Source organism: Amblyraja radiata, chromosome 8 (genome assembly GCF_010909765.2).
Source record: "Amblyraja radiata isolate CabotCenter1 chromosome 8, sAmbRad1.1.pri, whole genome shotgun sequence".
Taxonomy (NCBI): domain Eukaryota; kingdom Metazoa; phylum Chordata; class Chondrichthyes; order Rajiformes; family Rajidae; genus Amblyraja; species Amblyraja radiata.
Window position 1 is genome coordinate 40945828 of NC_045963.1, and position 72089 is coordinate 41017916.

The following is a 72089-nucleotide window of genomic DNA, read 5'->3' on the forward strand; positions in this document are numbered from 1 at the left end:
CCACATCCACTCTATCCAAGCCTTTCTTGACTTTGTTCTTCAAGTTAAAGTACAAGCTTTGTAACACTTTAATACAAACACTGGATAAATAAAACAAAAAATCTCGTCACTTCAGCGTGGCACAGCTGCTTGAGTTGCTGTCTCACAAAGTTAGAGACCCAGGTTTGATCCTGACCTTGGGTGTTTACACATTCTCCCTGTGACTGTGTGAGTTTACTCCGGGTGCCCACACATCCCAAAGGAATGCGGGTTTGTGGGTTAATTGGTAAAATTGTCCTAGTGTGAAGGGAGTGGATGAGAAAGTGGGATAAACATGGAACTGCAGATGCTGGTTTACAAAAAAAAAGACGCAAAGTGCTGGAAACGGAACATCACTTCTCCATGTTCTCCAGAGATGGTGCCAGACCTGCTGAGTTACTCCAGCACTTTGTGTCGAAGTAGAGGGAACAGGTGAACGATGGTCGGCGTGGAAGGGCCTTTTTCCATGCAGCATCATTAAACTAAACCAAGGGAATATTCGGCCCATCACATCCATTCCAGCTACCGGGGAGCAATCCCATTCCCTCTCTCCTTATTCCTTTCCCTGCACTTTATTCTGCCGCACACTCATTTCGATAAACCCCTTTGTCATCAACCTGCACTGTGGGGTAATTCACAGCAACCATTTAACCCAACAGCATGTGCACACAACGGGAGAACAGACTGGAGCACATGGAGGAAGCCCAGGGAGCGTGCAAACTCTGCAGAGACAACGGCCAAAGTCAGCTCTGAACCCAGCCTGCTGCCACACAGACATCATTCTCAGAATGTTTCTGAATCGATGGTGTGCATTTATGTTCTTGATCCACGCAGCGCTACGTTTCAGAGCCTGTGTCTGTACGGAAGCTTGTTTAAAGACAGGGAGTTTTAAGGTGGAGGTTAATAGGTTTGTGATTAGTATGGGTGTCAAATATTTTGAGGAGATAGTAAGCGAATGGGATTGAGAGGGAAAGATAGATCAACCATGATTGAATGGGGGAGTAGAATCGATGGGCCGAATGGTCTAATGCTGCTCCTACGACTTATGAAGTTTACATTTGAACCTCTTATTCTGCTTGGGTAGCTTATAAGATCTAGGAGCAGAATAATTTCATGGCTGATCTATCTTTCCCTCTCAACTCCATTCTCCTGCCCTCCATTTTAGCCCTGACGTCCTTGCTAATCAAAAATCTTTCAATCTCTGCCTTAAAGATATCTATTGACTTGGCCGCCACAGAATCATCAACCTATGACTAAAGAAATTCCTTCTCATCTCCTTTATTAAGGTACGTTCTTTTATTCTGAGACTTTGACCTCTGGTCCTAGACCAGATAATGGAAACATCCTCTCCCAATAATGGAAACTTCCTCTCCACATACACTATCCAGGCCTTAAACCCAATGGTATAAATGTTGATTTCTCCAATCCTAGGTAAGCTCTAACACCCTTTTCTCCCCTTCTCACATGTGGCCCACTTGGACTTGCACATAGTTGTAGGTCACCTCTAATACTCCCCCTCCCCCTGGACAAGCACCAATTCCTCCCCTTCCTCCTACATGGCTTCCTCGAGCTTCACAATTCACAACTCTCCATTCTTTTTGTATTACTTCTGTCTTGTCACCTCTGCCCTTTATCCAGCCATCTACCAAACAAAAGCCCCCTTCACCAACAGTTCACCTGATATTTGCAAGACTTTCTCCATCCCCCTTTACAAATAGTCTGAAGAAGGATCCCGATCCGAAACGTCGCCTCCGAAATGTTCCCCGGGAATGCTGACTAACCTGCTAAGCATTTTGTCTTGTCTTAAAGAAGTTGAAAATCTGGCAAGTCTAGGTATGGTAGCTCATAAAGAATGGGAGATCCGTTATAAAAAGATTATAAAACCAGTCTATAGCACAGACTAGAAAACAAAAAACAGGTGTCAATTCTGGAGGCTCCATGTTAGAAAGATGAAGAGGCAGAGGCAGAGGTGTTTCGCTGGAACACCAGCATTTTGTGTCTATCCAAGTCTGTCCAACCTCTTTGTAGCCAATACCTTCTAATCTAGGTAAGTGGGAACTGAAGATGCTGGTTTAAACACAAAAAGCTGGAATAATTTAGCGGGACAGGCAGCATCTCTGGAGAGGAGAAATGGATGGCGTTTCGGGTCCAGACCCTTCTTCAGACTGAAGGGTCTCGACCAGAAACGTCAACCCTTCTCTCCAGAGATGCTGCCTGTCCTGCTGAGTTACTCCTTTTTGTGTCTTATCTTTTAGCATCTTGGTAAACCTTTTCTGCACCCTCTCCAAAGCTTCCACATCCTATAATCGGGCAACCAGAAGTGAACACCATACTACAAATGTGGTCTCTGGAAGCTCAAAGCCAAAACCTCTTTGAGTTTGTGTTTCCTCCTCCACAGCATTCTCCACTTCACGAGTTATGGGAGTAGAATTAGGCCATTCAGCCCATCGAGTCTACTCCACCATTCAAATATGGCTGATCTCTGCCTCCTAATCCCACTTTCCTGCCCTCCCCATAGCCCTTGACACCCGTTATTGTCAAGAATTTGTTCATCTCTGCCTTAAAAATATCCACTGATGGCCTCCACAGCCCTCTGTGACAATGTGTTCCACAGATTAAGTACCCACTGACTAACGAATTACCACCTCGCCTCCTTTCTAAAAGAGCGCCCTTTAATTCTGAGGCTGTGACCTCTGGTCCTAGACTCTCCCACCAGTGGAAATATACTTTCCACATCCATCCTTTTCTCCTGGCATCTCCTCCCCTGGTCCACCCCAGGCCACCGTGAAAGTCACCCGCTCAGCAGTGATCGTGGGAAATGCTTGGCCTCGGCACCCCACAGTCAAGCAGCGGAGGTAGTGGAGCTCTGACCTTCACGACAGTTGCAAGCATTAAACATTGCACCGTTGCACAGTTTCCGCTCCCGCCCATCCCAGCCCTGTCGCACTGTAATTTGTCACCAAGAGCTACACGGTCAAAGGGTTAACTGATCACGCCCCTTTGTTAATACATAATACATGACCTTTATGGTAAGTGAATAATATTTTGATTGTTCATTCCTGTCACACGTTGGCTTAATCTTTTGATAAATGTCATGTCAGAAGCCAAGAAACACTAGCTTTCCTGATTCACTGTTGCCACTGGCACGCTACAGGGTTGGGATTCCACACGCACAGTTCAATGTAACTTTAGTTAGTTTTAGTTATGGTTTAGGTTTAGTTTCCTTCAGTTTTAGTTTAGAAATACAGCGTGAAACAGGATCTCCGGCCCACCGAGTCCATGTCAGCCAGCGATTCCCGCACACTAGCACTATGATACACACACTGGGACAATTTACAATTTTACCAAAGCCAATTAACCTACAAAACTGTATGGCTTTGGAGTGTGGGAAGAGCACCCGGAGAAAACCCACGCGGTCATGGAGAACGTAAAATTCCGTACAGACAGCACCTGTAGTCAGGATCGAACCCTGGTCTCTGGCGCTGTAAGGCAGCATCTCTGCTGCCCAGAGTTTTAGTTTTGTTGTCATGTGTACCAAGGCACAGTGAAAAGCCTTTTTGTTATATGCTATCCAGTCAATAGACAATAGGTGCAGGAGTAGGCCATTCGGCCCATCGAGCCAGCACTGCCATTTAATGTGATCATGGCTGATCGGCACCCTGTTCCTGCCTTCTCCCCATATCCCCTGACTCTGCTATTTTTAAGAGCGCTATCTAGCTCTCTCTTGAAAGCATCCAGAGAACCTGCCTCCACCGCCCTCTGAGGCAGAGAATTCCACAGACTCACAACTCTTTGTGAGAAAAAGTGTTTCCTCGTCTCTGTTCTAAGTGGCTTACTCATTATTCTTAAACTGTGGCTCCTGGTTCTGTACTCCCCCAACATCGGGAACATGTTTCCTGCCTCTAGCGTGTCAAAACCCTTAACAATCTTATATGTTTAAATGAGATATCCTCTCATCCTTCTAAACTCCAGAGTGTACAAGCTCAGCCGCTCCATTCTCTAAGCATATGACAGTCCTGCCATCCCGGGAATTAACCTTGTAAACCTACGCTGCACTCCCTCAATAGCAAGAATGTCCTTCCTCAAATTAGGAGACCAAAACTGCACACAATACTCCAGGTGTGGTCTCACTTGGGCTCTGTGCAACTGCAGAAGGACCTCGTTGCTCCTATATTCGACGACTCTTGTTATAAAGGCCAACATGCCATTCGCTTTCTTCACTGCCTGCTGTACCTGCATGCTTACTTTCATAGACTGATGAACAAGGACCCCCAGATCCCGTTGTACTTCCCCTTTTCCCAACTTGACGCCATTTAGATAGTAATCTGCCTCCCTGTTTTTGCTACCAAAGTGGATAACCTCACATTTATCCGCATTAAACTTCATCTGCCATGCATCTGCCCACTCATCCAACCTGTCCAAGTCACCCTGCATTCTCATAGCATCCTCCTCACAATTCACACTGCCACCCAGCTTTGTATCATCTGCAAATTTGCTAATGTTACTTTGAACCCTTCATCCAAATCATTGATGTATATTGTAAATAGCTGCGGTCCCAGCACCGAGCCTTGCGGTACCCATCACCATCGACGGCACCACTGTCTCCCCATCTCCCCAGGCCCGCAACCTTGGCGTGATCTTTGATTCCACCCTCTCCCTTGAGCCTCACATCCGCCATGTCATTAAAACCTCCTTCTTTCATCTCCGCAACATCGCCAAACTCAGACCCTCTCTCGCACCTCCCGCTGCTGAAAGACTCATCCATGCCTTCATCTCCTCCCGACTGGACTATTGCAACTCACTTCTCCTTGGCATCAGCTCCACCTACATCAACCGACTCCAACTGGTCCAGAACGCAGCCGCCCGACTCATCATCCACACCAAATCCTGGCATCACATCACTCCAGTCCTCAAACAACTTCACTGGCTTCCCATCTCCCACCGGATCACCTACACAATCCTGGTCCTCACCTACAAAGCCCTCCACCATCTGCCCCCCCCCCCCCCCCCCATATCTCACTGACCTCCTCTCCCCCTACCAACCCTCACGGTCCCTCAGATCCACATCAGCCGGTCTCCTCTCCATCCACAAGTCCAACCTTCGCAGTTTTGGGGACAGAGCCTTCTCCAGGGCAGCTCCCAGGCTCTGGAACTCCCTCCCCCAATTGATCCGCAATTCCGTGTCCCTCACCATCTTCCAGTCCCGCCTCAAGACCCATCTCTTCACCTCTGCCTAACCTTAGCCCCACGTCCCCCTCCCTTTTCATCTGTGCATTAATTGCCTCATATTGTGTTTTGAATTGAATTCTGTCTTTACTTTGTGTACTAGTCATGTCTACTATTTATTTCATTCCCCTTACATGTTTTTCCTCTACCTGCTAAATTTTTGTAAGGTGTCCTTGAGACTCTTGAAAGGCGCCCATAAATTAAAAAAAATAAAAATAAAATAAATAAATTTATTATTACTCCACTAGTCACTGCCTGCCATTCTGAAAGGGACCCGTTAATCCCTACTCTTTGTTTCCTGTCTGCCAACCAATTTTTATCCATGTCAGCACTCTACCCCCAATACCATGTGCCCTCATTTTGCCCACTAATCTCCTATGTAGGACCTTATCAAATGCTTTCTGAAAGTCCAGGTACACTAGGTACATCTTCAAAAAATTCCAGAAGATTAGACAAGCATGATTTCCCCTTTGTAAATCCATGCTGACTCAGACCGATCCTGTTAATGCTATCCAAATGTGCGGCTATTTCATCTTTTATAATTGACTCCAGCAGATGTCAGGCTAACTGGTCTATAATTCCGTTTTCTCTCTCCCGCCTTTCTTAAAAAGTGGGATAACATTAGCTACTCTCTAATGCACAGGAACTGATCCTGAGTCTATAGAACATTGGAAAAGTATCACCAATGTGTCCACGATTTCTAGAGCCACTTCCTTAAGTACCCTGGGATGTAGATCATCAGGCCCTGGGGATTTATCAGCCTACAGTCCCATCAGTATCCAACACCATTTCCTGCCTAATGTGGATTTCCTTCAGTTACTCCGTCACCCCAGCTCCTCTGGCCACCACTATATCAGGAAGATTGTTTGTGTCCTCCTTAGTGAAGACAGATCCAAACTACCTGTTCCAACTCATCTGCCATTTCCTTGTTCCCCATAATAAATTCACCTTTTTTGGTCTTCAAGGGTCCAACTTTGGTCTTAACTAATTGTCAGTATACATGATTTCAATCAAGCCGTCCACAGTAACAGGATAAAGGGATTAACAGCATCCAGGAAACACACACAATTAAAATCCCATCAACAGTGCAGTCCCCACACCAAGAGCAACACATTGAGACCCACCTGGCTCGTCCTGCCCCGCAAAGAGTGGGTCGCCCTGAACCAGCTCCATACAGGGGTCGGCCGGTTCAACGCCAACATGCATCGCTGGGGGCTGCGTTCATCAGCAGCCTGCGTGTGTGCAGCAGACCAGCAAACAGCGCAGTGCATCATTTTTGACTGCGCTGTCCTCCGCCCCCCCCCTGGTGAAGGGGTAGACCTCACGGCCCTTTACAACAGCACATTGAACTGGCTACAGCGTCTGGAGAGCGTTACATAACTTCTGCTGCCTCAAACGCAAGGAGAAGACCTCGAGACCGCCGCCCATGGCTTGGTGCTCCCCACTGTATCTGCTTCATTCAAGCTGGCCCCGACCCCTTACACAGATGCTGCACAGTGGGTGCAGCGGGTAGACCTGCTGCCTCACAGCACCAGAGGCCAGGGTTTGATCTTGACTTCAGGTGCTGTCTGTGTTTGATGTTTATACGTTCTCCCTGAGACCGCGTGGGTTTCCTCCCACATCCCAAAGATGTGTGGGTTTTGTAGGTCAATAGGCCCTCTGTAAATTGCTCCCCTACAGTGTGCAGGGAGTGGGTGAGAAAGTGAGATAACATTGAACGTTATCGAAAGTGATCAATGCAACAGAAAATACAGCCAAAGGACAGGTACTCCAGCCTAAAATGTCTGTGCTGATCATAATGAAAAGATAAACTAATTTTATCAGCTTGTATATGATCCATCCCTCCATTTCCTGCATATCCACATGCCTATCTAAAACCCTTTAAACACCACTACTGTGTCTGTGTCACATCAATCAATGGTGTTTATTGTCACAAATGCGCTGCACAATGAAATTCTTTTTGCATAGCCCACACGTGCACAAGTCGACATATTTTGGCGACATTTACAAAAGAAAAAGTACAGTCCACATGCTGGATGTTCAGGAGCGCCCCCGATCCATGTAAGCCCCAGACTGCGGCAGGGCCTCCACCGCCATCCTTGTTTGGCTCCCTGGCGGATTCCAGAAGCTTTCCCCGGCAGCATGTTCCAGGCACCCACCACCCTCTGTATAGGGAGGTTTCACGGCAGTCGGGTCACGACCCATGACCCGTGCTGTTGCTACGCTACTCCAAATGGAGTACACGCGATGAACTGCAGGTAGGCACTTACCATTGTTTCCAGCGTAATGGGCCCATTAAAATCCACTGAAACTCAATTTTTGCGCTGTAAATAATTATGGAAATCGGGATAAGCGTGAGAGACATTTAGCCTACTTCAGAATTCCAAAAGTGAGGAGAAATGACGGTAGATAGAAACGAGAGCTGAAGGGACAACAACAGCCAGAGTGCTTGGCGAACATTGGCCGTTTGCTCACTGCATTTCATCAACTAAGGCATTATTTGTGTTTTTTCTTGATTCCTTTGGCATCTAAAAAGTTTCAGAAGTGATAAATCTGGCTGTAATTTTTTTTAATCGCCCATGGTTCTCGTGGGTTTTTACTTACAAAATGAAAACGCATCTGAAGAAAAATTTACAGCCAGGTTTATCACTTCTGAGAATTTTTAGACACCAAAGGAATCAAGAAAAAACACACAAATAATGCCTTACTTGATGAAATGCAGTGAACAAACGCGATAATTCCCAATATTTTCAATGTTTACCAAGCACTTTAGCTGCTGTAGTCCCTTCAGTTCTCGCTTCTCTATACCCTCATTTCGCTTCACTGTTGGAATTCTAAAGTTGGGTACATGTCTCTCACACTTACCCCGACTCCCACAATTTTTTTCAGCGCAAAAATTCAACATTTTGGCGGTTTTTAACAGGTAGGAAAGTACGCGTTTCTAGCATTAATAACATATACCGGAAGTGACGGCTGTCTTCCAGTTGGATTTAACGGCTCCGTGCGTCGAGCCCTATGACCCAGTGACCTTCCGTGCAACCCCCCTATAATAACAGAAACTTGTTCTGCACATCTTTAAACTTTGCCCGTCAAACCTTAAAGCAATTTCCTCTCGTTTTGACATTTCCTTCCTACTGATCTTCCGGCTACCAGAAATGTGAAATAACGGCAGCAACTTGGCCAATGTGGAGAGAGAACCGGCCTTAAATGGCCTGTCCCACTTTGCGATTTTTTCAGCGACTGTGACCTTTCTCAGTGCACGAGGAACTAATTTACTTCCAGTTGACCTCTAACAATCCTGTTTAAGTCTACTTTAGCAATACTTTGTCTACGTTTGGCTTATCACAACTTCCTGTCCACATTGAAGACATCCCATTTCAGAACTGCGACTAATTTTCTATTTCTGGAACATCTCTAATTTAAACTCAGTCAAATGCATTTCCTTAACATTGACATCTTAACACACCGGGTGCCACAGTGCCCTGGATGGTAGATGGTTCAATGATGCTTTATTGTCACATGTACCAATGCATAATTAAATTATTTTCTTACCAACAGTTCAGTAGCGTATCACCATACCTAAGCCCATCCCCCCTGATTAGCAAGTGTACAGAAATAGTCCACTGCACCCACCTGCCAGAGGCGCCATATTCTGGCGCCATTTTCAAAGTCCAGTCTGTGCTCTAGTTCTTATGAGCGGTGCCCGATCCAGGCGAGCCCCAGGCTGTTACAAGGCCTCCAGCCATCGCCTTCCTTGGACGTGTGGATTGAGCTAATGTCTCAGGGCACCAGAGACCTGGGTTCGATCCTGACCTCGGGTGCTGTCTGTGTGTGGAGTTTGCACGTTCTCCCTATGACTGCGTGGGTTTCCTCTGGGTGCCCCGGTTTCCTCCCACATCCCAAAGACGCGTGGTTTTGTAGGTTCGTTGACCCTCTGTAAATTGCCCCTCGTGTGTAGGAAATGGGTGAGAAAGTGGGATAACATGGAACTAGTGTGAACAGGTGATCGATGGTCAGCGTGGACTCGGTGGGCCGAAGGGCTTGAAAGCATGTACCACCAGATTCAGGACCAGCTTCTTTCCTTCTGTTATCAGACTACTGAATGGTTCTCCCATAAGCAAGGGGTTAGTCCCGATCTCCAAATCTACCTCACTGCACCCCCTTGCACTTCTGCTTTTTCTATAATGCTGTAACACTGGGCAGCACTGTGGTAGAGTTGCTGACGTACAGTGCCAGAGACCCGAGTTCGATCTCAACTATGGGTGTTGCCTGTGTGGAGTTTGTACGTTCTCCCTGGGACTATGTGGGTTTTCTCCAGGTAATTTGGTTTCCTTCCACATTCCGAATACATGCAGGTTTTAAGGTTAATTAGTTCCTGTAAAAATTGTCCCTCGTGTGTAGAATGGAACTAGTGTATGGCTGGTCGCTGGTCATACAGTGTGGAAACAGGATATTCGGCCCAACTTGCCTAGGTCAACCAACATGCCCCATCTATACTAGTCCCACCTGCCTGTATTTAGCACATATCCCACTAAACCTGTCCTAATCATGTACCCGTCTATGCTTCTTAAACATTGTCTCAACTGCTGCACAGTTGATGGCAGCACAGTGGCGTAGCGGTAGAATTAGAGCCCCGGGTTCCATCCTGATTATAGGTGCTGTACGTTTCTGTACGGAGTTTGTACGTTCTCCCTGTGACCTGCATTGGTTTTCTCCCATACTCCACAAAGACGTACAGGTTTGTAGGTTAATTGGCTTGGTATAAATGTAAATGTCCCTAGTGAGTGTAGGATAGGGCTAGTGCACGGGGATCGCTGGTCGGTGCGGACTCGGTGGGCCCAAGAGCTTGTTTCCACGCTGTATCTCTAAACTAAACTACCTTCTCTGGCAGCTCGCTCCATATACTCGCCACCTTTTGTGTTAAAAAAAGTTACCCCTCACCTTAAACCCAATCCTACTGAACCTATGATTCCCCTACTCCAGGCAAAAGGCTGTGCATTTACCCAATCTATTCCTCTCATGATTTTGTGCACCTTTATAAGATTAGCCCTCAATCTCCTGCGCTCCAAGGAATATATTCCTAGCCTGCTCAACCTCTCCCTATAGCTCAGGCCCTCGAGTCATGGCAACATCCTCGTAAATCGGCCGGTGCGGATTCGGTGGGCCACACTGTATCTCTAAAACTAAACGGGTCCAGGCTCACAAACTTTTCTCTGCACAGCTTGAAAAATAAATACTTAACTCGACCGTGAGGGAATAAAAGTAGGGTTTGAATAAAAACCGCTTCCAACTAAATAAAATCCTGTGATCTATTAAAAATAATTGGAATAAAATTAATTTTGCTGCTCAAATCAACTTTATAGGATCATATAAAATTACATTACTTTTATTCATAATAGGTGTCAATACAGCAAACCTTCGCTATAACAGACCATGGGGGGGTGGAGGGGAAGAATGCTGCCGTTATTGCCAATTGCCCATATCACCGAGTCAAGGATTTGCTCCTCCCACAGAGCTGACACGGGTGTTGTGAAGCAATGAAATGTTTTCAGGTACAAATTCATTAACACCTAACAATGTTTTTTGGTTACTGCAAGCGACAAATAGTAAAGGCTGTTTGTTACATTGTTTAAATAGAATTAAGTGCGGATCAAAGCGATTGCTTGCCAATTTCATGCCATGCCAATTTCAACAGCCTCACATTGCAACTTGCAGACTGTGTTCTTAAAGATAGTCCGTTATATCTGAAATCCATTATATAGAGGTGCATAATAACGAAGGTTTATTGTATGTACATCCAGTGACACCATTCAAAAATATTGTAAATCAACCACTTTCAATATAAAACTCTATCATTACTCCTGTGCCAACAGTGATTTCCATTTATCTACATGTGTCTTTGGTAAAACACAAGCTTTGTGCTTTGATTAAAGTGACCTGATTTCAAAGGAAGGGAATTCCTTGTGAATCACAGTGGGTGACAGTCTTTGTGCCTCGGAGTTGTGTAGTCTGTAGGTTCTGCTGATCGCTACAGCTGTGATCCCACCACCAATTTTCTGTTCGAGTCCGTGCTGTGTGTTTATGAAGTCAATCTTCTTGTGATCTCAGTAGTAGCTCGATGTCAGTCGGCTTCCTTCACACTCCTGATCATTGGTCGCCCGGGGCGGGGCGAGGTGGGTCGATGGGAGGGGGGAAATCTCCCTGTATGTTTGCTCCTGGGGCTGGCCAAGATGGCCCAGGCATCGGACAGTCGAGGGTCCGGCCCATGACGACTGCCTGCCCCTCTTTCCAGGCATTATGTCCATGCCCTCCATATATCTTTATTGTCATTTTCCTGAGTACTCACATACCCAGAGGAAACAAAAAGGATGACGTGGTGTCCAGGGGGACTTTGGAGGCTTCCGTGAATGCTGGTCGCTGCGGGAGGTCGTGGACATGACTTTCAATGTTGTAATTTGATAGAGTCAGGTCCTTCAGCGCAACTTGCCCACACCGTCCACGATGCCCCATCTACACTAATCCCACCTGCCTGCATTTGGCCTATATCCCTGGCTGCCTTATCCATGTCCCTGTCCACAGTACAGGTTGATGTTTGCAAACTGCACAAGCCAGCGCTGAGGCCGATTCTCCCCCTCCTGCTAAATCCAAAGGTAGATAAACCAGTCACCTAACTCACTGCCCTGTCAACAAAGCTCTGTGCAAATTGATTGCTGCATTCCACCGCGTTATAGCAGCAGCAATTCTCTGGAGGCGGTTGTAAAGTGCTCGGGTCTTCCTGAGGTCAAGAACGGTGATTCATAAATTCAGTGCTGGATTAACTCAGCAGGTTGGGCAACATCTCTGGAGAATCATGTATGGACTCCACCTTTCCCGAGGTCAACAATTGGTCATTGGCTCCACCCTTCCTGAGGTCATCTGTTGCTGGCACTGATTTGTTTTGGTCTTTCCTCACCTCCAGTTTTTTTCACCACCCCATCATCTCTATCAGTCTGAAGAAGGGTCCCGATCTGAAACGTCAATTATTCCTTGTCTCCAGGGATGCTGTCTGACTCACTGAGTTACTCCAGCACTTTGTGTCTGTCTCTGGTGAATATGGATAGGGGAAGTTTAGTGTCACGTTCTTCCATTATGCCCACCCTTCTTGAGGCTGAAGCAGGACCCAATGTCCTCAATGAGGTAGAGGTGAATCATACAGTACCTCAGCTTATAGAAGGACTATTCAGAAGCCTAATAACAGAGGGGAAGAAGCTGTTCCTTAGTCCGGTGGTGCGCACTTTCAAGCTTCTGTATGTTCTGCCTGAGGGGAGCGGGGAGAAGAAGGGGTGACTGGGGTGGGACAAGTCCTTGATTATGTTGGCTGCTTTACTGAGGCAGCGAGGAGTGTAAATGGAGTCAATGGTGGGGAGTCTGGTCTGTGTGAAAGGTCCCTGTCCATTGCAACCTTATAAAGCTGCTGCAACACTGTGTGCTGCACTGCAGGAAGGATGCATGTGTGCAGCGGAGTGTGCAGGTGAGATTCACCCGGTCTGAAGAAGCCACTCGACCCGAAACGTCACCTATCATGTTCTCCAGAGATGCTGCCGGAGCCGCTGAGTTACTCCTGCACTTTGTGCCCTATTCCTTTTGTAAACCAGCATCTGCAGTTCCTTGTATCCTTCATAAATAACGTGGGGTTTTGCAATTGAATTTGGTGAACTCACTGCAATCTCAGAAAGCTCCGGTGTCTCTGGGTCCCACAGTCAGGCTGGGGATTGACCTGCTGCTGGCTTGGAAGAGAAGATTGGATTGGTTGCTGTCATTGTGTCCAATTTACGTTGATTTTTTTTTAAATTAAAAAAGGCAAGCTGCTATTTCCCTGAACTCTTCCGCCGTGACTCGCCAGGATCTACAAGTGCAGGAACCCGGCAAGAATCGAGAAGAGCGGCAATGTGAAGTGTAGGTTCATGGTGGGGTGTGTGCCGCTGCTTTGCGTGAACAGGATCCGTCCTTCAACCGCAGGGTAAACCAGTTGCATCTGCTTGATGTAAGCCGAGACCACCGATATATCCGTGCTGCCTAGAATGGTCACAAGATTAAAACACCCGTTCAAATCGACGTTCACCAAGGTCCTGAGGAGGTTAATGGGAATAATCCCGGGGATGAGAGCGTTTGACGGCTCTGGGCCTGTATTCGCTGGAGTTTAGAACGGTGGTAGAGCTGCTGCATTTAGTTTAGTTTAGTTTAGAGATACTGCGCAGAAACAGGTCTCTCGGCCCACTGAGCCAGCATCGACCAGCGATCCCCATACACTGCAGCAGAGCTTTAGGATCTTTGGTGTAAAGCTCAATATCTGACCAATTTCTGTTTAACACGTTTGGTCTGCCGTGAGCATTTTTCTCTCCCAAAACAGTTCATATCTAGCAGTCATAGAAACATAGAAACAAGGAGCAGGAGTAGGCCATTCGGCCCTTTGAGCTTGCACAGCCATTCAATATGATCATGGTTGATCTTCCAACTCAGTATCCTGTACCTGCTTTTTCTCCATACCCCCCGATTCCTTTAGCCACAAGGGCCACATCTAACTCCCTCTTAAATATAGCCAACGAACTGGCCTCAACTACATTCTGTGGCAGAGAATTCCAGAGATTCACCACTCTGTGTAAAAAATGTTTTTCTCACCTCAGTCCTAAAAGATTTTCCCTTTATCCTTAAACTGTGACCCCTTGTTTTGGACTTCCCCAAAATCGGGAACAATCTTCCTGCATCTAGCCTGTCCAACCCCTTAAGAATTTTGTAAGTTTCTACAAGATCCCCCCTCAATCTTCTAAATTTTAGCGAGTACAAGCCGAGTCTATCCAGTCTTTCTTCATATGAAAGTCCTGACATCCCAGGAATCAGTCTGGTGAACCTTCTCTGTACTCCCTCTATGGCAAGAATGTCCTTCCTCAGATTAGGAGCCCAAAACTGTACGCAATACTCCAGGTGTGGTCTCACCAAGACCCTGTACAACTGCAGTAGAACCTCCCTGCTCCTATACTCAAATCCTTTTGCTATGAATGCTAACATACCATTCGCTTTCTTCACGGCCTGCTGCACCTACGTGCCTACTTTCAATGACTGGTGTACCATGACACCCAGGTCTCGTTGCATCTCCCCTTTTCCTAATCAGCCACCATTCAGATAATATTCTACTTTCCTGTTTTTGCCACCAAAGTGGGTAACCTCACATTTATCCACATTATACTGCATCTGCCATGCATTTGCCCACTCACTCAGCCTATCCAAGTCACCTTGCAGCCTCCTAGTTTAGAGGGGTTTAAACGGTTTAGAGATGTTTAGAGGGCTTCAGATGGGTTTAGAAGTGTTCAGAAGTGTTATAGAGGGAAATAGTGTGGGGGGGGGGGGGGAATAGAGGGGGGTTAGAGGTGTTCAGAGGGTGCCAGAGGGGTTTAGAGACGTTATAAGCCCTCCGTGAGAAATTGTATTACACTGAAATTGAAGATAGACATAAAGCTGGAGTAACTCAGCAGGACAGGCAGCACAGCGACTCTGGAGAGAAGACCCTTCTTCAGACTGAATTAATAATAATAATAATAAATTTTATTTAATGGGCGCCTTTCAGACATCTCAAGGACACCTTATATATTAATCGAATTGAATGCTCGTCGGTGAGAGTACTTGTGATTGTCTGAAGAAGGGTCTCGACCAGAAATGCAACCCTCTCCCCAGAGCCGCTGCCCATCCCGCTGAGCCACCTTCAACTTCAGAGCCAAACAAATAACACAGAGTGCTGGAGGAACTCAGCGGTCAAGGCGGCTGCCTCACCAGCTGGGTTTCTCCAGCATTTTTGTCTACCGCTAAACGTCAATGATTCCAGGAATGCTGAGGCGACAGGGTGATAGAGAGAGAGAGGGAGGGAGAGAGGGAGGGAGAGAGAGAGCAAAACACAGAGAGACACAACGTGGGTTGGTAGGTAAATGACTAACCTGCACACCAGGAAGAAGCCCCTTCTTGCGGTCCGGGGCCCTCACTCATGATGGTGAGTTTAAAGAAATCCTCAATGTGTCATCGTTCTACATTCCTCAGTAAATGTAATTGTGTTTTAAACAAGTATTATTGACGTCGCGTGAATTTTATTCAAAGGAACATGGCGTCATTAATACTTATTCAAAACACAATAACATTTACTGAGGAATGTGGATGGATGCAGATTGATGACATTTTATAACAACTTGTTAACTACTTCATATTAAGAAGTGCTAACAGTACGAGTTAACACATCGTTTGTGTCTGATGGCCGTGCAGCGGTTGTTATACATGTTCGTTTAAAAAAAATCCGGATGGCGAATTAAAAAAAATCTTTATTTAACAAAGAGAATTCGTATTTCCGTACGAAATACGGAACATTAGTACGGGACTCCCATTAGGCGCGGGGCCCAATTGGGAGCAATCTGTCAAATCGGCATAAGGCCGGCCCTGGCAACACTAAGGACGATTTACTATTTTTACCGAAGCCAATTTCGGTAATTGTAAAATTGTCCCGAGAGTGTAGGATAGTGCTAGTGTATGGGGATCGCTGGTCGGCATGGTCTTGGTGGGCCAAAGGGCATGTTTCCACGCTGTATCTCTAAACTAAACTAAGGTAAGATGAGGGGGGGATGTAATTGAAACTTACCGAATAGTGAAAGGCCTAGCTAGAGTGTATGTGGAGAGGATGTTTCCACTAGTGGGAGAGTCTAGGACCGGACCAGAGGCCATAAACGGAATAAACGCACAAACCTTTAGAAAGATGGAGGAATTTCTTTAGCAAGATGGTGGCAAATTGAAACATAGACAATAGGTGCAGGAGTAGGCCATTCGGTCCTTCGAGCCAGCACTGCCATTCAATATGATCATGGCTGATCATCCAAAGTCGTTCCTGTGTTTTTCGCCCCCTGTCCCTTGATTCCATTAGTCCCAAGAGCTATATCTAACTCTCTCTTGAAAACACTATGGCAGAGAATTCCAGATTCACAACCCTCTGGGTGAAAAGTTTTTCCTCATCTCAGTTCTAAATGGCCTACCCTTTATTCTTAAACTGTTCCGAGAACACTAACGCAACTATCAAAAAAGCTCATCAGCGCCGCTACTTCCTGAGAAGATTACGGAGAGTCGGATTGTCAAGGAAGACTCTCTCTAACTTCTACAGGTGCACAGTCGAGAGCATGCTGACCGGTTGCATCGTGGCTTGGTTCGGCAATTTGAGCGCCCTGGAGAGGAAAAGACTACAAAAAGTAGTAAACACTGCCCAGTCCATCATCGGCTCTGACCTTCCTTCCATCGAGGGGATTTTCCCGCATCTAGCCTTTTTTCCCGCATCTGTCCAATCCCTTTAGAATTTGATATGTTTCTATAAGATTCCCTCTCATCCTTCTAAACTCCAAGCCTGGTCGACCCATTCTTTTTATCATATGTCAGTCCCGCCATCCTGGGAATTAAGCTGGTGAACCTAAACTGCACTCCCTCAATAGCAAGAATCTTCTTGCTCAAATTAGGAGACCAAAACTGCACACAATACTCCAAGTGCAGTCTCACCAGGGCCCTGTAACAACTGCAGTAGGACCTCCTTGCTCCTCTACTCAAATCCTCTCGCTATGAAGGCCAACATGCAATTTGCTTTCTTCACTGCCTGCTGTACCTGCATGCTTACTTTCAGTGACTGATGGACAAGGACACCCAGGTCTCATTGCACTTCCCTTTTTCCTAATCTGACACCATTCAGTTCATAATTTGCCTTCTTGTTGTTGCCACCAAAGTGGATAACCTCACATTTATCCACATTATACTGCATCTGCCCACTCACCCAACCTTTCCAAGTCACCCTGCAGCCTCATAGCATTCTCCTCACACTGAATCTGTGGAGGTCGTCAATGGATATTTTTAAGGCGCAGTTTGACAAATTCTTGATTAGTACGGGGGTCAAGGGTTAAAGGGAGAAGGCAGGAGAATGGGATTGCGAGGGAAAGATAGATCAGCCATGATTGAATGGCGGAGTAGACGATGGGCCGAATGGCCCAATTCTGTTCCTAGAAGATATGAGCTCGTCGGCAAGATTGGCTGGAAATGTTTGGTTACCTGTGTCGTGTTTCAACTTCTCGTTTTTCAACATTGAGAATCCATCTCCCCCATTGGCGATGTAGGAGCTGGTAACGATTTTGTAGACCTGGCTATCGATGAGAGGTGTGTACTCAGGTATCCGGCAATTCGCACACAACACGTCCAACTTGACCACCCGGCTCCCTGGAGGTTTCGTCACATCAAACTTCACATGGACACCTTGGGAATGCAACAGGCCTGTCAGTCGCAGAGCCAGACGATGCAGGGACAGGCCCTTCAGCCCATCATCTCATCCCCATCTCCCACTCCCATCAGACGAGAGGTACAAAAGCTTGAAAGCGCGTATTGCCAGATTTAAGGACAAGTAGCGCAGCGGTAGAGTTGCTGCCTCACAGCGCCAGAGACCCGGGTTCGATCCTGACTACAGATGCTGTCTGTATGGAGTTTGTACGTCCCCCCCCCCCCTCCCCCGTGACCTACATGGGTTTCTTCCGAGTTACGGTTTACACCCACACTCCAAAGACATACAGGTTTGTCAGTTAATTGGCTTGGGGTAATTGTATATTGTCCCTAGTGTGTAAGATAGTGTTAGTGTACAGGGATTGCTGGTGGGCTCGGGCTCTGTGGGCCGAAGGGCCTATTTCCGCGCTGTATCTCTAAACTAAAGACAGCTTCTTCCCCTCTTTTTATCATACTGCTGAACCCTCCCATGAGCTAGGATGTGGTCCTAATCATCCAACCTACCTTATTGAGGACCTTGCTCTTTAAATAAAAATTGCATTTTTTCTGTTATCGTATTGCTACAATCTGCATTATTCTAGTTTATTATCATTGTCACCGGGGTACAGTGAAGAGCTTTCCGTTGCGTGCTACCCAGTCAGTTAACGCCACAATTGAATGATCTGATTGGAAGGTGCACAAACAGGTTTTGCTTCTGGAAAAAGGTACAGGAGCTTGAAAAACGTGACCACCAGGTTCCAGAACAGCTTCTTCCCACCAACCTTCAGGCTCTTGAACACAACACAAATCCAGTAAAGTCCGATTAAAGATAGTCTGAGGGTCTCCAATGAGGTTGATGGGAGGTCAGGGCCGCTTTCCTATCACCAACTAGAGAGCGGTCCAAACCTACCATCTATCTCATTGGAGACCCTCGGACTATCCTTCATTGGATTTTATCTTGCAGTAAACGTTATGCCCTTTATCCTGTATCTGTGGACTGTGGATGGCTTGATTGTAATCATGTATAGTCTTTCCGCTGACTGGACAGTAAGCAACAAAAAAACTTTTCACTGTACCTCGGAATACGTGACAATAAACTAAACTAAAGTACCTCGGCAACTGTGATCTACTATGGACTGTATTTCGATTGCATTATGGACTTTGGTTTCACATTGCTATGGGACTGTTTCCCTGGTAATAACGAGTATTAGTTTATTGTATCACAGATTATTGTATAAAATCATGAGAGGAATACATCAGTAAATGCACAGAGTCTCTTACCAGAGTAGGGGAATCGAGAACCAGAGGACATAGTTTTAAGGTGAGGGGGGGAAAGATTTAATAGGAACTTGAGGGGTAACATTTTCACACAAAGGGTGGTGGGAGTATGGAACGAGCTGCTGGAGGAGGTATTGAGGCTGGGTCTATCGCAACGTTTAAGAAACATTTGGACTGGTGCATGGATAGGACAGGTTTAGATGGATATGGGCCAAATACAGGCAGGTGGGACTAGTGTAGAGTGGGCATGTTGGTCAGTGTGGGCGAGTTGGGCTGAAGGGCTTGTTTCCATGCTGTGTGACTGTGAGTCTAGTGCAGAGTGGGCATGTTGGTTGGTGGGGGCTTGTTTCCATGCTGTGTGACTGAGTCTAGTGCAGAGTGGGCATGTTGGTTGGTGGGGGCTTGTTTCCATGCTGTGTGACTGTGAGTCTAGTGCAGAGTGGGCATGTTGGTTGGTGGGGGCTTGTTTCCATGCTGTGTGACCCTGATTCTCTAGGCCGAGGCATACTGTGCCACCACTGATGGTTCTTACCTGAGACCTGCAGGAACTCGCCGGTGTTCGCCCCGTAGCGCCGGACCGAGTGCTCGAATGTTGCTCGCAGAGTGGATCCCAGGATCTGCAGCAGGTCCACGGTGCTGCCGAACGGTAAAACCGTCAGCAGGTTCTGCACCTGGATCGTCCCTGCGTGGAGCGAACCAAACACACGTGTGTTACACCATCCGGTGTTCCCTGGCACACCTCTCCACTCCCACCCCACCCCCACCTCCCCCATTGTCACCCTTCTGAGAGGAGCCAAGTTGTCTCCTGCCACAAACATTGTGGACCGAAGGGTGAGGGAGATTACAAAGAGTGGTGGACACTGCCCAGTCCATCACGGGTACTGACCTCCCCACCATCAAAGAGATCTACAGGAGCTCAACAGAATTCAACAAAGGGGTTAATTAAGAGGGGGGAAAGAGAGCATGAATGAAAGCTTGCACAGAATATAAAAACTGACTGTAAAAGCTTCTTTAGATATGTGAAGAGGAAAAGATTAGTGATGACAAATATAGGTCCCTTACAGTCCGAGACAGGTGAATTTATAATGGGGAACAAGGAAATGGCAGACCAGTTAAATTACTTTGGATCTGTTTTCACTAAGGAAGACACAAACAATCTCCCATTAATACTAGGGGACTGAGGATCTAGTGGGGGAAGGGGGGGGAAATGGGAATTGAAGGGAGTCCACATTAGTCAAGAAATGGTGTTGGGTAAACTGTTGGGACTGAAGGCAGATAAATCCCCAGGGTCTGATGGTCTGCATCCCAGAGCTCTCAAGGATGTGGCCCTAAAAATCGTGGAGGCATTGGTGATCATTTTCCAATGTTCTCTCCACTCTGGATCAGTTCCTGTGGACTGGAGGGTAGCTAATGTAACCCCACTTTTAAGAAAGGAGGGAGAGAGAAAACGGGGAATTTATAGACCAGTTAGCCTGACATCGGTCGTGGGGAAGATGCTGGAGTCGATTATTAAGATGTTGTAGCAGTGCATTTGGAAAGCAGTGATGGGATTGGTCAAAGTCAGCATGGATTTATGATGGGGAAATCATGCTTGACTAATCTTCTGGAATTTTTTGAGGATGTAACAAGTAGAATAGATAAGGGAGAGAGCCAGCGGGTGTGGTGTATCTGGACTTTCAAAAAGCCTTTGACAAGTTCCCACACAAGAGATTAGTGTGTAAAATTAGAGCACGTGGTATTGGGGCAAGGGAATTGACATGGATAGAGAACTGGTTGGCAGACAGGAAGCAAAGAGTAGGAATTAACGGGTCCTTTTCAGAATGGCAGGCAATGACTAGTGGGGTGCCGCAAGGCTCAGTGCTGGGACCCCAGTTATTTACAATATTTATTGACGACTTAGACGAGGGAATTAAATAATAATAATAATGGATGGGATTTATATAGCGCCTTTCTAATACTCAAGGCGCTTTACATCGCATTATTCATTCACTCCTCAGTCACACTCGGTGGTGGTAAGCTACTTCTGTAGCCGCAGCTGCCCTGGGGCAGACTGACGGAAGCGTGGCTGCCAATCTGCGCCTACGGCCCCTCCGACCACCACCAGTCACTCACACACATTCACACACAGGCAAAGGTGGGTGAAGTGTCTTGCCCAAGGACACAACGACAGTATGCACTCCAAGCGGGATTCGAACCGGCTACCTTCCGGTTGCCAGCCGAACACTTAGCCCATTGTGCCATCTGTCGTCCCCAAATGTGAGGTTATCCACTTTTGCTCTATTATGGTCTGACTCTGATTACCTGCTATTACTGAGAATTAATTTATCATGCACATTTATCTATATGATATTACGTTAATGGGCCTATCAAGCAGCACCAAGAAAACATTTAATCGTTCGGAGGTTCCCGGAGGTTTTTGTCAGTCTCCCTACCTGCTTCCACTACCTGCAACCTCCGGCAACCACCTGCAACCTCCGGGAACCGCACGGAAACCTTGGGTGGGGCGCAAAGTCTCCAGAGGTTTCCGTTCAGGTTTCCTAAGTGGGACAGGGGCATTACAGCGCCAGAGACCCTGGTTCAATCCTGACTGCGGGTGCTGCCTGTACGGAGTTTGTACATTCTCCCTGTGACCACGTGGGTTTTCTCTGGGTGCTCCGGTTTCCTCCCACACTCCAAAGACGTACAGGTTTGTAGGTTAATTGGCTTCAGTAAAATGGTAAATGGTCCCTAGTGTGTAAGATAGCGCTAGTGTATGGGTGATCGTTGGTCGGCGCGGACTCGACGGTCTGAAGCTCCTGTTTCCGCATTGTATCTCTAACGTCTAAATTCATAGTTTATAAACAGAGAATGCAAGTTTCAGTTTTACGGTGTTAGCCACTTGCAGGCTCATTTAGAGGACTTTAAAAATACATTTTCCCTTTCACCAGAGGGGAACATTCAGCCCATCGAATCTATGGCGTTTCTCAGAGCAGTCATACAGCACGGAAACACACCCTTCGGCACAACTTACCCATGCCGACCAAGATGCCCCATAGTCCCACCAGCCCACTTTTGGCCCTTATTCCTCCAACCCTTTCTTATCCATGTCCCACCAACCCCATTTTACCACCTCTTTTCCTGTAACCCAATCTCTTGCATTCTGATTCCCCCCCAACCCACAGACACATGGAGGGCAATTAACCTACAAACCTGTACATCTTTGGGATGTGGGAGGGAAACCAATAGGAAACCCTCGTGGTCACAGGGGGGGGAACATGACTCTCAGCTGGGAACTGGGATTCTGGATTCATTGACTAGCAGCAGCTCAACCTGCTGGTCCGTTTAGTGTAGTTTAGAGCTACAGCATGGAAAGCAGGTCTTCAGTCCACCGAGTCCATGCCAACCATTGATCACTTGTTCATACAAGTTCTATATTATCTTTACTTTAGTTTATTGTCACGTGTACCGAGGTACAGTGAAAAGTTTTTTTTTGTCCAATCAGCGGAAAGACACTACACGATTACAATCAAGCATCCACATGTCCAGATACAGGACGAAGGGATCTTTATAAAATATCTCACTTTCACATCCACTCCCTACACAATTCACAGAGGGCCAATTAACCTATAAACCCTGCACGTCTTCAGGATGTTGGAGGAAACCAGAACACCCGGAGAAACCCATGCAGTCACAGCGCGATCGTGCAAACTCCTCGCAGAAAGCAGCCGAGGTCAGGATTGAACCTGGGTCTCTGGAGCTGCGAGGCAGTGACTCTCCCCGCTGCACCATCGTGCTACCCTGCTCGATTTATACTTTGCTAAGCGATGCCTTATGTTAGGATAGCAAACACATGTTGGGAGTTACTGATTTTGTGTACATTGGAGTAGTTTTAGGTCAAGCTTTTATAAACACACACTTTAAAATCTGTTTGATTATGGTGGTTCATGACAGATTCTTGGTTCAATAAAATATAAATGAGCTCGGTCAAAATAAATGTTGTTTTCAAAACTGACGCAGTTTTGGGTGGAGTTCACAATTGGATAACTGGTGGGCCTAGCTTCAAGGCGAGAGGGGGAAAGTTTAACGGTGATGTGTGGGGCAGGTTTTTCTTACACAGAATGGTGGGGGCCTGGAATACGTCGTCAGGGGTGGTGGTGCAGGCAGATACGATAATGGCATTTAAGATGCTTTTGGATAGGCACATGGAAGTGCAGGGAATGGAGGGATATGGATCATGGACAATCAGATGAGATCAGTTTAACTTGGCATCATGTTCGGCACAAACGTGGCCAAAGGGCCCATTCTGTGCTGGTTTATTTACCCATAACCAGCTTGAAGAAAAAAGACACAAGGCGCTGGAGTAACTCAGCAGATCAGGCAGTATCTCTGGGGAACATGCATCGGTGACGTTTTGGGTCGGAACATCTTCATACGGAACCAGCTAATAACTGGTGTGGTATTTCCATGGTTTAAGATTGCCTGGAGCAATACTACAGACTGATACACGTTTATTAATTAATACAAAAAATTAAATTGACTTTGGTTTAGAGATACAGCATGGAAACAGGCCCTTCAGCCCACATCACCTATTCACATTTAGTTCTATGTTATCCCACTTTCTCATCCACTCGCTACACACTAGGGGAAATCTATAGAGGCGACAATTAATCTACAACTAGAGCACCCAGAGGAAACCCACGCGGACACAGAGAGAATGTACAAACTCCACACACAGACAGCACCTGAGGCCAGGATCGAACCCACGTCTCTGGTGCTGGGAGGCAGCGGCTCTACCCCTGCGCCACTGTGACATCCAACCCAACAGCTACTCCTGGCTTTGCCCTTGGTCATTTTCTCATCTCCTGGTTGGGAGTCTCCTTCAGTGAATGACCTCTGGTTATCAAACTCTCAATAACTGGTTCTATTCTCCAAGCTGGTTATTGGAACATAGAACCACACAGCACCGCAACGGGACCTCTGGCCCACAATGTTTGTGTCAAACAGTTCATCTAATCTCCTTTGCTTGTACATGATCCATATCCCTCCATTCCCTGCACTTCCACGTGCCTATCCAAAAACAGTTTAAACACCCCTATCGTATCTGCCTCCATAACCACCCCTCGCAGTGCGTTCCAGGCCCTCACTACTCTGTGTAAAAACCGTGTCAGGCAAAGAATCAGCTCGTGATGTTTGCCTGACACTGTGGCATCTATAACACAAAAGATTAGGGAATGCTAAACCAATTTGCCAAAGGAAGTCCTGCAGTAGATTTTCTGCACTGGTTGTGATAAGATATCCAATTGTGAGCTCCATCCAAAGCTGTGTCAGTTTTAAAAACAACATTTAATTCGGCCGAGTTCATTTACATTGAACAAAGAATATGTCATGAAAAATCAAACAGTGTCTGAAGAAGGGTCTCAACCCGAAACATTGCCAATTCCTTCTATCCATAGATGCTGCCTCACTCCCTGAGTTTCTCAAGCGTTTTTTGTCCACCTAGTGTTTTTAAAAGCGTGTTTTTATTTAAAAAATTGGCCTAAAACTACTCTGATGTACACAAAATCAGTAACTCTCAGCAGGTGTTGGATATCGAAATGTAAGGAATCATTTTGTTAAGCACAAATACAGCTGGGCGGCATTGTGGTGCAGCGGGTAGTGCCACTGCCTCACAGCTCCAGAGACCTGGGTTCAATCCTGGCCTCAGGTGCTTTCTCTGTGGAGTTTGCACATAACCCGCTGAGTTACTCAATCATTTTGTGTTTATCTTTGGTATAAACCAGTCTCCCTGTGACTGCGTGGGTTTTTCCCTATTGTTCCGGTTTCCTCCCACATCCCAAAGACGTGCAAGTTTGTCGGTTAATGGTGGTCGCACCTACCATTGTTGTTCCGCTCATCGATCGGTGCGCGGATACCGCCCCCGCCCGTCAGACAAATGGCTACATGGCTCCAAAACAGATCGTCTGGCTTTCTGATATTTTGCTGGATCTGAATTGAGAGAGAGTGAGAGTCAGGGAGAGGAGAGAAAGTGACGGGAGAGGTATGGGAAAGGAGAAGGAGAAACGGAGTGAGAGGGAGAGAGACAGAGAATGAGCAAAGGAAAGACAGGGAGGAAACGAGAGGGTGAGAGAGAGAGAGGAGGAAGAGCGAGAGGGAAAGGGAGAGCAGAAGAGAGAAGGGGAGCGGAGAAGGAGAGATAGAGAGAGAAGAAGGGATAAAAGAGATGGAGAGTGAGGGAAGAGCAGGTAAGGGAGAGAGGGGTGAAAGGAGACAGAAGGGGGAGAGAGAGAGAGAGAGAGAGCGAGAGAGAGGAAGAGGGAGAGAGAGAAAGGGATAGAGAGGGGGAAGGGAGAGAGAAGGTAGGGATTGAGCGTGAAAAAGGAGAAAGAGGAAGGGATAGAGAGAGAGATGGAGGGAGAGGAAGTGAGAGCGGTAGAGGGACAGAGGGAGAAGGAGAGGTAGCGAGAGGAGAGAATGAGGGATGGGCAGAGGGAAAGAGAGCGGGAAATGCAGCATTGATTTCATCAGTACACTTGAACATTTCTACTTGAACGTTTTGGGGACGGTGATGTGAGTGGGAAGTGATGGAACAGGTTGGGTGACCACATTACTTCTCTACACTGACGTGCAGAGACACACCAGCTCTGCATTGGTCACCACCACCACCACCGCCTGCTTCCCCCTGCGGCGGGTAAGTAAATTGTCCCTTATGTGTAGGATAGTACTAGTGTGCGGGGATCGCTGGTTGGAGCGGGCTCGGTGGACCTGTTTACACGCTTCTAACGTAAACTAAATAATGGAGGGGGAAAATGCTTTAGCTGATTCAGTGATTTAATAGTTTTGTTTATTGTCACGTGTACCGAGGTTCAGTGAAAAGCTTTTGGTGCGCGCTATCTAGTCAGCGGAAAGGCAGATGGTCCGAGCCCAAGTCTGAAGAAGGGCCTCGACCCGAAACGTGACCCATCCCTTCTCTCCAGAGATGCTGCCTGTCCCGCTGAGTTACTCCAGCATTTTGTGTCTACTTTCGATTTAAACCAGCATCTGCAGTTCTTTCTTACACAAGGCAGATGGTCCTTTGGCCAACCAATGCGGCAGGCCGTCACAGTGAATGTAGGGCCCAGAGGAATGTTGTAGAGCATTGGGCTGCACAGTGGCACAGCGGTAGAGTTGCTGCCTTACAGCGCCAGAGACCCAGGTTCGATCCTGACTACAGGTGCTGTCTGTATGGAGTTTGTACGTTCTCCCCGTGACCGTGTAGGGTTTTCCCAGAGTGCTCTGGCTCCTCTCACACTCCAAAGATGTGCAGGTTTGTAGGCTAATTTTGAAACAGTAATCCATGCCTTCATCACGTCTAGGCTGGATTACTGTAACGCACTCTATTTTGGAGTTACTCGATCTTCCCTGGCTCGTCTCCAGTTGGTTCAGAATGCTGCTGCTCGCCTTTTAACTGGAACTCGAAAGAGGGAGCACATAACGCCAATCCTGGCCTCCCTCCACTGGCTGCCGGTGTACTTTCGAGTTCATTTTAAGACTCTTTTATTTGTTTTTAAATCTTTAAATGGTCTCGCCCCGCCTTACCTCTCTGAGCTGCTTCATCCCTACGCTCCTGCCCGGTGCCTCAGGTCAGCTGCTCCTGGAGGTACCGAGGTCTAAGCGGAAGCTCAGAGGGGATAGAGCCTTCTCTGTTGCTGCTCCGGCGTTATGGAACACTCTGCCGTTGCACATCAGACAGGCCCCCTCACTGTCCATCTTCAAAACCAATCTTAAAACCCTTTTCTATTCCTTGGCTTTTGACCCTGCATGAGACTTTGCTCCTGTTTTAGTGTTTTTAATGTTTTTTTAATTGTTTTTACTCTCTCTTTTAATGTTTTTATTGTCGTGTAATAATTTTTTGTACATGATTAGTCATGTACAGCACTTTGTTGCAACAGTGGTTGTTTTTAAAGTGCTCGATAAATAAAGTTATTATTATTATTAATTAACTTCCGATGATTGTGGACATATGATGGTATGAGTACGTGTCAGCGGGAGATGGTAGACTGCTCACCATAGCATCACAGATCAAGTTCCCCATGTTGCATTCCAGATTCCGGCATCCCCCCGTGGTCCCGTCCAAGTACACCACGGTCCGGCCAATGGTTTCTTTCCCAAAATTGGCCAGGGAGGCTTTCCACCTGTCCACATCTGTCAGCAACTTCTTCTCTGCAGGGGAGGTAAGGTTTCACCAATGGTCATGTTTGGGGTAAACCGGCCTTCGCCCCTCTGCCAGCCCAGCCACTCCCCGTCCACTCTTCCCCATCCCTCTGACTGCCTCTCCCCACTCAGACTCCGCAGCAAGGCCACCAGCACAATCAAGGATGGATGGGTCTCACACCAGACATTCCCTCTTCTCCCCTCTCCCATCAGGGCAGGAGGTACAGAAGTTTGAAAAGTCACACCTCTGGAATTGGCGGCACAGCGGGTAGAGCCACAGACTCACAGCACCAGAGACTCCGGTTCGATCCTGACTATGGGTGCTGTCTGAATGTGGAGTTTGTACGTTCTCCCTGTGACCACGTGGGTTTTCTTCAGGTGCTGTCACATTTCAAAGATGTGCAGGTTTGTAGGTTAATTGGCCTCTGTAAATTGTCCCTATGTGTAGGATAGAACTAGTGTACGAGTGATTGCTGGTTGGTGTGGACCGAGGGGCCTGTTTCCATGCTGTCTCTCCAAACTAATCTAAACTAAGCTAATCAACGCTAAACTAGACTCAGCTAAGATAAACTCAGCTACGCTAACCTCAGCTAAACCAAACTCAGCCAAGCCAATCTCAGCTACGTTAAACTCAGCTAAACCAAACTCAGTTAAATCAAACTCAGCTACGCTAAACTCAGCTACGCTAAACTCAGCTAAGCTAAACTAGAATCAGCTAAGCTAAGATAAACGAGGCTCAACCCCATTCTCCTGTCTTCTCCCTGTAGCCTTTTACAACTAAACAAGATTCTGTCATCCCTGCTTTAAAATATCCAATGACTTGGCCACCACCCTCATGTGGCAATAAATTCTACAGATTCGCCACCCTCTGGCAAAATAAATTCCTCCTCATCTCCATTCTAAAGGTACGTCTATTTATGCTGAGGCTGTGCCTTCTGGTCCTCGACTCTAGTGGGAATATCCTCTCCCCATCCACTCTCTCCAGGCCTTTCATATCTATCTACCCTATCTTTGCCTCTGGTAATTTTATATATCTCTACTTGGACAAAGGAATTGAAGGCTTAGTGTCAAAGTTTGCAGTTGACACGCAAATAGGTGGAGGGACAGGTCATGTAGAGAAAGCAGGGACTCTGCAGAAAGACTTGGACAGGTTGGGAGGGTGGGCAGAGAAGTGGCAGATAGAATATAGTGTAGCAAAGTGTGGAGTCATGCAATTTGGTAGTAGGAATAAAGGCATAGGCTATTTTCTAAATGGGGTGAAAATTCCCCAAAAGTTAATCTGCAAGTCGAATCGAGAGCAAAGAAAGCAAACTCAATGCTAACATTTTTTCAATAGGGCTTGTATATAAAACAGGGATGTAATGTTGAGGTTCTAAGGCATTGGTTAGGCCGCATTTGGAAAATCGTGAGCCATTTTGGGCACCATATCTAAGGAAGGATGTGCTGGCTCTGGAGAGGGTCCAGAGGAGGTTTACAGGAATGATCCCAGGAATGAGTAGGTTAACCTATGATGAGCGTTTATCCGCACTGGGCCTGTACTCACTGGAGTTTAGAAGAATGAGGGGGGACCTCATTGAAACATACGGAATAGTGAAAGGCTTGGATAGAGTGGATGTGGAGAGGATGTTTCCACTAGTGGGGGAGTCTAGGAATAGAGGTCATAGCTTTCGACTTAAAGGACATTCTTTTAGGAAGGAGATCAGGAGAAATTTATTTAGTTAGAGGGCGGGGAATTTGTGGAATTCTTTGCCACAGGCTGGAGGCCACATCAGAGGATATTTTTAAGGCGGAGATAGATAGATTCTTGAATCGTACAGGTGTCAGAGGTTATGGGGAGAAGGCATGAGAATGGTGTTAGGAGGGAGAGATAAATCAGCCATGGTTGAATGGCGGAATAGACTTGGTAGGCCGAATGGTCCAAATCTACTCCTATTCCTTATGACCTATCAAGTCTTCCCTCAACCTCCGATGGTCCAGAGAAAACAATCCAAGTCTATCCAAACGCTACATGTGGTTCAAACCCTCTAATCCAGGCACCATTCTAATAAACTTCCTTTGCACTCTCTCCATATCAATTCCTGTAACAGGGTGACCAGACTGCACGCAATACTCCAGATCTGGCCCAACCAAATGTGTGGGAAGGAATAGCAGATGTTGATTTACAATGAAGATGGGCACAAAAAGCTGCAGAAACAAGAGCGTGTCAGACAACATTTCTGGTGAAAAGGAATAGGTGAGGTTTTGGGTCAAGATCTTGAGACGTCAGCTATCCATGTTCTCCAGAGATGTTGCCTGACCCGCTCTTGTGTGTATCTATGGCCTGACAGAGTCCCACAAAGGTGTGCGTTACCCTGGGGGATGCTGCTGTTTAGCAGGATGGGGTTCCCTTTACTCTCCGTCACTAGGCCCGCGTTGTCGAAGGTGAGCTGCAGATGTCCCAGGTACTTCCCATACGCGTAGGCCTGGACCACAGGGACCAACTGCCCATGGTCTGACTTCACCATGAATGGGTATTGGCCAACTGGTACATCGTTGGAAGGAGCCATGCCTGTGAAAACAACCCGACAACATAAGCAATGTAGACACGAGTCTACTTAAGTATCTGTAATAAAATATAAGCAGGATTCAAGGATTCCAATCAATTGCTGGAGAAAGATCATTTTGAAGAGTACAAACAATTGTATTTATTGAAGTAAGATACAGGAAAACTATCTTCTTCTTGCGTATGGCGTGCACAGCCTAAAGTTGTAGGACAACTTGTTCGATTTGATCAATTAGCTTGGTATAAAAGCAAATTGTCCCTAGTGTGTAGGATAGTGTAAGTGTGCGGTGATCGCTGGCCGTGCTGGATCTCTAAACTATACTGATCGTGGGAATGTTGGACAAACCCGGAGGGGGGAGGGGGGACATTGCCGAGATCGCCGACATCACCGCGGTGAGCCGGCATGTGCACTGTAAGTCGGACGCGAGGCTGGGCGTCAGACGGGTGCACGGCAGGGGCGGTACCTGTGTAAAGGAAGGTGTTGCTGTGTCCGCCCACCACCGCATCCACTCCCCGCACTTTCTGCGCGATCAGCTGGTCGGTCTGGAAGCCCGCGTGCCCCAGGGCGATGATCTTGTTCACCCCCTGCTTCGTCAGCATGTCCACCTCGCGCTGTATGGCCACAATCTCATCCTCAAAGATCAGGTGCGGCCCTGGAACAACAACAACAATGCACGTTCTCCAGTTATAGGTAACTTCGACCAACACCTGCCTTCCCCCTCCCCCCACCCACCCCCCCATTCACTTTACACCACAATGTGAGTTTATTGTCACGTGTACCGAGGTACAGTGAAAAGCTTTTGTTACGTGCTAACTAGTCAGTGGAAAGACTACATGATTACAATCAAGCCATCAACAGTGTACAGATACAGGATAACGGGAATGTTTAGTGCAAGATAAAGGCAGTAAAGTCCGATCAAAAATAGTCTGAGGGTCTCCAATGAGGAAGTGTGGGAGTATACCGGCCCTTTCCCCTCTGCCACCCCAGCCCCTCCTGATCCATAATCCCCTCCTTTCCCCCGCCGTGGCCTCCAGCATCATTAGGGACCAGTCACGCCCTATTCATTCCCTCTTTTCCCCTCTCCCACAGGCAAGAGGGACAGAAGTTTGAAAATGCACCTCCAGATTCAGGGACAGTTTCTTCTCAGCTGTTATCAGGCAACTGAACCATCCTATAAGCAACTAGAGAGCGGTCTTGACCCCCCATCTACCTCACTGGAGACCTTTGGACTCTCTTTCATCTGACTTTTCTGGACTTTATCTTGCACTAAACGTCATTCCCTTTATCCTGTATCTGTGGACGGCTTAATTGTAATCATGTGTAGTCTTTCTGCTGACGCAACAAAAAGCTTTTCAATGTACCAGGGCACACGTGACAATAATAATCGAAACTAAAGCCCGACAGACCTTGCATCAGTTCCTTCCCTACATTAACAGTCCGTTAACTAGTTTCATGGCTCTCACTATGTATCCCTCTTGCGCTCACACATGTTTCTGTTGAACAATCTGCCTATCAAGGAACTGGTCGCTGGCCATGATTGTCCAGCATCTTTTTGCTTCCAGTTTGTTTCCGACCCGATCAGTCTGAAGAAGGGTTCCGACCCATAATGTTACATATGTACTCCAGAGATGCTGCCTGACCCGCTGAGTGACTCCAGCACTTTGTGTCGATTTTTACAGACAATGCGAACTTGATGGGAATGTCAATGCACCGTGTCGGCAAGAGGCATTAGTTTATTGTCACGTGTAGCGAGGTACAGTGAAAAGCAGTCAGCGGAAAGACAATCCATGATTACAATAGAATCGTCCACGGTGTACAGATACATAATAAAGGAAATATCGTGAATAACGTTTCGTGCAAAGTAAAACCAGAGTGTTTCCAGTGCGGTAGATAGTAGTTCAGGACAGCAGTCGCAGGCCGTTCAACACCTACCTGGGCTGGAGAGAGTTGGGGTTTCCTTAGTGGTATATCCAACCACGCCAATCTTCTCACCACCTCTCATCAGCACAGTTGAAGCCTTGTAGTAGCCCTTGAGGCTTGGGACTTGGTCTGCATCTTCTTTAAGATTCGCACTCAGCACTGGGAACGTAACGTTGCGGAGGAAAGGCTCCAAAAGACCATCGGCACCGTTGTCAAACTCATGGTTGCCCAAGGCCTGTCGAGCAGAAGAGGAAAAGCAGTCAACAAACAGTGCAACGCGCAAGGTATGGAAGCAAGGATGATACTTCCACCGGCTGGGATTTAAGAACTGGCCTCACAGTTCGGCAGTGAGGGGCAGGACACGTAGCCCTGAGATGAGAACATACTTCTGCACTCTGAGGGGTAAGGACTACCCTTAGAATTCTCCGGCCCAGAGGACTGTAGAGACTCGGCTGTTGGGTTGTTCTGGATGTTAAAGGAGATCATGAGATTGACAGATTGTTGATTAGGACAGGTGTCAAGGATTATGGGGATAAGGCAGGAGAATGGGGTTGAGAGAGAAAGATAGATCAGCCATGATTGAATGGCGGAGTAGACTTGATGGACTAAATAGCCTAATTCTGCTAGTAGAATATATGAACTTAGGCAAGGAAGTAAAGTTTAAAAGATTGGAACAATTGTAATGTGTGATTTCAGATCAACTTCTGGGACCAGCACACAGTCGCCTAGCTTGGGCGCCATCTTAAGATCATTCTGAAGTGGCTCTGAGGTGGCACAGTGACGCAGCGGTAGAATTGTTGCCTTACAGCGCCAGAGACACAGGTGCAATCCTGTCCTCTGGTGCTGTCTGCACAGAGTTTGCACGTCCTCCTTGTGACCACGTGGGTTTTCTCCAGGTGCACCGGGTTCCTCCCACACTCCAAAGACGTACAGGTTTGTAGGTTAATTGGCTTTGGTAAAAAAAATTGTGAATTGTCCCTATGTGTGTATAATAGTGTTAGTGTTTGAGGTAATCGCTGGTTGGTTTGGACTCGGTGAGCTGAAGGGCTTGATTCCGCAGTGTATCTTTATAGTCTAAAAGGTGGAAGATCAGCTTATTGAATGATGGAACAGATTGAGGAAGATCAGCTTCTGTTTCTTATAGAACATGGAACAGCACAGCACATGAACAGCTTTGGGTTTAGGGTTATTATTGTCACTACTGAGCTACAGTGAAAAGATTTGTTTTACATGTTATCCAATAAAATCAGATAACATAAATAAATGCAATCGTCAAACTCAATGGGTAGAGTGAAGGGGAAGATACAGAGTACAGAATATAGTTCTCAGTTTTGTAGCTCATCGGATCCATAGACAAAGTCCAATGTCCACGATGGGATAGATGTGAATCGGACAATACCTTAGCATATGGAAGGACCGTTCAAAAGCCTGCTAACAGAAAGGAAGTAGCTGTTCCTGAGTCTGGTGGTGCGCACTTTCAAGCTTCTGTACCTTCTGCCAGATGGGAGCATGGAGAAGGAGGAATGACTGGGGTGGGGCAAGTCTGATTATGTTTGCTGCTTTACTGAGGCAGCGTGATGTGTAGATGGAGTCAATGGTGGAGAGTATGGTCTGTGTGATGGACTGGCTACATCTACAACTCTATGCAACTCCTTGCAGTCTTGGGCAGAGCTGTTTCCAAAACAAGGCTGTGGTGCAACTGGATAGTATGCTTTCTATGGTGCATCTGTAGAATTTCGTAAGAGTCAGAATTTCCTCAGACTTATCAGGAAGTCGAGTCATTGGTGTGCCTTCCCGGCTGTTTCTCTGATATGCTACCAATGTGGTAACATCCTTCCTTTAATGAGGACACAATTAATTGCTCAGACATGCATGAGATTATAACATAGGAGCAGAATTAGGCCATTCAGCCACCAAATCTACTCCATCATTCGATCATGACTATTCTATTTTTCTCTCTCAAACCCATTCTCCTGCCTTCCCCCCATAACCTAACTAATCAAGCCATTACTAATCAAGAACCTGTCAATCCCCATTTTAAAAATACTCAATGACAGCCTCCACCACCATCAGTGGCAATGAGTTCCACAGATTCACCACCCTCTAACTAAAGAAATTCCTCCTCATCTCCTTTCTAAATCACAATCACAATCACAATGTTTAAGAAAGAACTGCAGATGCTGGAAAAATCGAAGGTAGACAAAAATGCTGGAGAAACTCAGGGGGTGAGGCAGCATCTATGGAGCGAAGGAATAGGTGACGTTTCGGGTTGACCCGAAATGTCACCTATTCCTTCGCTCCATAGATGCTGCCTCACCCACTGAGTTTTTCCAGCATTTTTGCCTATCAAAATCACAATAATACTTTATTAGCCAAGCATGTTTTGCAAAATACGAGGAATTTCATTTGCCAAGTCAGTCATACAAATAAAACGCAACAGAACACACAAAACACATTTGAACATAAACATCCACCACAGAGACTCCACATTCCTCACTGTGATGGAAGGCGAAAAAAAGTTTAATCTCTTCCCTTAGTTCTCCTACACTCGCGCAGCCAGTGGCGTTTTAGGCCCTCCGCATTGAGGCGATCAGCTCCTGCATCCGGGGGATGTCAGCTCCCCCGTGTCGCCGATCGGACCCCGCGTCGGGGCTGGTCGAGCCTCTGCATTCGTTAGAGCTCCCAACATCCATGACCTCTCCAGAGACTGGGAGCTCCTGATGGTAAGTCCGCAGGCTGCGGTTGGAGCGATCCCAGGCTAGGGATCAGCTACGATATTAAGTCCACGCCCCGTGGTAGGGCCTAAGGTCAGTCCGAGGAGGCCTCCAGCTCCATCGATGGTAGGCCGCAAAGCAACCGGAAACGCGACCTAGAAACATTGTGTCTCCGGCAATAAGAAACTGAAAAAAACAAACCGGAGAACTTTTCCACAAACCTATAAAACGCACTAAAAATTAAAAAAAGAGGAACAAACAAACAGACGGAAAAACAAACAGACGGTTGGCGGGGCTGCCAATCGTTCTGCACCCCTGGTGGTCAATAAAGGTACGTCCTTTTATTCTGAGGCAGTGCCTTCTGGTCTTAGACACTCCACACTCTACCTTGTGGAGGAGGTGTGGAAGAGGGTGTGGAAGAGGATGTGGAGGAGGGTGTGGAGGAGGGTGTGGAGGAGGGTGTGGAGGAGGGTGTGGGGTGAGGGAATTGGAGGGGGTTGTGGGGGTGGAGGGTGTGGGGTTGGGGGGGGGGGTGTGGAAGGGGTAGGGGGTGGTCATGTACTGGGTGCCTGGGGTTGATCACTTGGTATCTGGGCTGTTCACAGCTGTTCCACTGAGTACAACTGGTGTTGACTGCACCATGCTCATTTAAACTTAGATTCATCAAAAACAAGTTTCTTTTCATGAAACCCTGCAGCCAGTAACCAGCCCATGCATATTTTGAGAACTTGGCATTGAATATTGGCCCTGGTTTGTGTGATCCCGTGCCAATGCAGCTCAAGGCATTCTCACTGTGTCCCCATTATTGTGCCAAGTTCATTCTCCCTCCATCTCTGTCTCCACCTCTCCTCCACTCTCACCGCCAGTCTTCCTCTGCCTCTCCCACAACCATCCCACTTCACCCTCTGTATCTCACCCTCTGCCTCTCCTCCACTCCCACTATCTGACCCTGCTCCCTCAGTTTCCCTCGTTCATCTCTATCTGTCTCCCTCCCTCTGTCTCCCTCCCTCTGTCTCTCTCCCCCTCCCTCACACCAACTCTCCCCTGCTCTCACCTGCAGTCTGCTTTTTTCACCTCCCTCCCGCTCCCTCCGTCTCTCGCTCCACTTCTTCCCCACTCGCTCCTTCTCTCTTGATCCTCCCACCATTCTGCACCATGATCAGCACAGACATTGTGGGCCGAAGTTCCTGTGCTGCTCTGGTTTCTTAAGGCACAGTTGGGACGAGACCTTTGCAAGAACTGGAAACATTGCTTCCATCCTCTGAGGGTCCGAATTCATGTTTGAGGTAATATCTGGGAACTCCACCCATTAGTTTGATTCGATTGAACTTGGCGAGAGTTCATTTCCGTAACTGAAGCTGTCGACGGCTCCCTGGCGCTGACTGTCTGGGTTCTACAGGTTAGGTTACAGCAAGAAATATAAATGCCACAGAACCAACCCAAACCACCGACCCCATTTCTCTTTCGACAAATACTTCCTGACCTGCTGGGAGTTTTCAGCACTTTGTTTTTATTTCCAATTTCCAGCATCTGCTGTTTTTAATTTTTTTTTTTAATGATTACAGGCTAGTTAACATTAACATGAAGAGGAGTTTTATACAAATCACTCGCTATACAAGCCCAGCCATTACATATGTGGCGTCTGCCCCAGGCACCACACCTCAACAAAGACAAGTTAATTAAAAAGGGTTAATGAGGGGCGGTACAGTGGTAGAGTTGCTGCCTTACAACGCCAGAGAACCGGGTTCAATCCTGACTACCGGTGTCGTCAGTACGGAGTTTATACATTCTCCCAGTGTTTAGTTTAGAGATACAGCATGGAAACAGGCCCACCGAGTCCACGCCGACCAGTGATCACCCTGAAGCTAGTTCTATCCTACACACTAGGGACAGTTTACGGAAGCCAATTAACCTACAAACCTGCATGACTTGAGTGTGGGAGGAAACCAGAGCACCTGGAGAAAACCCATGTGGTCACAGGAAGAACGAACAAACTCCATACACAGAACCCCCGTAAACAGGATCGAACCCGGGTCTCTTGGCCCTCTAAGGCAGCAACTCTACCGCTGCACCACTGTGACATGATAGGTGTATGGAAAGAGCAGCTGGAGGAGGCAGTCAAGACAGGTACTATCGCAACGTGAAAGAAACATTTAGAAAGGTACAGGTAAAGGATAGGTTTAGAGGGATATGGGCCAAAGGCAGGCAGGTTAGACTAGTGTAGACAGAGCATGTTGGGCAGTGTGGGCACGTGGCCTGTTTCCACGCTGTGAGACTGTAACTCTATGGATATGGGCTAAACGGGACTAAATTAGATGGGGTAATTTGGTCGGTATGGATGAGTTGGGCCTATGACTCATAACTCTAAGTTTAAGAAGATTTTTAAATAGTTAATTGGGTGGTGAGTAGGAAAAGTTTATGAAAGTAATTCTAGACCAAGGAATCCCAACTTCATTAAATGAAAGCAACATGTTGTTGTGATAACTCTTCATAAAGGACTGATGTCATCACCACTGCTCCTCTTTAGAGCTATGCTGGGATTTCTCAAGGGCTTTCTGCCAACCCATGGTCAGTGACGAACATGCCCAGGATATTTTTATTTTTAATCTATTTTAACGTTTAATTTAGAGTTTAGAGATTCAGAAATCGGAGGTGCAAAGGGACCTGGCAGTGCTAGTGCAGGATTCCTAATAAGTTAATTTGCAAGTTGAATCGGGAGTAAGGAATGCAAATAGAGTCATACAGTGTGGAAACAGGCCCTTCAGCCCAACTAGCTCACACTGGCTAACATGTCCCAGCTACACTAGCCCCACCTGCCTGCGCTTGGTCCATATTCCTCCAAACTTGTCCTACCCATGTTCCAGTCTAAATGTTTCTTAACACACAATGGAAAAATTATGGAATTAAAAAGATTGGACATCTTTATAGGAAAGGCATTTTTCTTTCATTTCAGGAGTTACAACAGATCTACGGTCTACACTCAAATAATTTCTTCAGATATCTACAAATTAGAGATTATGTTAAATCTAATACACAAGATTATAGGACTAGGGAACCAGAAATTCTTGATGAATGTTTGAATAAGCATCCTAACACTGAAAAATTAATAACATATTTATAACACCCTCTTAGACAGCGAGGTACCATCGATGGAATTATATAGATACACATGGGAAAATGAATTAGGTCAACCTATAACGAAAGATATTTGGGACGAAAGTCTACAATATATACATCAATGCTCGTTAAATGCCAGACATGCTTTAATACATTTAAAGTTTTACACAGATTACATTACTCTAAAATAAAACTAAATAGAATCTTCCCACATATTTCTCCTGTCTGTGATAAATGTCTGCATCTAGAGGCCAATTTAACACATACTTTTGCAAATTGTACAAAAATCAAAAATTTCTGGACTGATATTTTTGGAATAATTTCTGAAGTTGTTAATACTAAATTGGATCCAGACTCAAAACTAATAATACTTGGAATATCAGAACAATGTTTAACACTCACAACAAGCCAAAGAAACTTCCTCGATTACAGTATAATAACTGGGAAACAATTGATATTAAAATTTTGGAAAGGCCCTATAACCCCCACAATTAAAATGTGGATTGTGGAAATGTCGGAGACCCTACACCTCGAAAGAATTAGACTTGTCTTAATGGACAAACAAGAACTTTTTGTTAAAATATGGTCTCCATTCATTAACTATTTGAAGGGATAGATTGGCCCGGCACGGAAACCCAACTGATGCTTGAACTCAGGATTAGATGAAAAGTTATACTTTATAATCTACGAACCTATCTCCAATTACGTATTCTTAGTAATTCATTCCACTTTTTTTTCTTTTTTGACATTTGTAATTCTTTTTTTCTCTCTCTCTTTCTATCTATATATATAAAAAAAACTAGAAGCAGAATCAATCCACAATTGAAAAATTTAATAATGTATGATTGATGTACATGAAAAGTTTTTACTATAATATGTAACTATATTTTACCATAACATGTTTGCTTCTAATAAAAATATTATTAAAAAAAAAAAAAAAAAAAAAATGTTTCTTAAAACGTTGGGATAGGCCCAGCCTCAACTACCTCCTCTGGCAGCTTGTTCCATGCACCTACCACCCTTTGTGTGAAAAAGTTTTGCCTCAGATTCCTATTAAATCTTTTCCCCTTGTGCATCTACCTGATTCCTCTCATGGAAATTAAATGCAATGCTAAATGCATTAAATGCAATACCCTCTCATCCTTCTAAATTCTAAATATAAGCCCAGTCGGCCCATTCTTTCATCATATGTCAGTCCTGCCATTGCAGAAATGAACCTGGTGAACCAGGTGCGGTCTCACCAGGGCTCTGTACAACTGCATTAGGACTTCATTGTTCCTATATTCAAATCCTCTCGCTATGAAGGCCAATACGCCATTTGCATTCTTCACGCCTGCTGTACCTGCAGGCTTACTTTCAGTGACTGATGTACAAGGACACCCAGGTCTCGTTGCACCTCCCCTTTTCCTAATCTGACATCATTCAGAGATTAATCTGCTGGTATTGACAGCAGCCGTAGTCAGGATCGAGCCCGGGTCTGGCACCCGGGCCGGTTGCTATTGTAAGGCAGCAACTCTACCGCTGCACCACCGTGCTATTGTGCAAGCCTAATTTGTTATTAAAACATCCTGGAGTCCCTGTTCCGAGCAACAGCCCAGAACTCAAACTTGAACTAAGATCAGAGACTGTGGGTAAATGTGTCACAGTAGTGGAATAATGCTTCAACCAGCAACCTCGTCCCGCTGATGAATCAGTTCCTTCATCTCAAGCAACATGTGACAGAAATGGAATTGAAGGAACAAGAAATTGCAGGGAATTTTGGATGTAGCCCAGTCCATCACACAGACCAGACTCCCCACCGCCAGTGACTCCATCTACACTTCACGCTGCCTCGGGAAAGTAACCAACATAATCAAGGGCAAAACTCAAAGTACTAGAGGAACTCAGCGAGTCAGGCAGCATCTGTGGAGAACATGGGCAGGCAACGTTTCGGGTTTCAAGGTCAGTTTATTGTCACATGTACCAATTAAGGCACAGTGAAATTTGAGTTACCATACAGCCATACTAATTTAAAAGCAACAAGACACACAACCACATAAAATTTAACATCCACCACAGCGGTTGGGACCCTATGCCAACAATAATCAAGGATCTTTCCCACCGCGGGCATTCCTTCTCCCCGCTCTCATCCGGCAGAAGGTGCAGTAGCTGCAAAGTGAGCTCGACCCCAGACTCAGGAACAGTGGACCTTCCTTAGACAAGGGGGTAGCTGGACGCACCTTCCGGGGGGGGGGGGGGGGGGGGGGGGGGGGGGAGGAAGGAAGGAAAGACAGAAAGAAGGGAGGAAGGAAGGGAGGGAGAGACGGAGAGAGGGAGAGGGAGGGAGGGAGAGAGGGGAGAGAGGGAGAGAGGGAAAGGGAAGGGGGCGGGAGTGAGGGGAGAGAGGGAGAGAGGGGGAGAGGGGAGAGGGGAGAGGGGGAGAGGGGGAGAGGGGGAGAGGGAGGGAGGGAAGGAGGGAGGGAGGGAGGGAGGGAGGGAGGGAGGGAGGGATGGAAGGAAGGAAGGAAGGAAGGAAGGAAGGAAGGAAGGAAAGGAAGGAGGGAGGGAGGGAGGGAAGGAGGGAGGGATCAGTGTGCAGAGAGGCAGCAGGCCTGGGGCACATTTGCTTTCCAGATGAAATCGATAAGGGGGGAAGACGGAGATGGGAATAAACGTACTGTTTAGCAGGCAGACGAGGCAGAAACAAATAGTAGATAGGGGGGGTGGTGACAATGTGTCGGAAACAGTGTGGGGAGGGTGGAGTATTTGTCAGTGGGGGCGGCAGTGGTGAGGAAGTGGTCAAAGCCAGCAGATTACTGAAAGGCTTCTCAGAGTAAGAAGCTGCCTTTGCTGTATTCTTGTTCATGCCTGCCTCCCTGCTCAGGAAACTTGGCATCTGAGTGAATAATTATAGCAAGTGGCCGCTCCCTGGTACAAGCCTGTCATTGTATAATCAGCTGTGAGGGCCGTGGAAACTCCGCATGGAAGATGTATTATTTTTCACTATGAACTAGGGATAACACAGAACTAAGGTGGTAAAATTGCTGCCTTACAGTGCCAGAGACCCACATTCAATCCTGACTATGGGTGCTGTTTGTATGGAGTTTGCAGGTCTCCCTGTGCCACGTGGGGTTTCTCCGGTGCTCCGGTTTCCTCCCACACTCCAAAGACGTACACGTTTGTAGGTTAATTGGCTTTGGTAAATATTGTAAATTGTCGCTGGTGTGTAGGATAGTGCTAGTGCACAGGGATCGCTGGTCGGCGTGGACTAGGTGGGCTGAAGCACCCGTTTCCGTGCTGTATCTTTAAACTAAATTAAACTAGTGTACGGGTGATCGCTGATCGGCGAGGACTGGGGGGGGGGGGGGGGGGGGGGCCTGTTCCCATGCTGCATCTCTAAATTCTAAACTAAATTCTAAACCAGAACAAGTTTAGTTTAGAGATACAGTTTGGAAACAGGCCCTTGGTCCCACCGAGTCTACACCGACCATCAATCACTTGTTCACACTAGTTCCATGTTATCCCACTTTCCCATCCACTCCCTACACACTAGGGGCAATTTACAGAGGCCAATTAGCCTCTTTTGGGATGTGGGAGGAAACCGGAGCACCCGGAGGAAACCCAAGCGGTCACGGGGGAAGCATGTAAATTCCACTGGAAGACATCACCCGAGGGCGAGGATCGCATTGTGTCTGGTGCTGTGAGACAGCAGCTCTACCAGCTGAGCCACTGCGCAGTCATTGTTAACATAGAACAGGAGCAGGCCCTTTGTCCCATTATGTCCATGCCAAGCTGATGCCAAGATAAGCTCATTTCAGCAGCAGGTACACAATCCATATATGTGTGCCTATCCAAAAGACTCTTAATTGCCACTGTCGTATCTGCCTCCACTGCCACCCTCTGTATGAAGAACACCTAAACTAAACTAAATAGTGGGCTATTTCTATACAGTGGGTACTTAATCTGGAATTGTGCTTATATATAGAGATAAGTTACTGATCTGCACCTCAGTTTACTGACCTCGGTACATGTGATAATAAAGGGCCGTTGAACATTGAGGCAGGGTGATTCCACTAGTGACACTGTCTTGTCTGAACTGTCACACACACACTCATGAACGCAGAGAGAGTTCAGGCCACGGATTCCCACATAGTTTACACTGTGTGATAAGCCTGTCACGTCCTGGCTTCTTTCCAACTCACTCCTTCCATGAACACTGGCTTCATTCTGCTGTTGAATTATAGTCCAAAGACATGTACATCTGACTGCCTGAACATAACTCCCAATCATAGACACAAAATGCTGGAGTAACTACAGCAGGTTGGGCAGCATCTCTGGAGAAAAGGGATAGGTGATGTTTCGGGCCGTGACCCTTCACTCAGTCTGACGAATGTGTTCCAACCCGAAACGTCACCCATTCCTTTTCTCCAGAGATGCTGCCCCACCTGCTGAGTTAGTCCAGCATTTTATGCCTTTCTTCAGTGTAGACCAGCATCTGCAGTTCCTTCCTAAACATAACTTTCATTCATATCGGCAGCCAGCTCTCTTCCCTCTGCCCCCCCTTCATACTCACCCACATTTCCATTTCCCCTCCATCCTTCTTCCACCTGCATTCCTTCCTCTGGCTTCACGATTCATGCCTCTTCTCCCCTTATCACCATATCTTCAGGGTGCAGCAGGTAGAGCAGCTGCCTCACAGCACCAGAGACCCAGGTTAGATCCTGACCACGGACAGGTGCTGTCTGTGTGCAGTTTGTACGTACTTCCTGTGACTGCCCGGGTTTTCTTCAGGTGCTCTGGTTTGTTCCCACATTGCAGGTTTGTAGATTAATTGGCCTAGATTTCCACGCTATATCTTTAAAACTTCTCACACTTTTTGTCTTTTCATTTCTGGCCTTCCAACAAAGGCAATAGGTGACTTTTCAGGTCAAGAGCCTTCTCTCAGTCTGAAGAAGGATCGCGACCTGAGATGTAACCTCTTCCTTTTCTCCAGAGATGCTGCATGACCCGATGAGTTACTCCAGCAATTAGTGATGAGCAAGCAGAGTTAGATATAGCTCTTGGGGCTAATGGAATCAAGGGATATGGTGAAAAAAGTAGGAAAGGGGTACCTGTACTAATTTTGGATGATCAGCCATGATCATCTTGTATGGCGGTGCTGGCTCGAAAGGCCGAATGGCTTACTCCTGCGCCTATTTTTTATGTTTCTATGTAATTTGTGCCTATTCACCTATTATTTACCAGGCTTTGTCCAGCCCTCACCTCTTGTTCAGCATCCCCCTCCCACCCACTCCACCCCTATAATTAGTCTGAAGAACGGTCCCGACCTGAAACTTCACCTATTTCTTTTCTCCACAGATGCTGCCTGACCCACTGAGTTACTCCAGCACTTTGTGTCTATTTTTTTTGTCAACCAGCAGTTGCAGTTCCTTGTGTCTATATTTAACAGCTCTACAAAGTCACTTTCTCCAGGATGTCAAGTGTATACCAAAGGCAAAGCACCTGGCGTAGGTGATCTTTGTAGTGTATTTATTCATCATATTGATCTTTAACTCAGGCAATGGAGTGGACCTTGACCCCTGATCACTACCATTGACTAAAGAAAACTATTTGTGTTGCCTCCAACACAATGGTCTGAGCATTGAATTCTCCAGTTTCAAGTAATACCCTCTTGCCCATTTCTCTCCCTCACCACCCACTCTGGTGCGCATAAATGTGCCCATCACCCCAAGCCAGCTGTGTCTTCCCCCTCCTCCTGACATTCACCAGACACCACACACATCCCCAAGTCCCCAACTTCCATTTTATCCCCGCTCTTTCACCTACCCCCGTCCCCTGCCTCCAGCTTTAAACTTCTCTTCCTACATCTGATATCCTTCTGCCCCCTTTTCACCTCTGGCCCTTGTCTCTTAATCTACCCATCTGTCAATCAAACCTCCCCCCTCCTCACCTGTATCCACCTATCACTTGCCTGGCTTTGTACCCCCCCTTCCAACGTTCCCCTCCTTACTACAATCAGTCTGAAGAAAGTTGGCACAATAGCACAGCGGTAGAGTTACTGCCTTACAATGCCAGAGATCTGGGTTCGATACTAATCTCGGGTGCTGTTTGTACAGAGTTTGTACGTTCTCCCTGTGATAGTGTGTGTTTTCTCCGTGTGCTCCAGTTTTCTCCCACACTCCAAAGGCATACAGGTTTGTAGGCTAATTGGCTTCCTCACACTTAGACTTTAAAGATACAGCGTGGAAACAGGCCCTTCGGGTGATCGCTGGTCGGCAGGGACTCGGTGGGATGAAGGGCCTGTTTCCATGCTGTTTCTCTAAAGTGTAAAAGTCTGGGGAAGCCAATTAACCTACAAACCTGTGTGTCTTTGAAATGTGGGAGGAGACTAGAGCGCAACTGAACTAAGGACCCCAACCCAAAATGTCACCTGTCCACTCCCCTCCTCAGATGCCGTCTGACCTGCTGCCTTCCTCCAGCACTTTGTTTCTGCACATGGTCTAAATCTTTGGATCTCAAGTAGTTTATAAGCATCTGAGAATTGAACTTCTCATACGTAACATTGTTTACGGGTCATATCACAGACACCAGTCCCTACCGTAGCATTCACTGACCTATTTCGCTTAAGCTGATTAACAGGAGACCTAACTACCAGCAGGCCCAGGAACTCCAGCTGAAGTGAGTTATAAACAGCAGAAGTAGAATCTTAAAACTGATATATTCACTCTTACTGCAACAGTTATAATGTTTATTTCACAAGTTCAAGGAGCAGAATTAGGCCATTTAATCATGGCTGATCTAACTTTCCCTCTCAACCCTATTCTCCTGCCTTCTCCCTGTAAACCCCGACACCTTACTAATAAAGAATCAGCATTAAAAAATATCCATTGACGTGGCCTCCACAGGCATCTGTGGCAATGAATTCCGCAGATTCACCACCCTCTGACTAAAGACATTCCTCCTCATCTCCTTTCTCAAGGTACATCCTTTTATTCTGAGGCTGTGCCCTCTGGTTCTAGACTCTCCCACTGGCGGAGACATTCTCTCCACATCCACTCTCTCCAGGCTAATCTAATGGTCTTGTAGCTTTCTCCTGTACGCCGAGACATCACCGCCCACAGTTCGGCCGACAGCACTGATGATACAGTGTCAGCCTCTCCCACCTCCACTGAATCTTCTCTCAAACTTCCCAGTTATAAAACGAACATTCCCCCAAACAGACTCTCCAGCCCGGGGCAAAACCCTCATCAATCTCCTCTACACCCTCTTGTACCATCACATCTTGTAGTATGCTGACAGATCTGTACACAAGTGCCAAGATGTGTCAAAGCTTTAGATAATTTAAGAATAAGGAGTAACCAATTTAGAACGGAGACAAGGAAACACTTTTTCTCACAGAGAGTGGTGAGTCTGTGGAATTCTCTGCCTCAGAGGGGGTGGAGGCAGGTTCTCTGGATGCTTTCAAAAGAGAGTTAGATAGGGCTCTTAAAAATAGCGGAGTCAGGGGATATGGGGAGAAGGCAGGAACGGGGTACTGATTGGGGATGATCAGCCATGATCACATTGAATGGCAGTGCTGGCTCGAAGGGCCGAATGGCCTACTCCTGCACCTATTGTCTATAATTCTGGCACCACTTCAGACAGGATTGTGGACGTAGCCCAGACCATCACACAAACCAACCTCCCTTCCATTTACTCCATTTATACCTCACACTGCCTCGGCAAGGCCACCAGCATAATAGGACCAGTCTCACCCCAGACACTCTCTCTTCTCCTCTCCCCCATCAGCCAAGAGGTACAAAAGTTTGAAAATGCATACCTCCAGATTCAGGGCCAGTTTCTTCCCAGCTGTTATCAGGCAACTGAACCGTGCTCTCACCAACTAGAGAGCGGTCCTGACCTCCCATCTACCTCATTAGAGACCCTCAGACTATCTTTAATCGGACTTTACTAGACTTTAACTCACACTAAACATCATTTCCTTTATCCTGTATCTGTACACCGTGACGGCTTAGTGTCTTGTCTTCCACTGACTGGAGAGCACGCAACAAAAATACTTTTCACTGTACCTTCTTCTTGCGTATGACGTGCACAGCCTAAAGCTGTACGACAACTTGTTCTATTTGATCTTATTTGATTGTGCACGCCGGGTTGATTGCATTCGTCTGAACAGGGAGGACCACGTGAAGGTTGCAATCTCCCACCCCTCACTGTACCTCAGTTCACGTGACAATAATAAACTAAACTAAGAGTTAATTGTCCAATGTATCGGGACAGCAGCAATGAAATTCTTACTTGCTTTGGTTTAGGTTTATTCTTGTCATGTGTACCGAGGTACAGTGAAACACTTTGATTTGCGTGCTATCCAAACTGATCAGATAATAGACAGTCAGAATCGTATTACCCAGGATGGAAATATCAAATACTCGAGGGCATCACTCAAAGGGGTAAAGTTTAAAGGAGATTTTGGGGACAAGTTATTTTACACAGAGGATGGTGAGTGCCAGGAACGTGCTGCCAGGGGTGGTGGTGGAGGCGGGTATGATAGGCACGTGTTTATGCAGGGAATGGAGGGATGTGGATTATGTATGGTGCAATAAGACTGGTCTTAGCATCATGTTCAGCATAGACATTGTGGGCTGAAGGGCCTGTTCTTGTGCTGTACTGTTCTATGTTCTATTTTCCAATACTCTTCATAAATACGATCATGTCTAACTCAAATACAATAGAGCAAAGGGGAAGTTAGTGTGCAGAATATAGTTCCCAGCATTGTAGTGCATCAGTTCCAGAGACAAAGTCCAGTGTCCGCAAAGGGGTAGAGGTCACTTCAAGTCAAGTCAAGTAACTTTTATTTCTATAGCACATTTAAAAAACAACTCTCGTTGACCAAAGTGCTTTACATTGGTGGAGGTACTAACGTTATACAACAGTGGTTCATAGATTAAGTACATACATAAATACATACATATAGCCCTCCCTCAGAGGATGTCAAGAAAGGCTTGAGAGTAAAGATGAGTTTTAAGTCTCGATTTAAATGAGTCGATGGAGGGGGCAGTTCTGATGGGAAGAGGGATGCTGTTCCACAGTCTAGGAGCTGCAACCGCAAAGGCGCAGTCGCCCTGAGCTTATGCCTAGACCGTGGGATGTTCAGTAACCCCAAGTCGGCCGATCTGAGGGACCTGGAGGTGGTGTGGTGGGTAAGCAGACTTTTGATGTAGGTGGGGGCAAGCCCGTTAAGGGCTTTGTAAACATAAAGAAGGATCTTGAAATTTATTCGGAACCGCACAGGGAGCCAGTGGAGAGAGGCCAGAATCGGGGTGATGTGGTCCCTTTTTCGGGTGCCCATCAGGAGTCTCGCTGTGGAATTTTGGACCAGTTGCAGGCGGGACAGGGAAGATTGGCTGATGCCTGTGTAAAGGGAGTTGCAGTAATCGAGGCGGGAGGAGATAAATGTGTAGATGATCTTTTCGACGTCATCAAACTGGAGGAATTGTTTTATTTTAGCTATTGTCCAAAGCTGGAAGAAGCTAGCTTTTACCACGGCATTGACTTGTTTGTCAAATTTCAATGCAGAGTCAAATATTTAACACTTAACACTGAGCACTCAGGAGGTACAGTGCGCTCTGCGTAGGATCAATCCACGCAAGGCTGCAGGCCCAGATGGAGTACAGGGAAGGGTACTAAAGGACTGTGCGGTACAGCTGGCGGAGGTATTCACGAGAATCTTCAATCTATCTCTATCGCTGGCAACGGTCCCCAAGTGCCTGAAAACAGCCACCATAGTGCCGGTGCCGAAAAAGTCCAAAGTCACCAACCTGAACGACTACCGCCCGGTTGCCCTAACTCCAATCCCAATGAAGTGCTTTGAAAGGCTGGTCCTCTCCCATATCAAATCCAGCATCCCTGCCTCACTGGACTCTCATCAATTTGCATACAGGGCAAATAGATCAACAGAGGATGCCATCTCTCTGGCTCTTCACACTGTCCTGACTCACCTGGACAGACAGGGCACGTACGTGAGGATGCTCTTCGTTGACTATAACTCTGCATTCAATACGGTCATCCCCACCAAGCTCACCACCACTCCACCAGCTAGGCCTCAACTCGCCGATATGCGATTGGATCCTGAACTTTCTGACGGAGCGACCACAGGCAGTGAGACTGGGCCCGCACCTGTCCTCCACTATCACCCTGAGCACCGGCACACCACAGGGCTGTGTACTAAGCCCCATGCTCTACTCCCTCTTCACTCATGACTGTGTTCCTGCATTCGTGAAGTTTGCAGACAACACAACAGTGATTGGGCTGATCACCAACGGTGATGAAACAAAATACAGGGCGGAGGTGCAGAACCTGGCGGACTGGTGCACATGTAACAACTTGTCACTAAACACCTCCAAGACCAAGGAGCTGATTATTGACTTCAGGAGGTCCCATAATGGAGAATACGCCCCAATCTCCATTTACGGGGAAAGTGTGGAGAGAGTGTCCAGCTTTAAGTTTCTGGGCACACACATTTCAGAGGACCTCACATGGTCCACCAACACCGCTGCGCTGGTCAAGAAGGCACAGCAACGACTGTTCTTCCCAAGGACATTAAAAAAAGACTGGTCTGCCCCAACAGCTGCTGACAACGTTCTACCGCTGCACCACAGAGAGCATATTAACTTATGGCATCTCTGTGTGGTATCTCAGCTGCAAGGAGGCGGAGAGGAGAGCTCTTCTGCGCGTCGTTCACAGAGCGCAGAGGATCATTGGGACAGAGCTACCAGCCTTCGAGGGCATCTACCACACACGGTGCCTCAGGAAGGCCGTCAGCATCCATAAAGACTCATCACACCCCTGTAACGGACAGTTTGAACTACTTCCCTCCGGCAGACGTTACAAGGCCTTCTATGCCCGAACCTCCAGACTCAGAAACAGCTTTATTCCAAGAGCTATAGCAGCTCTGAACCGGCCCTGCTGAGTACCCCCCACCCACCCTGGACTGTCTCCCTCGGATGGTCACGACACACAGCTTATTTATTTATTTTACTTTTCTTTTTCATCGGTTGGAGCTGCATACTAAATCTCGTTGCACTGACGTGCAATGACAATAAAATATATTATTATTATTATTATTATTAATATCATGCCAAGGTTTTTGACGTGAGGTTTGAGTAATGGGGTAAGGCTTCCAAAGCTACCTGCTATCTTTTTGATTGAGCCCGAGGGGCCGAGAAGGATGACCTCAGACTTACTCTCATTTAGTTGGAGGAAGTTCTGGACCATCCAACACTTTATATCCTCGAGGCAGCGGATAAGGTTAAGTAGATTTGATCGGTTGTTGGGCTTCAGGGGGAGATAGAGCTGTGTATCGTTTGCATAGCAATGGAAGGAAATGCCGTGCCTTTGAATGACTTGGCCTAAGGGGAGCATATAACCATATAACAATTACAGCACGGAAACAGGCCATCTCGACCCTTCTAGTCCGTGCTGAACACGTATTCTCCCCTAGTCCCATATACCTGCGCTCAGACCATAACCCTCCATTCCTTTCCCGTCCATATAACTATCCAATTTATTTTTAAATGATAAAAACGAACCTGCCTCCACCACCTTCCCTGGAAGCTCATTCCACACAGCCACCACTCTGAGTAAAGAAGTTCCCCCTCATGTTACCCCTAAACTTCTGTCCCTTAATTCTCAAGTCATGTCCCCTTGTTTGAATCTTCCCTACTCAGTGGGAAAAGCTTATCCACGTCTATCCCTCTCATCATTTTAAAGACCTCTATCAAGTCCCCCCTTAACCTTCTGTGCTCCAAAGAATAAAGCCCTAACTTGTTCAACCTTTCTCTGTAACTTAGTTGCTGAAACCCAGGCAACATTCTAGTAAATCTCCTCTGTACTCTCTCTATTTTGTTGACATCCTTCCTATAATTAGGCGACCAAAATTGCACCCCATACTCCAGAATTGGCCTCACCAATGCCTTGTACAATTTTAACATTACATCCCAACTTCTATACTCAATGCTCTGATTTATAAAGGCCAGCACACCAAAAGCTTTCTTTACCACCCTATCTACATGAGATTCCACTTTCAGGGAACTGTGCACAGTTATTCCCAGATCCCTCTGTTCACCTGCATTCTTCAATTCCCTACCATTTACCATGTACGTCCTTATACAGGGAGAAGAGAATGGGGCCAAGGATGGAACCTTGTGGAACCCCGCAGCAGACTCTAGCTGGGGAGGAGAAAGAGTTGCCTATGTTAGTAGAGAAACTCCTACCTTTGAGGTAGGAGATGAACCAGCTCAGGGCAGTGCCATCAATACCAACCCCGTACCGGAGACGGTCAATTAGGATGGTGAATCGAACAGTACCCTGGGCTATGGAAGGACTGTTAAGAAGCCTGATTACAGAGGAGAAAGAGCTTTTCCTGAGTCTGGTGCACATTTTACAGGCATACTGAATTACTCCAGTACTTTGTGCCTTTGTTTTTTGTATAAACCAGCATCTGCAGTTCCTTGTGTCTCTAGGAATAATGCAGAAACAAGGAACCGCAGATGCTGGTTATTATACAAAAGTGCTGGATTAACTCAGCAGTAACTGAAGAAGGGTCCTGACTCCAAACGTCACCTTTCCATGTTCTCCAGAGACACTGCGTGACCCGCTGAGTCTCTCCAGCTCTTTGTGTCTTTCTGTCTCCAGAAATAATCTAGTTGATTTGATAAGGTTTCCTCTTGCAGTTGTTTCTGGTGTTGGCAAATGCAAGAGCGGTCTATCTCTCGCTGAGATCGATAAAAGACAGGCACAATTTTCTCACAGTGCTGACTCATATCAAAGGAGCAACTCTCTGGTGCTGAGAGGATTTCTCACGGGCCACAAATCTGACCGAAGCTGTTTATCTTTCTGGAGTTGGGAAATGATACCGTTAAACCCCGTTAAAGTAAATTACCGCTAGTTGCACTTCAGCAGCCTGGTACACAGCTAGTTACAGGATGCTCGCATTCGCTGGTCATTTGCCGCTATGCTTTGTCTCTCTGCACCACAGCACAGTAAAAGCCAGTAAAGCGGAACTGAACTATTATTCTTCAGCTAGTTTTTGTTTGTGTAAACCAGTATCTGCAGTTCCTTGTTTGCCGTTATTCTGCCTTGCGGTAAATGCTACGATGTGTTGTGTTTTAATTTGCTACATTTAAAGTGAAAAGCGTAGGAAGGAACTACAGAAGCTGATTTACACCGAAGACAGAAATAACTTCTGGACGCTGACAAATCTGTACACAAGTGCCAAGATGTGTAAAAGCTTTAAGGCCCCACTTCAGACAGGAGTTGTGGACGTAGCCCAGCCAATCCCACAAACCAACCTCCCTTCCATTTACACCTCACACTGCCTCGGCTTTACGCTTTGGTTTTACGCTGGAGTCACTCAGAGGGCCAGGCAGCACCTCTGGAGATAGAAACGTGGCACATTCCTTTTCTCCAGAGATGCTACTTGTCCCGCTGAGTCACTCCAGTATTTTATGTATGTCTTTAAAATAAAACGCACCGGACTCCGAAATGTCTTCGCGTCCCATGCAGGAAACGCCAGTCTTTGCTTGGTTGGGGGGGGGGGGGGTCAACCCGTTGGATCACAGACCCGGCAGAGGTACCGGCGAGGTACACGGGGGTGGAGAGGAAGGGAAGGAGAAAGAGGAGAGAGGGAGAAAGGGAAGGGAGAGGGGGTGGGAGGGGTGGAGGGGAGAGAGAGAGAAGGGGGAGAGATGGGGGGGGGGGAGGGGGGGTAGAGAAGGGGGAGAGAGAGGTGATGGTTTAATGCAGCATCTCCCTGGTTTAGCCACGGAGCTCCGGCCGGTGCGGGTCAGGGGCATCGAGGGTGATCTCTTACCATGGCATCGTAGCTCAGCTTGGTCATGAAATGAGCAGCCTCTCTGCCCTTGTAGTAGTTGAACCAGATGGTGCCCTGGTACTGATCTCCCGCGTCCAGCAACAGCACGTTGGCATCGCGGTCCCGCAGCTCCTTGACCTTGGTCAATCTGCGGGCCACGCCGGCGAAGCAGCGGCTGGTGTCGGTGCCGCACCTGCCCGAGTCCTCGCTCGTCTGCTCCACCCGCCCGTGTACATCGTTGGTGTGGAGCACGGTGAGCTGGAAAGCGGCGGCGAGTCCGGTGCACAGCAGCAGCAGCAGCAGGGAGGCGGAGGAGCAGCCCATGGTCTGTGATACAGTGCAACTGTGCACAGCAGCGCCGAGATACTGTGCGTTTAGCGGGAGCTGCTGACAGCGCGGATCCGCTACGAGTTTGACGGGAGACGCAGCGCTCGGTTAAGCGAAGGCAATGTAGGGCAGGGCAGGGCAGGGAGACTCTGACTGCAGTCACACGGGCTGAGTGCATCCAGGGCATGTGGATAAAGAGCAGGTCAGACTGGGAGGGGCCACTGGTTCTCACCGGACACCCCGGCCCATCCCCAAAACTGTGATGACCTCGGGTGCCGTCTGTGTGGAGTTTGCACGCTCTCATTGGCCTCTGTAAATCGCCCCAAGGCTGTAGGTGAGAGATGGGGACTTGGAGAGAATTTGGATGGACAAGGAATTGCAGATAAAACATGTGTTGGAGTAACTCAATGAGTCAGGTCGCATCTCTAGAGAACATGGTAATGTTTCGGATGGTGTCCCTGCTTCAGACTGCAGATGCAGGAACCTTGACCAAAAATCAAAGTGCTGGAGGAACTCAGTGAGTCAGGCAGCATCTGTGGAGACTGATCAGTCTGGAGAAGGATCCTGACCCAAAATTCCATTTACCAGAAAGTTGCCTGGGTTAGAGTCTGAAGATGGGTCCCGACCCGAAAGACAGCCACCCTTTTTTCAGTTAACTTTAGTTTAGGTTAGAGATACAGCTCAGAAACAGGCCCTTTGACCTTTGACCTTTGACCTACCCTGCCAATTAACCTACAACCCTCTACATCTTTGGAGTGTGGGAGGAAACCGAAGATCTCGGAGAAAAACCACTCGGACACGGGGTGAACGTACAAACTCCGTACAGACAGCACCCGTAGCCTGGATCAACCCCGGGTGTCTGGTGCTGTATGCGCTGTAAGGCAGCAACTCTACCACTGCACCACCCAGAGATGCAACCTGACCCGCTGAATTACTCCAGCTCTTTATGTGCGTCTTGGGCTTAAGAGTATATGCTTTAAGGAGCAGTTCACCACTTCGATTGTTTTCTCTAAGATGACGGAGATTGAGGGTTGGGGGGGAGGGGGGGAGGAGAGACCTGATACATGATAATGAGAGGCATACACTGGGCAGACAGTCAGAACATTTTTTTGCAGGCTGGAAACGTCAAAGACCAGGCATAACTTTATGGTGAGAGAAGCGAAGTTTAAAGGAGAAGTGCGGACTTTGGATAGAACGCAACAAAAAAGCTTTTCACTGTACCTCAGTACACATGACAATAACCTGAACTAAACACACAGGCCAAGGAGATCAGTTTAACTTGGCATCATGTTCGACATGGACATTGTAGGCCGAAGGGCCTGCTTCTGTGCTGTATGGTCTAGGCTCCATGTTCATCCACCCTTCAGGATGAACGGTGCAAATTGGATTGAACGTTGGACAGTCATGAGGTGAGTCAATATCTGTAGAATGTCCATCCCTGACCCACCTTTGTCACCAACCATATATGACTGGACCAGCTCCATGCTGACTCCAACATCTGATAGTGCTCCATTTAACAAAGGTAACACTGTTATTGCAAAGAAGAGATGGATGGGTCCCTGGATAGGAATGGGATATGGATCACATGTAGGCAGGAGGGATAAATTCAACTTGGCATCATGTTTGGCACGGACTTAAGAGTCATAGTCATACTGCATGAAAACAGGCCCTTCGGACCAACCTGCCCACGCCGACCAACATGTCCCATCTACACTAGTCTGTGTGCGTTTGGCCCATATTCCTCTAAACCTTTCTTATCCATGTATTGCCTAAATGTTTCTTAAATGTTGCGATAGTACCTGCCTCAACCCCCTCCTTCGGCAGCTCGTTCTGTATACCCACCATACTTTGTGTAAAAAAAAGTTACACCCCTCCCCCCCCTGCCCCTCACCTTAACCTATGCCCTCTGGTTCTCGATTCCCCTACTATGGGCAAGAGACTCTGTACATTTACCCTATCTATTCCTCTCACAATTTTGTACACGCCACATCCTCCTGTGTTCCAAGGAATAGAGTCCCAGCCTGCTCAACCTCTACATATAGCTCAGGCCCTTGAGTCCTGGCAACATCCTTGTAAATTTTCGCTATAACATCATTGCTATAACATGGTGCCCAAAACTGATGAGGCACATAGCAGCCTTATCAACGTGTTATATAGCTGCACCATGACCTCCCAACTATTATAATCAATACTTCGACTGATGAAAGCCAAAGTGCTAAAAGCATTGTGGGCATAAGGACCTGTTCCTCTGCAGTACTGTTCTAATTTCTAATACTATGCAAACATAAAGTCAAGTAAAAACTCTAGTACAATAGATACAAAACATACAGAGTGCAGTATATAGTTCTCAGGATTGTAGCACATCGGTTCCATGGATATGGATCTTGTGCAGGCAGAGGGGATTAGTTAAATTGGCAGCATATTCGACACACAATGATGTCCTTGTTACTGTGCTGTACTGCTCTATGTTCTTTTTCACAGCTGCAGCAGCATGGTCATTGTGGGCAGAAGGTCTGTTTCTGTGCTGTACTATCCTATGTTCTGCATTCTATGCAGCATGACCTGCTCGTTTTCTCCAGTACTCTTTGAAAGGGATGTGGGATCAGTGTAAATAGGAGCCTGATGGTAGGCATGGCTTAGCGGGCAGAGGGGCATGTTTCTGTCCTGTCTGAGTCTTTGACTCATTGAAGACTTCCCACTCCTGGCACTGGCTCTCCAGACTATGTTTAACTGAGAGGTGCTGTGGGCTGTGGTCAGGTGGTTCAGGAAATAATGAGTGAAGTTCCTTGATTAATATTTATCTCCAACCCATCATCACCTGAAATAACACAAAGCGTACTATTCTACTGCAGTTGTACAGGGTCTTGGTGAGACCACACCTGGAGTATTGCGTACAGTTTTGGTCTCCAAATCTGAGGAAGGACATTATTGCCATAGAGGGAGTGCAGAGAAGGTTCACCAGACTGATTCCTGGGATGTCAGGACTGTCTTATGAAGAAAGACTGGATAGACTTGGTTTATACTCTCTAGAATTTAGGAGATTGAGAGGGGATCTTATAGAAACTTATAAAATTCTTAAGGGGTTGGACAGGCTAGATGCAGGAAGATTGCTCCCGATGTTGGGGAAGTCCAGGACAAGGGGTCACAACTTAAGGATAAGGGGGAAATCCTTTAAAACCGAGATGAGAAGAACTTTTTTCACACAGAGAGTGGTGAATCTCTGGAACTCTCTGCCACAGAGGGTAGTCGAGGCCAGTTCATTGGCTATATTTAAGATGGAGTTAGATGTGGCCCTTGTGGCTAAGGGGATCAGAGGGTATGGAGAGAAGGCAGGTACGGGATACTGAGTTGGATGATCAGCCATGATCATATTGAATGGCGGTGCAGGCTCGAAGGGCCGAATGGCCTACTCCTGCACCTAATTTCTATGTTTCTATGTTTCTATGTACTGCAGCTTAACGCAACAGGTTAGACAGTATCTCTGGAGGATGTGGATAGGTGACGTTTCAGGTCGGGACCCCTCGGACTAATAGTCTGAAGAAGGGTCCTGATCCAAAACATCACCTGTCCATGTTCTCCAGAGGTGCTGCCTGACCCTTTAGACTTTGCTTTAGAGATACAGCGTGGAAATGGGCACTTTGGCCCACCGAGTCCGCACCAACCAAGATCACCCTGTACACCAGCACTATCCTACACACTAGGGACAATTTACAATGTTACCAAAGCCAATTAACCTACAATCCTGTATGTCTTGGAGTGTGAAGGAAACCGGAGCACCCGGAGAAAACCCTCGCAGTCACAGGAAGAACTTACAAACTTTGTACAGACAGCACCTGTGGTCAGGATCGAACCTGGGTCTCTGGCGCTGTAAATTGTCCCTACTGTGTAGGATAGTATTTGTGGGCGGGGATAGCTGGTCGGTGCAGACTCCGAGGTTCGAACGGCCTGTTTCCGTGCTGTATCTCTAAACGAAACTAGAGACATTGCCTCTGGTCCTCTCACTACTGAAGGAACACCGATTTTTTTGTTACCTGCATACAATTTCCGCCATTCCTATGAATACAGCAAAATGTTAAATGTATTTAACTTTTCAATCTTAATTTTCAGCACAAGCATTCAGCACAAAGCATTCAGCACAATGGTTTATTCTAAACATAGTGTACCTTGGTGTCTCATATGAATCAGATCTGCTCATCACGTTTGACTAGGGTTTCAGAAAAGATGTCTATAGTGGCACCTATTTTATTGATGGCATTAATCTGCTTCATATTTCATGGGAACTGATGTTCTGATTGATATCTAGAACATGGTGGTCATATTGGTGTCTTGTGCTGTTCTAGATCCACAGATTTGAGGTGCAGAAGTCCATCACACAACCAAACAAGAGTGGTGACACAGTATGACTTTACAACTGTTAGAACCACATCTAACAGAAACATATAAAATTATAAAAGGTCTGGACAAGCTAGATGCAGGAAAAATGTTCCCAATGTTGAGGGTCCAGAACCAGGGGGTCACAGTCTGAATGATAAAAATCTTTTTTAGCCAGAGAGTTATGAATTTAACCATATAACCATATAACAATTACAGCACGGAAACAGGCCATCTCGGCCCTTCAAGTCCGTGCCGAACACTTATTTTCCCCTAGTCCCATCTACCTGCACTCAGACCATAACCCTCCATTCCTTTTCCGTCCATATACCTATCCAATTCATTTTTTAATGATAAAATCGAACCTGCCTCCACCACTTCCACTGGAAGCTCATTCCACACAGCTACCACTCTCTGAGTAAAGAAGTTCCCCCTCATCTTACCCCTAAACTTCTGTCCCTTAATTCTCAAGTCATGTTCTCTTGTTTGAATCTTCCCTACTCTCAATGGGAACTGCGGGACTCAGGGCTGTGCAGCGGCCCGGAGCTGTTGCAGCGGGACTCGGAGCTGATGCAGTGGCCTGGGGCTGCGGGACTCGGAGCTGATGCAGCAGCCCGGGGCTGGGGCTGCGGGACTCGGAGCTGAGGCAGCGGCCCGGGGTTGGGGCTGCGGGACTCGGAGCTGAGGCAGTGGGACTCGGAGCTGAGGCTGTGGCGGGCCGACTCGGAGCGGAGACGGCGTTCCGGCTTTCGGCAGCGGCGACATCACCACGCAATAGCGCTCCAGCGCTGCGCCGCCGCCAAAGCCGATGTTCTGCGCCGCCGCCAAAGCCGATGTTCTGGCCAGGTCCCCTCAGGGAAACGTCGCTCCAGGACCCGCTGGTAGGCCGCAAGGACAGGTCGAAGAAGGGAAAAAAACCGGACAGCTGCAGGACAGGCAGCCGTTCAGGACAGCGCCTCCTCCAATGAGGTAGATAGTAGTTCAGGACTGCTCTCAGGTTGCGGTAGGATGATTCAGTTGCCTGATAACAGTTTGGAAGAAACTGTCCCTGAATCTGGAGGTGTGCGTTTTCACACTTCTATATCTTTTGCTTGATGGGAGAGGGGAGAAGAGGGAGTGACCTGGGTGCATCTCATCCTTGATTATACTGCTGGCGTTGCTAAGGCAGCCTGAGGTATAAATGGAGTCAATGGAAGGGAGGTTGGTTTGAGTGATGGTCTGGGCTGCGTCCACAATTTCTGCAATTTCTTGCCATCCTGCGTCTTCCCAAACCAAGCTGTGATGCATCCTGATAAAATGCTTTCTATGGTGCACCTGTAGATGTTGGTGAGAGTTGCAGGGGACACACTGAACTTCCTAAGCCTTCTAAGGAAGTAGAGGTGTTGGTGTGCTTTCTTGTCCCTTGCTTCAATATGTCTGGTCCCGGGGAAGTTGTTGGTGATATTGACTCCTAGGAATTTGAAGCTTTCAACCATCTCTACATCATCACCGTCAATGCAAACCGGGGTATGTGTACCGCTTCACTTCCTGAAGTCGATTACTATCTCTTTTGCCTTGCTGGCATTGATAGAAAGGTTGTTGTCCCGACACCAGGACATGAGGTTCTCGATCTCCTTCCTGCACTCCGTCTCATCATTATTTGTTATCCGGCCCACAATTGTGGTGTCGTCCGTGAATTTGAAGATTGAATTAGATTTGTACATGGCTGCACAGCCGTGGGTGTACAAGGAGTAAAGAAGGGGGCTGAGAACGTAGCCTCGCGGGGCACAAGTGTTGAGGATTATCCTAGAGGATGATTTGTCCCCTAGCCTCACTGATTGGGGTCTGTTGATCAGGACTATTTTTAATTGGACTTTACCTTGCACTGAACATTATTCCCTTAATCCAGTATCTGTTCACTGTGGACAGCTTTATTGTAATCACATAAAGTCTTTTCGCTGACGGGATATCACACAACAAGAAAGCTTTTCATTGTTACCTCAGTATACGTGACAATAATGAACAAAACTAAACCCCTCACTCAGGGATATTGCTATAAAATTGTTTTTATAATTTATTGAACTTCTGGAGAGTCACAGAGTCATACATTGTGGAAACAGGTCCTTCGGCCCAACTTGTGCACACCATCTACACCAGTCCAACCTGCCTGCATTTGGCCCATATCCTTCTAAATGTCCTATCCATCTACCTGTCTAAATGATACTTAAATGTTGCGATGGGACATGCCTCAACTATCTCCTCCAGCAGCTCGTTCCATACACCCACTACCTTTTGTGTGAAAAAGTTACCCCTCATGGTCCTATCCTAAATCTTACCCCCCTCACCTTAAACCTGTGTCCTCTGGCTTTTGATTCCTCTACTCTGGGCATGAGACTCTGCATCTACCCAATCTATTCCTTTCATGATTTTGCTTGTTTATTATGTCATCTATTGAGTACTTGTCCTGGGGCTGGGGCTGCGGGACTCGGAGCTAAGGCAGTGGGACTCGGAGCTGAGGCTGTGGCGGGCCGACTCGGAGCGGAGACGGTGTTCCGGCTTTCGGCAGCGGCGACATCACCACGGAGGTCCGCTGGACTGGAGGGCGGCATCTTCGGCCTGGATCGATCGCCTCAGCGCAGAGGGAGAACAAGGAGGGAAGAGACGGAGACTAAGACTTTGCCTCCATCACAGTGAGGATGTGCTTGATGAACTCACTGTGGTGGATGTTAATTTGTGTTTATTGTATGTTTTGTTATTTATTGTTACTGTGTATGACTGCAGGCAACGTAATTTTGTTCAGACCGAAAGGTCTGGATGACAATAAAGGAATCAAATCAAATCAAAAAAAAAATAATCAAAAAGCTTATCCACGTCAACTCTGTCTATCCCGCTCATCATTTTAAAGACCCCTCATCAAGTCCCCCCTTAACCTTCTGCGCTCCAAAGAATAAAGACCTAACTTGTTCAACCTTTCTCTGTAACTTAGTTGCTGAAACCCAGGCAACATTTTAGTAAATCTCCTCTGTACTCTCTCTATTTTGTTGACATCCTTCCTATAATTAGATGACCAAAATTGTACCCCATACTCCAGAATTGGCCTCACCAATGCCCTGTACAATTTTAACATTACATCCCAACCTCTATACTCAATGCTCTGATTTATTTAATTTTCTGAATTTGTGGAATTCTCTGCCACAGAAGGCAGTGGAGACCAATTCACTGGATTCATTTAAAAGAGAGTTAGATAGAGCTCTTGGGGTTAGCGGAATCAAGGGGATATGGGGAGAAGGCAGGCACGGGTTACCGATTGTGGATGATCAGCCATGATCACAATGAATGGCTGTGGTTTCAGACAGTGCCAGATTTTGCCACACTGTGTCACGACATTATGGGAGAGGTGAGGATGGCCAAGCATGGCATTCACGAGGATGGGAGAGGTGATGTGGGGTGATGGCAGTCTGGAGAAAGGTTTGATCCCCTTCCCTTCTCAAAGTTTGGACCTCCCTTATGTTCATAAGTTCTCGGAGCAGAATTAGGCCATTCGGCCCATCAAGTCTACTCCTCCATTCTATCGTGGCTGATCTATCTTCCCCACTCAACACCGTTCTGCCTTCACCCAATATTCCCAGGATATCCTTACCCTGTAGGCTGGCAGAGGTCTGGAGAAGGATTGGACCTCCCTTGTGAACCTCTCTTGCCTGGAGAAAGGTTGGACTTCCCTTGACATTGGCTCAGCAGCCAAATATATCCCAGATCAGTAATCAGGGGCACTTCAGTCTTTGTAGCCCTTTCCGATTGAACGTAAACTGATTTCAGGAAGAAACAAGGAACTGAGGATGCTGGAATCTTGAATAAATCACAAAGTGCTGGCGCATTCAGTAGCTTACTCTGCCAGACCCGCTGACCTACTCCAGATTTCAGTAAGGTAGACAAAAATGCTGGAGAAACTCAGCAGGTGAGGCAGCATCTATGGAGCAAAGGAAATAGGCGATGTTTCGGGTCGAGACCCTTCTTCAGACTGATTTCAATAAGCTCTTTTGTGTCCATCACACACAATTAAATAATAGATTCTGGTGCTGGAGGAACTCAGCGGGTCAGGCAGCATCTGTGGCGGGAACTGAACATACAACGTTACAGGTCGGGTGCATTCTTCAGTCACTGGATTCCAGATTTCAGCATCCCGTGTCTCCAAAAGATTCCGGAGTTGTGTCTGCATGTTCAAACTGAACCACAATATACCTCATTGGAGACCCTCGGACTAGTTCAGTTTAGTTTAATGTCACATGTACCGAGGTACAGTGAAAAGCTTTTGTTGCATGCTATCTAGCCAGTGGAAAGACAACACATGGTTATAATCGTGCCACTGTTCATTGCAAGATAAAGCCAGCAAAGTCCGATCAAGGATAGTCTGAGGGCCACCAATGAGGTAGATAGTAGTTCAGGACTGCTCTCAGGTTGCGATAGGATGATTCAGTTGCCTGATAACAGTTTGGAAGAAACTGTCCCTGAATCGGGAGGTGTGCGTTTTCACACTTCTATATCTTTTGCTTGATGGGAGAGGGGAGAAGAGGGAGTGACCTGGGTGCATCTCATCCTTGATTATACTGCTGGCTTTGCTAAGGCAGCCTGAGGTATAAATGGAGTCAATGGAAGGGAGGTTGGTTTGAGTGATGGTCTGGGCTGCGTCCACAATTTCTGCAATTTCTTGCCATCTTGCGTCTTCCCAAACCAAGCTGTGATGCATCCTGATAAAATGCTTTCTATGGTGCACCTGTAGATGTTGGTGAGAGTTGCAGGGGACACACTGAACTTCCTAAGCCTTCTAAGGAAGTAGAGGTGTTGGTGTGCTTTCTTGTCCCTTGCTTCAATATGTCTGGTCCCGGGGAAGTTGTTGGTGATATTGACTCCTAGGAATTTGAAGTTTTCAACCATCTCTACATCATCACCGTCAATGCAAACCGGGGTATGTGTACCGCTTCACTTCCTGAAGTCGATTACTATCTCTTTTGCCTTGCTGGCATTGATAGAAAGGTTGTTGTCCCGACACCAGGACATGAGGTTCTCGATCTCCTTCCTGCACTCCGTCTCATCATTATTTGTTATCCGGCCCACAATTGTGGTGTCGTCCGTGAATTTGAAGATTGAATTAGATTTGTACATAGCTGCACAGCCGTGGGTGTACAAGGAGTAAAGAAGGGGGCTGAGAACGTAGCCTTGCGGGGCACAAGTGTTGAGGATTATCGTAGAGGATGATTTGTCCCCTAGCCTCACTGATTGGGGTCTGTTGATCAGGACTATTTTTAATTGGACTTTACCTTGCACTGAACATTATTCCCTTAATCCAGTATCTGTTCACTGTGGACAGCTTTATTGTAATCACATAAAGTCTTTTCGCTGACGGGATAGCACACAACAAGAAAGCTTTTCATTGTTACCTCAGTATACGTGACAATAATGAACAAAACTAAACCTCTCACTCAGGGATATGGCTATAAAATTGTTTTTATAATTTATTGAACTTCTGGAGAGTCACAGAGTCATACATTGTGGAAACAGGTCCTTCGGCCCAACTTGTGCACACCATCTACACCAGTCCAACCTGCCTGCATTTGGCCCATATCCTTCTAAATGTCCTATCCATCTACCTGTCTAAATGATACTTAAATGTTGCGATGGGACATGCCTCAACTATCTCCTCCAGCAGCTCGTTCCATACACCCACTACCTTTTGTGTGAAAAAGTTACCCCTCATGGTCCTATCCTAAATCTTACCCCCCTCACCTTAAACCTGTGTCCTCTGGCTTTTGATTCCTCTACTCTGGGCATGAGACTCTGCATCTACCCAATCTATTCCTTTCATGATTTTGCTTGTTTATTATGCCATCTATTGAGTACTTGTTTACAGACCTGTAGTACTGCTGCAAGTAAGAATTTCATTGTTCTATTTCAGTACATATGACCATGAAACACTCTTGACTCCCTTCTAAAACGTATGGATGATCTGACGTATCTGACAAACAGCCTATGTGTTACAAACCTCCATAACCTCCTGTCACAAGGGGAAAGCAGAAGTCAATCCCTACACTGGGTTCATTCTCTGAAAGCAGGCTGATAATATCAGCTGAAAATTAGACCAAACAGTGGAAGCCACAAGGGCAATGGTTGCTCCCACTTCCTGCTTCTTGAATTGAATTGAAAAATACAACCAGGAAACAAGCCCTTTGGCCCACTAAGTCCACACCGACCATCCATCACTAGTTCTATGTTATCCCACTTTCACATCCACTCCCTACACGAGGGCCAAATAACCCACAAACCTTCACGTCTTCATAAGATTATGCCACAGGAACAGAATGAGTAGATTTGGCCCATTCAAGTCTACTCCTCCATGGCTGATCGATCTTTCCCTCTCAACCCCATTCCCCTGCCTCCTCTCCATAACATTTGACACCCTTACCAATCAAGAATCTGTCAATCTCCGCAATAATAATACCCAATGACTTGGCCTTCACTGGCGACTGTGGCAGTGAACGTCTTTGGAATGCGAGAGGAACCCGGAGCACCCGGACGAAACCCACTCGGTCTCAGTGAGAACGTGCAAACTCACACAGACAGCACCCAAGGTCAGGATCTAACCTGGGTTGACTGAGGCTGTGAGCAGCAGCAGCAGCACCACCACCTGCCGCACTGGCCGCAGCAGTAAATAATCCCTAGAACAGACTGTAAGATGTCAATTTTCTGTGTAACAAAACACCCAGTGCAAATCTTTGGACGTTTTAAGCTGGAAATATTTGCAACCTCATTTGAATCATTTCCACATTACTTACGGAGTGGGAAGGAGCGGGGAAAATATGGTTGGCAAGATGTTTGTAGAACCTGTTTCTACTAACATCTTGTGGATGGTAAATATTATGGTTTGCTTGATATGAAACAGACTTACCAATGACTCACATCCTGTTTACGTCAGGTTTCCAGCACCAACTACTATTACAATAATAACAAACAATGGAATTAGTTGGTTGGGCAGTTTATGTGGAGAGGTGGTGGGTCTATGGGTCTATGGAGCGGGCTGCCAACGGATGTAGTAGAGGCTGGTACGGTGGAGCAGTGGTAGAGTAGCCTCACAGCACCAGAGACTCGGGTTCGATCCTGACTATGGGTGCTGTCTGTATGAAGTTTGTACATTCTCCCTGTGACCATGTGGGTTTTCTCCGGGTGCTCTAGTTTCCTCCTACACTCCAAAGATGTACAGGTTTGTAGGTTAATTGACTTGGTATAATTGTAAGTCATCCCTATTGCGTGTTGAACTAGCGTTAGTGTACGGGGATCACTGGTCGGTGCGGACGGTGGGCTGAAGTGCCTGTTTCTACCCTGTATCTCCAAAGTAAAGTAAACTTAACTAAACTAAATAACATTTAAGTAACTTTTGGACAGCTACATGGCTAGGAAAGGTTTAGAGGGATATCAATTTGCCAAATGTGGGCAAATGAGACCAGCGTAGATGGGGCATCTTGGTTAGTATGCATGAGATGGGTAGAAGCTTACTGGGAAGTAAAGGGTCTATGACTCTATGACAGTAAATATCACCTTCTAAGGAAGACCCTCATGGGTATAACATCATGAGGGGAATATGGTAAATGCATGAGCAGATTCACGAGGTTGTTGCCAGGACTCAAGGGCCTGAGCTATAGGAAGAGGTTGGGCAGGCTAGGACTTTATTCCTTGGAGCACTGGGGGATGAGGGGTGATCTTAGAGAGAGGTGTATAAGATCATGAGAGAGATCAATGAGTGAATGTACAGAGTATTTTATCCAGAGTAGGGGAATCAAGAATCAGAGGGTATAGTTTTAAGCTGAGAGGGGAACGAACTTGAGGGGCAAACTTTTTCACATTGTGGGTGGTGGGTATGTGGAATGAGCTGCTGGAGGCAGGTACAATAACAACATTTAAGAAACATTTAGACAGGCACATGGATAGGATAGGTTCATAGGGCCAAAGGCAGGCAGGTGGGACAGGCATTGGTCGGCTTGGTTGCAAGTAGGCCCGAAAGGCCTTGTAACTATGTTGTATGATTCTATCTAAAGGACACATGGATGGATGGATACATGGATAGGAAAGATTTTGATGGCTATCACCTTGGCACTGCCTGACCCACCAAGTTCCTCCAGCGCTTTTCTGTTCTGCCAAAATTCCAGCATCTGCAGTTCCTTGTGTTTCCATACAGTTTAAGGTGAGGGGGGGGGTGGATTTAGTCAAGATTGTTTTATTCTCATATGTCCCAGAACAATGAAATTCTTACGTGTTGCGAGGAATATTTAATAGGAACCTGAGGGGTAACGTTTTCACACAAAGGGTTGTGGGTGTATGGAATGAGCTGCCTGGTCTGTGAGTTCCTCCAGCAATTTGTGCTCATGATTCCAGCGTCTGCGGTTCATTGTGCCTTCATGCCAGTAGGGGTTTAGTGGCAGTGGCTTGGCAGACATCTACTTCTGACATTCCTCCACTCACATAAAAAGACACAAAGAGTTGTGAGCAAAGTATCTTTGGTTGTGAGAGCCTAGTCACACCCATGTGTCCCCTGTTCATCTTTGTCCAACCATCTGACAATCAAACACCCCTTCACCTGCATCCACCTGTTAATCATGTAGAAAGGAACTGCAGATGCTGGTTTACACTAAAGATAGACGCACAGTGCTGGAGTAACTCAAAGGATCAGGCAGCATCTCTGGAGAAAAAGGATGGGTGACGTTTCAGGTCGGGCCCTTCTTCAGACTGGTCGTTTCGGGTTGGGACCTTTATTCAGTCTGAAGAATGGACCCGGCGCAAAACATCACCTATTCCTTTTTCTCCAGAGATGCTGCCTGACCCGCTGAGTTACTCCAGCACTTTATGTCTATCCACCTATCACTCGCCAGGCTTCGTCCCGCTCCCACCTCTCTCTTCCAGCTCCCCCCCCCACAACCTCCCCACCATCTGTCTGAAGAAGGGCCCGACACGAAACGTCATCTATTCCTGATCTCCAGAGATGCTGCTTGACCCGCTGAGTTACTCCAGCACTTTGTGCCTTTTATTGCCCCCTGGGCCTGCAGTTCCTTGTGTTGGATTCCGTTGGTGTGCCCGACACTAAACACGCCCGTCAGGTGCGGAATGAGGAAGAGGAGGAAGATTCTTTCGTCTGACTATTTGCTGGTGACAATGGGGAGGGATGTCTGGATCATCAGCTGATAAGGTGACTCGACAGAACGTACCGGGCTATGGGAGGTCCTGGGACCCAGGGGGAGGGAGGACAGGATGGACACGGAGAAGGTGGACACAGGTGGGGGAGGTGGAACAGGGGACAGCGAGGATAGATTCGGGATAAACGCGGGATGGGAAGATCAGACACGGGACAGGGAGGAATGCGATGCTGAACACAGGTTGGGGAGGTTTAATGTGGTGTGAACATGGGACAGGGAGGTTGAACACAGAATAAACAGGATAAACAGGATGGGGAGGATAAACACAGCATGGGGAGGATGAACACAGAACATGGAGGGTGAAGGCGGGACGGGGAGGTCAGAGTTGGAGTTACCTCTGCGAGGCCCCATCGCCATGGGTAACCACACCCAGACTCAGTTAATCTGCCTCGGTTTCAGGTGCCGGCACTTTCTGGCCTAAATTCCATTCACACATCCTGATAGGGAGTGCCTGATACTGAATATCTCTGCTCCATCATCATTGCTTCATTACAAGGGTGGAGGCAGCTCAGACACAAAGACTTCAACATCCTTCTTAGCCCAAGGATCGGCAGTCCCAGTTATTATCCTGCTTTAAACTTCCTGCTGTAACTCGACGAGTCTAGAGATGAGGTGCCACATTGCAGCGGGTGGGACCAATGGGGCATGCAGTTCAACCCTTCCAAATGTGAAACTATGCGTGTCACCAGAAAGAGGAATCCAGGCAAAACATCTTACAATATACTTGGTGCCACCCTTGAAGAATCCAAACAAACCAAGTATCTTGGCATCAAATTGCAGAATGATCTGCGTTGGAATGGTCAGACTCATCATGCAACGGTGAAAGCAACAGGTGTCCTAAACTTTCTGAGGCGCAACTTTCATCATTGTTCAACTTCTGTCAAGGAGAAGCTATACTTCACCCTCGTTAGACCTCATTTGGACTACGCAGTTGCAGCATGGGACCCATACACAAATAAAAACATTTCTTCCATCGAACGTGTCCAAAGACAGGCAGCTCGATTTGTTACTAACACCTATGAGAGAGAAGCGAGTGTCACCAAACTTCTGAATTCTCTGGGGTGGAACCCTCTCTAAGACAGACGTGAAGCTCACCGTTTGACCTGTTTTTACAAAATGTTAAATGGTCAGCTCGACATAGATTACAAGACCTACACCAAACCCAAACCAATTAGGAGCAGACGAGGGCATTCAATCCAATTTGAGATACCAGCTACAAAGACAGATGTGTACAGCAATTCGTTCTTCCCCCGAAACAATTAAAGCATGGAATAATCTCCACCCTACTATAGTTACCCAACCAGATGCAACTAAATTTAAAGTAGCTCTTTCTTCCCAATAACCCTTTCTGGCTTAAGCCCTCCCTTCACCACCTCCAGTTTAAATTCCATTTGGAATATTTTGGAGGACCAAGAAACCAAGAACCAAGAACCACACTTGGAGTTCTGTGTGCAGTCTGGCCACCCAGCCACAGGGAGGATGCCATAGAGTCATACAGCATTGAAACAGGCCATAGAAAAGATTTATAGGCATATGGGCCAAACGCGGGCAGGTGGGACTACTATAGATGGGGCATGTTGGTCGGCATGGGCATGTTGGGCTGAAGGGCCAACGCTGTATGACTATGACTGAAAAGATTCATGAGAGTGTTGGAGACACAAGAGACTGCAGACACCAGAATCTTGAGGTAAAAAGAAACTGCGGAGTAACTCAGCAGGTCGGGCAGCATCTGTGGAGGAAATGGACAGACGACGTTTCAGGTCAGGACCCTTCATCCCATCTACTCCACCAATCTGGAGAACAGTCCCGACACGAAACATCAAATGGTGGGACATGGATCACATGCAGACAGAGGAAATTAGCTTGACTTGGCATCATGTTCGGCACGGACATTGTGGGCTGAAGAGCCAGTTCGTCGAAGATACAACAGTGCAGTACAAGAACAGGTCCTTTGGCCCAGAATGTCCGTGCTGAACATGATGCCAAGATCAACACATAATCTATATCCCGCCATTCCCTGAATATCATTGCATCCATCCACAACTCTATTAAACACCACTATCGTGTCTGCCTCCACCACCAACCCTGGCAGTGAGTTCCAGGCGTCAAATGCAACTTTGTAAAAAACTTGCCCCATAAATCTCCTTTAAACTTTGCCCCTCTCACCTTAAAGCTGTGCCCTCCAGTATTTGATATTTCCATCCTGGGAAAAAGGTTCTGTGCTGTACTGTTCTATGTTCCATTCCGTCTGTACATTTCCTCCACAGATACTGCCTGACCCCAGCTGAGTTCCTCCATGGCTTTGTATTTAGCTCAGGTTTCCAGAGACTGCAGTCTCTTGTGTCTCCGACAGACTCGTGAAACTTTAGGGATGTTGTAGCAACACCTGGTGGTGGCTCTGGGTAATCGAACCCTCGTGATTGTCTGGAGAAGCCACATGAGCGCGGCTGTTTGATTCGCGGGCTTTTTACCAAAGATTATAGATTATATACGGAATTGATTCATTCTCACGCCACACGTGTGGAATCAACATCGGGTATTTGGCTGTCTCTAGCGATTTGAGTAATTTCGTTGTTTTCATCTTCAAAATAAAACAATTTTACTTACTCACTGTCTCGACTCGCCAACATGTCCTTCCCAGAGCTCGGTGACCAGAACTGTACACAATACTCCAAGTGCAGTCTCACCTGCTGTAACCTGACTATCCAACTCTAGGGAAATTAATGCTAGGGAAATCAAGGCAGATTTCCTACCTTGGGCCTGGTAATTTGCATCCCAGAGCACAAACAGAAGTAAGATATTGCCATCAAATGAAATGAAAACTCTTTAGATCCTGTTAACACTGCAGTTTGGAGATTGCAAAGTCACCCCACTGTTTAAACACGAGTGGAGTGAACAACAATATGGAATAGCAGGTAGAGCCGCTGCCTCACAGCACCAGAGAACTGGGTTCGATCCTGACCTCAGGTGCTCTCTGTGTGTGGAGATGCACGTTCTCCCTGTGACCCGCAAGGTTTTCTCCAGGTGCACCAGTTTCCTCCCACATCCCAAAGACGTGAGGGTTTGTAGGTTAATTGTCCCTCTGTGAAATAGCTGCTGGTATGTAGGAGGTGGGGTCCAGCTGCGTCCAGGGTACTTTCTGTGGTGCACACCCTTCTGGGTAAGCACTTCTGCCATTGCCGGCTTGTTTCCAATGTAAGCTGGAATGATGATACAGTGTTGCACAAATGACACATTGCCTTGATTGCTCTAGGGACTGTACAGAATAATTTATGTAAGTGCGAGTTTACGTAATTCGCCTATTGCTTAAGGAGGGAATGTCTGCTATTTGAGTCTAGCTAACTATAATCTTCATGCAGTTAAGTCACAAACAACTGCAAATGTTGGAATCTCGAGCAAAACACAGAGTGCTAGAGTAACTCAGCAGGTCGAGACCCGAAAGGTCCACCTATCCATGTTCTCCAGCAATGCAGCACAGCAGCGGTAGAGTTGCTGCCTTACAGCGCGAGAGGCCTATGTCCCAGGTTCGATCCTAACTACGGGTGCTGTCTGTATGGAGTTTGCACGTTCTCCCCATGACCTGCGTGAGTTTTCTCCGAGGTCTTCGGTTTCCTCCCACACTCTAAATATGTACAGGTTTGTAGGTTCATTGGCTTGGTGTAAGTGTAAATTGTCCCTAGTGTGTGCAGGGTAGTGTGAATGTGTGGGGATAGCTGGTCGGTGTGGACAGTGGGCTGAAGGGCCTGTTTCCACGCTGTATTTCTAAAAGGTTCTCTGGAGAACATGGATAGGTGACCATTCGGGTTGGGGCCCCTTTTCAGACTTTCCAGTAACTGTTTCTGACATAGAGTGTGATTTTCCTGGACAGATGCAAACAATTGTTACGGGTGTTAGTTAATTATTGTTATGTGTTCCGAGATACAATGACAAGCTTTGTTTGTGTGATATCCATGAGTACAATGAAGCCACACATGAGTACAACAGGAAAATACTAGAGGGCAGAGTATAGTGTTACTGAGTTAACATGACAGTTTCCAGAGTGGGGGTGGTTGCTGGGGTGGGGGTAGAGTACATTTTACTCATTCTTGTGGTTTATTATGGTATCTACAATGTTTACATAGCTGTTGTGCTGCTGTGGATAAGAATTTCATTGTTCCGTTCCAGGACATCTAGGACAATGAAACACTCTCCACCCTCTTGCTGCTGCCAGTGCTGGGCTAGTGTTGGCCGGGCCGTGATGGCGAGGGATCCCCAGCAGATGGCAGCAGGTGGCCACGAGCAGGAGTCCCAAGACCAGATCTCAGACAAGATCACAGATGCATCACAGCTCAGTTTGGGAACAGCTCTGCCCTAGACTACAAAATATTGCAGAGTTATGAATGTAGCTCAGTCCATCACGTATACCATACTCCCCCCCCCCACCATCTTAGGTTTAGGAGGTTTGGCATGTCCCCAACAACTCTCAGCAACTCCTACAGATGTGCCGGAGAAAGCATTTTATCGGGATGCATCACAGCATGGTTTGGGAACAGCTACACGCAAGACCACAAGAATTTGCAGAGAATTGCATCACACAAACCAACCTCCCTTCCATTGACTCCATCTACACTTCACGCTGCCCCAGCAAGACCACCAGCATATGGTAGAGTCTGTCCTCACCTTCTACATCATGGTCTGGTTTGGCTCAGCCACCAAGCACGACATCCGGAGGCTGCAGCGAATCGTCCGATCAGCTGAGAAGGTTATTGGTTGCAACCTTCCCTCCATTGACGAACTGTACACTGCAAGGGCCAAGAAGCGAGCGGGCAAGATCATCTCTGACCCCTCTCACCCTGGCCACAAACTCTTTGAATCACTTCCCTCTGGAAGGCGGCTCCAGACTGTCAAAGCCGCCACAGCCAGACATAAAAAACATTTTTTTTCCATGAGTAGTAGCTCTACTCAATAACCAAAAGTCAGTAGCCTCCTTTTAATCTGGTATTTTATTTCATTCACATGTTTATAACTATAATGTTTTAATATTAATGTTGAAAGTTTTGTGTCATTCTTAATTGCTTCTGTATGTCATGTTTCTTGCGAGCGGAGCACCAAGGCAAATTTCTTGTATGTGTACATACTTGGCTAACAAACTTATTCATTCATTCATAATCAAGCCCCTCTCGCATCAGGTAAGAGGTACAGAGTGTGAAAGTGCCAACCTCCAGATTCAGGGACAGTTTCTTCCCAGCTGTTATCAGACAACTGAATCATCCCATCAACAACTAGAGAGTGATCCTGACCTCCCATCTACTTCATTGGAAACCCTTAGATTACCTTTAATTGGACTTTACTAGACTTTATCTTGCACTAAACATTATTCTCTTTATCCCGTATCTGTACTCTGTGGACGGTTCGATTGTAATCATGTATCGTCTTTCCGCTGACTGGATAACACGCGACAAAACCAATACGTTTTTCAATTGTGGGAGGAAACCGGGTGCACTCGGAGAAAACCCACACGGTCATAGGGGGAACGTACAAACTCTGTGTCATCATGAATACCATGTTTGTCTTTTTGATAAAATAAAATCACTCCTTGATTTTGTTATGTCCTGGGTCAACATTTTATATTTGGATTTGGATACACCAACCCAACTGTTCAATTAAATATTTATCCTGCTTATAACATCCAAAGTCTGCTCAATACCACGTGAAATACCACAATTCAGGCACTGTTTGTAACCAGAAAGCGACGTCTCTTTCAGAATATTAGAACGGCTCCTACCTTGAAGTTCTTGGACGAGGTAATTGAATGCAACATCTCCAAGTTTGCGGATGACACGAAGCTGGGGGGCAGTGTTAGCTGTGAGGAGGATGCTAGGAGGCTGCAAGGTGACTTGGATAGGCTGGGTGAGTGGGCAAATGCATGGCAGATGCAGTATAATGTAATGTGAGGTTATCCACTTTGGTGGCAAAAACAGGAAAGTAGACTATTATCTGAATGGTGGCCGATTAGGAAAAGGGGAGATGCAACAAGACCTGGGTGTCATGGTACACCAGTCATTAAAAGTAGGCATGCAGGTGCAGCAGGCAGTGAAGAAGGCGAATGGTATGTTAGCATTCATAGCAAAAGGATTTGAGTATAGGAGCAGGGAGGTTCTACTGCAGTTGTACAGGGTCTTGGTGAGACCACACCTGGAGTATTGCTTACAGTTTTGGTCTCCTAATCTGAGGAAAGACATTCTTGCCATAGAGGGAGTACAGAGAAGGTTCACCAGACTGATTCCTGGGATGTCAGGACTTTCGCATGAAGAAAGACTGGATAGACTTGGTTTGTACTCGCTAGAATTTAGAAGATTGAGGGGGGATCTTATAGAAACTTACAAAATTCTTAAGGGTTGGACAGGCTAGATGCAGGAAGATTGTTCCCGATGTTGGGGAAGTCCAGAACAAGGGGTCACAGTTTAAGGATAAGGGGGAAATCTTTTAGAACCGAGATGAGGAAAACATTTTTCACACAGAGAGTGGTGAATCTCTGGAATTTTCTGCCACAGAAGGTAGTTGAGGCCAGTTCATTGGGTATATTTAAGAGGGAGTTAGATGTGGCCCTTGTGGTTAAAGGGATCAGGGGGTATGGAGAGAAGGCAGGTACAGGATACTGAGTTGGATGATCAGCCATGATCATATTGAATGGCGGTGCAGGCTCGAAGGGCCGAATGGCCTACTCCTGCACCTATTTTCTATGTTTCTATGTTTCTATGTTTCTCAGCACATCCATCATCAAAAGACAAGCACGATTCAAAATATGTTGTAAAGCCAATTCCAAAGCACTGAAATCAATACAACCACTAACTTCAGTACAGAGAGAGAGCAAATAACTACATGGAGCTTGGAGTTAGCACGCCTAGCAGTAAAACACACTTTCAATGCAATTATCATCAGATCCTGTTGGGAGTGTATTGGTTGTATAAGTTGTTAGAAAGTGTAAATCTCTCTCCATATTATTTATTCTTTACATTCACGATTGACCATTAAACATCCCTGAACTGAAAGGCAGCATTGTGAACTGCAA

At 46.8% G+C, this 72089-nt stretch overlaps 1 protein-coding gene across 1 annotated transcript; it reads right to left on the reverse strand.

Annotated features, from left to right (window-relative positions):
- Positions 1-12580: 12580 nt before the first annotated feature.
- On the reverse strand, positions 12581-51539 carry nt5e (5'-nucleotidase ecto). The gene is made up of 9 exons (XM_033025660.1): positions 51126-51539; positions 31461-31683; positions 29992-30180; positions 29336-29533; positions 26840-26994; positions 24672-24780; positions 19349-19498; positions 17338-17538; positions 12581-13299 (listed from the first exon to the last, which is right to left on the reverse strand). The coding sequence occupies exons 1-9, from the start codon at positions 51447-51449 to the stop codon at positions 13130-13132; spliced, it is 1719 nt and encodes a 572-aa protein (XP_032881551.1). The 5' UTR covers positions 51450-51539; the 3' UTR covers positions 12581-13129.
- Positions 51540-72089: the final 20550 nt, after the last annotated feature.

Coding starts and splice junctions, on each gene's coding strand:
- nt5e (XM_033025660.1), bottom strand. CDS start 51,449: ATGGGCTGCTCCTCCGCCTCCCTGCTGCTGCTGCTGCTGTGCACCGGA. Junction 29,534..29,991: donor CAACACCTTCCTTTACACAG/GTACCGCCCCTG, acceptor TTGTTTTCACAG/GCATGGCTCCTTCCAACGAT. Junction 19,499..24,671: donor CGATGAGCGGAACAACAATG/GTAGGTGCGACC, acceptor CGCTCCACGCAG/GGACGATCCAGGTGCAGAAC.